The following is a 70,877-nucleotide window of genomic DNA, read 5'->3' on the forward strand; positions in this document are numbered from 1 at the left end:
ACGGACGTATGAATACGCCACTGTCGTGATCATAGACAACTATCTCTCTAACCCTGACCAGTAGGTTTCCACTTTGGCCCTGGAAGAGAAAAGATGCATTATGTTTAAGACTCGTCAGCATTCACTGGAACCATGTAGCACATGTGTTTGAAATTTACACCGACTTGGGCCTGCGACTTGGAACTAAAGGAGGACCAAATCGCACATATATTATCTCCAGAATGCGTCTTGGTTGTGCGAGTTGAAGAGAAGAAAGCCTGAACAGCACAAAGACTCGCAGTTACACCTAGATAGGCATGCGGCTGGGGCTGAGGAATTTATGGCGCACAAGGCTGCTTCTATGGCTGTGCGACTTGGGCCTGCGACTTGGGAAGCACCTGACCATGTCGCACACTTGAGACATGATCCATTTGAAGCCGGGTCAGTACCCAGTTTTTCCTGGGCTGACCCGGTCCGCAAGAGACACTATATATGCTTTTTAGGGTTTTTTCCAAGACTTAAGCTTTGTTTTCTCTTGTTTCTCTTTCCCCTTTTGTTAAAAAAACGAGTTTGTTAAGAGAGATCTCAAGGATTTAATCAATCTAAGTCTGTTTCTTATCATCTCATCTTCTTATCTTTGCTTCTAATCATATTTAACATCACCTCTTGCAAAGGAAATGGTGTGTTCATCATGATTAGTGAGTAGTCTTCTTTTAAGCTTCTAGGTGTGTAGATTAAGGTGCTTTGATGTTTGATTTATGATGTTTAGGTTCTAGATTCTCTTCTCCTTTCCTTAGTTAGCTGAACCTAATGCTAGATCTCTCATTATAAGTTTGATCTATAACTTATACCTTTCTCCACCCACAAGGTGTTTGATGAAATGCCTGAATGAGCTAACTTAAGGGTTTATGCCTTTTTCATCATGGGAATGATTGTTAAATGCGTGAATGACATATTAGAACTGTTTCTTAATGCTCATTGATTCATATTTCACAAATGATGATTTGGTTTGAAAATGGATTAGTGTAGAGGTTAGTGCCTTCATGAGAGGATTAATCTAGATTAGAGTTAATTGGAATTTGAGATCATGTGATGCTTGCTTTATCTTTCTGTGTAAGATTCAATCTTTCTTAGCTCTTATTTTGATGCACAAAGAGACTGTCTGGTCATTTTAGACTTGGAACCTTATGCGTGTTGATTGTTTATTCATCTAAAGGGAATTAGTCTTGAATTGGTAATTAACAAAGGGATTTTTTGTCATGAGAATGAATTAATCTGATTTGGAAGTCTAGACTAAAGAATTGCAAGTGTTGCATTGTTTGCTTAGCATCATGAATTCACATTTAAAGCACCCTGATCAAAGATCATATCTACAGGTTTAGCTTTCTCTTTATTTGAATTTGAGTGTTTGTTTAGTTTCTCTTGTTTGCTTGTTCTTAATTACTGCTTGTTCTTGTTTGCTTTATGTTTTTAGATCACTTAATCACCAACCTGTTTCATTAAACTTGGATTAAGAATTGATCCTCATAGCCTTAGTGTCTAGATAATCTCCATTTGGATTGACCCTCAAGTGCTACAACACAAGAGGTTAATTGACCTTAGTAGGCTAAAAACCTACTATCAATTCCACTCCTATGTTTGTTTCGCTCTCCCAATCTAGATCTAACACCGGATGAACACTTTCGTGTCACCAAACATCTGGATCAGATTGTAGTTCATGACGCTATTCTCATGCAGTAAAAACGAATTCAGAAGAAAAAGTTCTAAGATTCGGCTTCAATAGCTCATGGAATCCTCATCGAACATATGTATCCCCATCGAAAATATCCCTTAGACCCAACAATAAAAATACTCAGACATGATGAATGAAATCAAAAATATAGTATTAAAAAGTATAACAGAAACCGAAATTGAAAAAAAAAGAACAAGGGTTCAAGAGACAAATCTCTCTCTCCCTAAACCTAAAAACAAAGCTTAAAGTAAAATTTATTGTAAAGTATTTCGTCTCTCTTCTTCTTTTTTTTTTAAAACGACCTAAATGATAAGTATTTATAGTCTCAAATGCTCTCTGGTCTTTAGGGTTCCAGAATTGAGGCTGGGAAAATGATATGGGCTTCAGAAATGGGCCTTCGAACTCGGAGTTGCCTGGCCGCTGTCGGGATGTGCGTGACCGCGGGGAATGGATGGCTGGCCGCGGTCGGGAAGCTTGTGACCGCGGGAAATAGGCTGTTGGCCGCAGGTGGAAACGCTTGTCGGCAGGTTTACGGGACATCTTGCTCTTCGCGTATCTTTTGATTGAACCGTTGGATTGCCAAGTTGTAAAGTGTGCTGGAAAGCTGATACTTCCATCTTTGAGATCTCAAAATTTGAGCTGGATCAGACGGTGAGAAGGCCTTCAATCGAGGGTGAACTTCTGACGGTTTGACTCTGAGCTGAAAATCTGGTCTTCTATCCATTTTGTTTAGATTTTCCCTAAGTTTCCTGAAAAGAGTCTTGGAACTACAAATACTAGAAAAACGTGATAAACGTACTTGAAAGCAATTAAAAACATAGAAAAAGTATTTCAAAATGATCCATAAATGTGGTCAAAATACGGTGTTATCAACTAGCCAAATAAGGCTTAAGGCTTTGTCCATTTGCCACAAAGTTGTTGCCATTCTTTCCCTCAGGTACCACAGCTCCATAGCTCCTTACTTCCAAAATCTTGAAAGGACCAGACCACCTTGACCTTAACTTGCCTGGAAACAGCTTGAGCCTTGAGTTAAGCAGTAACACAAGGTCTCCTTCCTTGAATTCTCTCTTCCTGATCTTCTGGTCATGCAAAGTTTATGTTTTCTCCTTGTAGATCTTTGAGCTCTCATAAGCATTCAGCCTGATCTCCTCTAGCTCATGAAGCTGTAGAAGTATCTTCTCTTGAGCTGTTTAGATGTCAAAGTTGAGTAACTTGACAGCCCACATAGCCTTGTACTCCAGCTCTACAAGTAGATGGCAGCTTTTCCCATACAAAAGATTGAAAGGTGAGGTTCCAATGAGGGTTTTAAAAGCAATCCTATAAGCCCATTGTGCATCATCTAATTTCTTAGACCTGTCTTTTCTAGATGACTCACTGTCCTTTCAAGGATTTCCTTTATCTGTTTGTTGGAGTTCTCCACTTGTCCACTGATTTGGGGATGATATGGACTTGCTATCTTGTGCTTAAACCCATGGTTCCTTAGCAAACCTTCCAAAGTCTTATTCACAAAATGAGTCCCACCATCACTGATAACAACTCTTGGGACACCAAACCTTGGGAAGATTATGCTCTTGAACTGTTTACAAACCACTTTGGAGTCATTGGTAGGGCTTGCAATGGCTTCAACCTACTTGGACACATCGTCCACAGCAACTAATATGTATTGATTTCCATGAGAAGAGACAAATGGTCCCATGAAATCAATCTCCCAACAATCAAACACCTCTACCTCAAGGATAGGATTCTGTGGCATTTTATTCTTTTTCGAGATGTTTCCTTGTCTCTGACAGCATCACAGCTAGACACCACACCTTGAGCATCTTTGAACATAGTAGGCCACCAAAAACCTGGCTGATGAGCTTTAGCAACTGTCTTGAATGCAGCATGATGGCCTCCATAGGCTGGTCCATGACACTCTTGGAGAACCCCTTGAACCTCCTCTTCCACTAAGCACCTCCTATACAAGTGATCTTTGTTGAGCACATAGAGGTAAGGCTCATCCCAAAAGGACCTTTTTCACATCTTTTAAGAACTTCTTTCTTTCAAAATCATACAATTCAGGTGGCTCCACACCACAAGACAGGTAGTTCACTATATCTGCAAACCAAGGTAAGCTTCTTTCCCTGATGGACTTAGCCTCCTCAAGCTCCATGTAAGCTCGTATTGCCATGATCTTTTCTTCTGGCAATGAATCATCCAAGGGGACCTCACAGTCCACACTCATCCTTGACAAGTGATCAGCCACTTCATTCTCTATGCTTTTTGTCTTTGACCTCCATGTCAAATTCTTGTAGCAGCAAAACCCACCTTAGAAGCCTTGGTTTAGCATCTTTCTTCGTCATCAGATACCTCAAAGCAGCATGGTCAGTGTAGACTACACCCTTAGAACCCACCAAGTAGCTTCTAAACTTATCAAAGGCAAAGACAATGGCAAGCAATTCCTTCTCTATAGTGGCATATTTCTCTTGAGCTTGGTCCAGAGTTCTACTAGCATAGTAGATAACATGGAGCTTCTTGTCCTTCTTCTGCCCTAGCACAGCACCAACACCATAATCAGAGGCATTAGTTATTACCTGAAAAGGTAAAATCCAATCTGGTTCTTGTACAATGGGAGCACTGATGAGAGCTTGCTTGATCCTTTGAAAAGCCTCCTCACACTCAGCATCAAACTGAACCTCCACATCCTTACACAGCAATCTTGTCAATGGCCTTGCCATCTTAGAGAAATCCTTGATGAATCTCCTATAGAATTCTGCATGACCCAAGAAGCTTCTGATCCCTTTCACTGAGTTTACAGCCTCTAAGTTGACCATCACCTCAACCTTTGCCTTGTCCACCTCAATGCCTGCCTCTGATACCTTGTGTCCAAGCAGTATCCCTTCTTGTACCATGAAGTGGCACTTTTCCCAATTCAGAACAAGGCTTGCTTCCTCACATCTCCTCAAGACCTGAGAAAAGATTGGACAAACATGAAGAGAAGGAGGATCCATAGACTAAGAAATCATCCATGAATACCTCAACCTTATGTTCTATTAGATCAGAGAAAATATGCATCATGCACCTTTGAAAGGTTGCTGGTGCATTGCACAAGCCAAAGGGCATTCTCCTATATGCATATGTACCATATGGACAGGTAAATGTTGTTTTCTCTTGGTCTCTGGGGTCTATGGGAATCAGAAAGAACCCAGAGTATCCATCAAGAAAACAATAATTGGGATGATTAGCTAACCTCTCTAACATCTGATCAATAAATAGTAAAGGAAAGTGATCTTTTCTTTATGCTGCATTTAGTTTTCTATAGTCTATGCACATGCGATGACCTATAACAGTTCTAATTGTTATGAGTTCATCCCTATCATTTTTTACCACGGTAATACCACCCTTTTTGGGCATCACATGGATCGGAGACACCCATCTTGAGTCAGAGATTGGGTAAATAATCCCTACCTCAAGCAACTTGAGTATCTACTTCTTAACCACCGCTTTAAGGTTGAGGTTAAGTCTCCTCTGGTGCTCAATAGAGGACATAGATTGGTCCTCTAGGTGTATTCTGTGGGTGCATACACTAGGAGAGATTCCTCTTATATCAACAAGGGAATAACCAATTGCTCTCCTAAACTTCCTTAGTTCATTCAACAATGCACTCTCTTCATGAGCTAGCAAACTATCATTTATTATGACAGGGTAAGATGAGTTAGAGCCAAGAAATGCATACCTGATCCCTGTTGTGTAGAGGTTTGAGCTCAACAGGGGATGCTGTGGTCTCATCCCAATCTGCCATGAAGCTCTCCTGATCAGCTGGAGCTCCATTGGTGTTGATCTCATCAGCCGGCTTGATCTCCTGCTCAGCCTCCAAACCCACGGCCATACACTGATGAACTGGCCCATGACTTGTGCTTGAACCACTGATACCCTGAATCTCAAGGCCTCCAGACCCACGGCCATACACTGATGAATTTCCCCATGACTTGTGCTTGAACCACTGATACCCTGAATCTCAAGGCCGCTTGCTTCCAGCTCCAAGAACCCTGATTCTGAATCCACTTCCTTGTATTGATCCATAACCAACTTGTAAGCTTCACTTTCTTCAGCCAAGTACCCATGTTCACCATGTTCTTTAGTCAATGCAACTTGAAGAGGATCTTCAGTGTTCAACTCTTCAAGAAGCTCATCAGCAAACTCTTCCAATGTTTCAATATAAAAGATATGTCCTTCTATAGTTGGCTTCTTCATCATTTCCTTTACATCAAACTTAAGAGTTTCTGATCCAAGGTGCAGCTCAATCATTCCACCTCTCACATCAATGGTTGCTCCTTCTGTTGCAAGGAAAGGTTTACCCAAGATAAGTGGATCAACTGGTTCCTCATCCATTTCTAAGACAATGAAGTCAGTGGGGACTTGAAAGCCTCCTACCTTAACATGTAGATCTTCAAGTAAACCTATGGGAAGCCTCACAGATCTATCAGCTAGTATCAATTATATCCTTGCTGGCTTGTAGGTATTGAATCTCAGCTTCTTTGCAATAGAGTAAGGCATCAAACTCACTGAAGCTCCTAAGTCACATAACCAGCTTGCAAACTTCAAAGGACCAATAGTCATGGCAGTGTAAAGGTCCCTGGGTCAGATAGCTTCCTAGGGACTGTCCTCTTTTTAATTATTGCGCTACACTCATGACTTAGAATCACCATTCCTTGTAGTTCCTTTGTCTTGTTCAAAATGGCATCCTTTAATAACTTCCCAAGCTGTGGAACCATGAGGAATGCTTCTATGATGGGCGTAGTGAATTGAGTCTTCTCAAGTTGCTTCTCAAAGATAGCTCTGGCCTTGTCTAAGATCGGCTTCTTAAACCTCCCTGGAAATAGAAGTATAGGCTGGTATGTTGGTGGTGGAACATAGGGTTTCTCAGGCACCACATCTTGTTCCACCTCTTTGCTCTTATCATTCTCAGCAACTTGATTTTCTTGCTCAATCCTTTGAGCTGCCTCCCCACCAACTTGCTCATTGTCCTCAATGAGCACTTGTCTAGGTTCTCTCTCTGGTAACTCCTTTCCACTTCTAAGAGTTCTGGCATTACAATACTCTTTTGGGTTGGGCTCAGGTTTACCAGGTAAAGTTCCTTGTTGTCTTGAGGAAGAGGCTTGATTCTTCTCTAATGCAATGATCTTTTGTTGCATTGTCTCATACTTAGAACCCAAATCATAGAAACTGCTTTCAACCCTTTGTTGACCTTGTAGAAGCTGCTGTAACACTCCACATAAATCAGACCCCATCTGATGTTCCTGAACCGGTTGTGGCTGACTCAGCTGCTGTTGTCCAAATGTTGGTGGATACTTGTGTTGCTGCGGCTGGCTGTTGAAGTTATTTTCATGAATCTGCGGCTGCTGCTGACCATACCCTTGTGGCTGCTGTACAAAATGCTGCTTGGGCTGATAGTTCCCTTGAAATTGGTTTTTGTGAACAAATTTCTGTTGACCTTGTTGAGGAGGGTAGACTTGGTCTTGAGGGTTTGCTACATTGGTGCTTCTATAGGACAGGTTCTGGTTGGTGTTGAAGTTATTGTACCTTTGAAACCTGTTCTGCTTCCCTATGTAGTTCAGCTCCTCTTGGGTAAGACCTTCTTCATTGACATTGTCAAAGCTTGGAGACTGATCATCAAATTCACCCACAAAGTGTAGTGGCTTTTGAGTTGCCACTAACACTTTATCATGTTTACTCTGCAGCTCTCTAATGTCTTTCTCCATTCTTTGCTCTTTACTTGAGCCCTCAGTTCTGTTTGCCTATCAAAATCCTCCCAAGAAGTATCATTACTCATGGCTAAGTTTTCTACTAGCTCCAAGCAGCATTTATCTCTTTACCCAAAAAGTTCCCATTTGAGGCTGTGTCTAACTGATTTCTGATCTTTGGAAGGGCTCTTCTATACAGGGTACTAGAGGGTGAAGCCTCAGAAAATCCATGATGGGAACATTGGTTTGTGTAGCTTCTAAACCTCTCCCAGCTTCCCCAATGCTTTCATTGTTGTGCTGGGTAAAGCTTAATATCTGGTTCCTCAACTTGGTTGTCCTTGAGGTGGAGAAAAACTTAGATAAGAAGGCTAGTTTACACTGCTCCCAAGTCTGAATTGATCCTCTTTTTAAGTTCTTCTCCCACTGATGAGCTTTATCTCCCAAGCTGAAGGGAAAAAACCTTAGCTTGAAGTTTTCTTCTGAAACTCCATTGATCTTAGTCAGATCACACACCCTGTCAAACTTATCCAAATGCTGTAGTGGATCCTCCGTAGATAGTCCATGGAACTTTGAGTTCTGAACCATGTTAAGCAACGATGCCTTCACCTCAAAGTTGTTTTTTTGGACTGGAGGAGCTTGAATGCCTGCCCTGTATTGGTGTGCATTGGCCCGGTCATTCTCTCCCACAAACACTGGTGGAGGCTCTTAACGCCTTGGAGGTTGTGGCTGCTTCTGTGTTAGTTGGATCAAGTTGTGATTAACTCCAGCCTTTCTTAAGTGAAAACCATAATTTGACAATCCAATTATCATGTTTGTGCATGTCATTGTGAATTCATGGGTACCATAAAATATTTGAGCTCTCTTATCCCTTTTTACCACTCTTGCTAGCTCAAATAGTTGTTCTCTCATCTTCAGACAGTTCCCTGCCTTTAACCAAATCATCTTCAGACAGTTCCCTGCCATTCCCTGCATATGTGTGAGACCTTGTTTCTAGTAGACTTGGTAAAAAGTGTTGGGTTTAGAGTGACAGAGATAGGACTGCATGTAGATACTACTCCACCATCAAGGGCTAGTCTAGGTTTAGACGTGTGTATGGGAGTTTGTTTGAGTGTGTGTGATAACTAAGAGTTTTCAAGGCTCTTTGTAGAGGTTATCAATCCCCTGTCTTGTAGTACAAGGGGTTTATCAATCCATATGTGGCGTTAGACACTAAACTATGTGATCAGGTTCTTAATTCAAGCAAATAAGTGTGGTTTTGATAAACTAATGACAACTACAAACTTAAAAACAAGATAAATGACTAAAGAAGTGATCAAACAAAGAACTAAACAAATGACAAGTGATGAGAATGTATGTATGATGATGAGAAAGGTCTTAGACATGATAGTGGATTAGGGTGCCTTCAGTGATAAACTAGTGAGCTAATGAACCATATGATCAAGCAAACCATTCAACTTAAACATCATTGATTAAGCTAATCCTCTCATGAAGGTATCAACTTCTATGCTAAAACAGCTTCTAACCTAATCATCATTAGTGAAACATGAATCAGCAAGCATTAATAACCAGTTTAATCTGTCATTTAAGCATATAAACAATCATTCCCATGATGAAGAACACTTAAACCTCTAACAACCTTGGTTCAGGCATTTCATCAAACACTTTTGGTGCATGAAATACCCAGAATCTAGACCACATATGATGTGTATGGATCTAGCATTAAGAACAGGTTGTAGAGAATGGAATATGCATGATCTAACCCTTAAGCTCACTAATCTACCACTTAAGCACCCTAATCTACATATCTAAGACCTTAATATGGAGGTTACTCACTAATCATGATCAACACACTAGATCCTTTGCAAGATGTGTTGTTAATCATATGATTAGAAGTGTATAGATGAAGAGATAGATGATAGATTTAGAAGAAAGCAGCTTTAAACACAAAGATCTCTTAAACTCTCTTGATGAAACACTCAATAATCGATATTTCTCTTCTTAGTGAAGTCTTTTCACAGAAGAGGCAAGAGACAAAAGGGAATAAAGCTTAGTTTTTGGGAAAAAACCCTAAAAACTATTTATATGTCTCTAAAAACGAACCGGGTCAGCCCGGAACAAACCAGGTCAGCCCAGAACAAACCGGGTCCTGACCCGGCTTTAGTGGATAAAGTGGAAAGTGTGCGAGTTAGTCCAGTGTCTCCCAGGTCGCATGACCAAGTCGCACAGGTGAAGAACTTGTCTTGTGAGACTTAAATCGCTTAGTTTTAGCCGCACGCCCAAGTAGATGTGTTTTGCGAGTCTTTGTGCGGCTAAATCTTCTTCTTCTTCAACTCGCAGGACCAAGGCGGTTTCTGGGGAATGTACATGTGCGACTTGGTCATACTTTAGTCCCAAGCCGCATGCCCAAGTCGCACAACCAAGGAGAGGAGCTTGAACGAGATAAAACCTTGTAGATTCAGCCGCATGCCCATCCAGGAGTGAATTGCGAGTCTTTGTGCGGCTAAGTCTTCTCTGATCCTTAACTCGCACGACTATGTAGCAGGGATCTTCAGTAATGTGTGCGGGTTGGTCTCCATTACTCCCAGGTTGCAGGCTCAAGTCGGTGTAAATTGCGAGTGATCGTGTGGCTTAGTTCCAGGCGCGGCCAACTCGCATGCCTAAATCGCACGATTGTGGACTTAGCATTTTTCTTGCTCGGGAGCCTCAGGCCTCATCCAGTGATAGCTTACCCGCACTTCTCAACTTGCAGCATCAACTTCCAGGCATTCATCTTCAGGCCTGCGAGTTAACCAGGTCGCAAGACTATCTCGCAGCATTCAGAGCAGCTTGGACCACTTCGCATTCCGGGAAGCGTAACTTCCAGGATATTGGTCTGAATTGTGTGATTCCGGTTTCAGAGGATAGAAACTTTGGTGAAGGACGCTTCGGTGCTTCGGAAGTGGAAGGTTTCCTGGAGGGCTCATCTTCACAGTGTATTTACACGATCAGGGAAAGGCGTCTAGACATGTGTTCATTCCGGAGACCGTATCTTCTTGCTCATAGCTCCGAATTGAATGATCTCGGATGTTCTGGAAAGAGGACTCAAATATCGCTGATTCTCATGAAGGCCCTGTAAACTGAATCGGTCTGGAAGTGCACCGTCCTTCGCATTCTTCGGAGCTCATCGGCTCGGTCCAAAACGGCAGCGAGACAGGAGTTTCTTCTGACGAGCTTAACTTTCTGCTCACGCGTTCGAATTCCATGATTCCACTTGCTCTGGAACCGTGATCCAATCCTATATAACTTTGATGAAACATCCGACAGCTGAATCGGACCGGAAGGTTCCCTGGACAGGCGATTTCGGAAACGTGTCTGCACCGGGAGATTTTGGCCGAGAAATTTATTAGCCAGTACGCGTTTTGGCCGAGGAATCCAGCCGTGGTACGTGAGAATGGCCGAGAAAAACCTTCCTGGTCCGCGAGAATGGCCGAGAACCTCCTTTCAAGCTTTGATCACCATTTCTCTTCCTGGATTCACCTCTTCAACTCCAAATAACTCCAAATAACTCCAAATGCACCTGATAAACACTCAAAACATGCAAAGACTCATTGGGACCTAATGCATCTCCTAAGTCCTAAACAAACCCTAAGGACCTAAAATGCATGGAATAAGATATGCTTTGGAATGAAATATACAACCTAAATGATGCAAATTATGAACATATCAACTCCCCCACACTTGTCCTTTGCTTGTCCTCAAGCAAACAAGAACAAAAGAGAGAGAGAGGTTGAATGCATGGGAGTTCACATTTCCTTTTTGAGAGAAGTGATCACAATGAGAATTCAAGTTCATGCTCAATTATGCAATGCAAAGCCATACTCAGATATATATCAACTCAGCAAGGAATCTCCACAAGTTCTTCTCTCTCTCAACTCTTTCACATTCATTAAGCTTTTATCAGGTGAATCTCATGATGCAAGGTTTAAACAAGCTGGCTTGGCTAGGGAGAGGCTATGAGATTAAAATGATCTCATCAGTGTTCAAGCGGGTTTAATGCAGCAAAGGGATCTCTCTATGAATGATCAAACTTTGGCAGAGTGCTAAAGGTAAAAAGCAACCTATGCATACAAGGGCAAAGACTCATCACACCCCACCCTCTACTCAAAGCTTTCTCACTTGCTCACTCTCTCAATAACCTCACTTTTCACACTTATTTTCCTCTCACTTGGGGACTTACTTTTCACTTTCACTCTCAAGTCTTGGAGTTCAAACTTTACTCAGCTCTTTTTCTTTTGCAACCTCTAGCCTCTTTTTTTTCTTTCTTTTCAAAACATTTAAGCTCTTTGGCTTCTTTTCTTTTCTTTTTACTTAGAAGCTAGACTCTTTCTCTTCAACACACCAGAGCTCACTTTCTTTAACTCAAAACTCCAAGACTGATTTCTTTTTCTTTCATTCCCCTAGCTATTTCCACTCTCTCTATTCCACTCTTCTCACCTTTTTCCACTCACCAACAAGTCTTTTCCCCTACACTCATTCCTTGCCAATACTCTCAGTTCCTTGATGTTGGAACACATCACTCAATGAGACCTGCCCTTGTCGCTCTAAACCTAACACTTTCTGCTAAGTTTGATCCAAGGTAGCCTTTCAATTCACACACAAAAATTGGCTTGAAAGAAGGATGGGTTCAAGGTGAGGGAACTGATCCATGATGCGGATTCAGCTACTTGAGCTAAGGAAAAAGGGTGGTAAAAACAATGGTTCTAGCTCAAGTATGTATATCGGTATCCACAAGCTTTTTCAAACAATGCATCACAAGATATTTTCAAGTCAAGTTCAAGGTTCCCACTTAATTAGAGTTGAGTTCAATTCAAACTTGCTTCTCAGATTCAGATCATTTCAGACTTTGCAAGCACAGAAAAAGATTCACAAGCATATTCAGTTCAAGTTCTCAAAGTGATGTACTCTCTAGAAAACCTATCATTACTCCCTGAAAGATGCAACCTACATGAACATGCAATCTAGACTCAATCCTAAAAATGAGAATGCAACTACATGATCATTTTTTTGTGAAAATTTTTCAGATTTTTCCATTTTTTTTTTGGTTTTTTATATGCTTAGATGAGACTATATGAATGCATGCAAGAATGTGACTCAAGACTCAAAGTGAAAAATAAGAACAGAGAAAACATGATTAGTAAAAGATGAAACTCCTCCCCCACACTTAAATAACACAGTCCCTTGTGTTATAAAAGCATAAGAAAGGAGTGAAAACAAAACAAACAAGTAAAATGCAAAAAGAAAAAGAAAATCTACATGCATATTTACAAGGTTTAGAGTGTTACCTAAGAGCTGTGGAAGTCAGACCCCAATGAGTAAGAGGGGTTTGAAGTGTGACCGGATGGTGTCTCCCAAGAATGATGGCTTTCTTCATCAGAACCGTCGTCAAGATCCACCCAAGTTGTGCCATATGTGACCAGGGCTGTGCAGTTCATGGAACTCTCTCCAACTTTCTCTCTGTTCCTTGGTGAAACTCGTGCTGGAGACCCACCTTTGCAAGGGTTTTCAAGCTTCTTGATCCTCTTCTTCATCTCCTTGATGCACTTGGCCGTCTTGTGGATGGTTTTGTCTTGGTACTTGCACCAATGTTGGAGAATACCAATCTTTTGTTGAGCTCTGAACCCTGAAGTGCCTGGTTCCTCCCAGTTGTAATCATCAAAGTGGTATCTGTTTCCACCAAAACGTTTTTGAGGTGGAGGCAGATCAGCATCTTGAGCACCAGCAGCACTTGTGGTAGCATCTTCAGCGGTTGCTTTCTTTCCCTTGGAGGCTTCTTCTCTGCAAGCTTGCTTGTATGTGAGGATTGGTGGATCAGTTTGGACATTGTACAGCTCTTCCTTCAGCAAGAAGAAGTGAATGTTCCTCTTTACTTGGACTATGGTGATGGAGGGATTGGGCAGGAGAGTTTGTGCTGGCTCACTATTGAGAGTCTTGAAGTTGTAAACTACCTTGGAACCAACTCTTCCTTGAAGGAAACCGATCTTACACAAATGGGCTTCATTAATCAGATCAAACCTTGCCTTGTTCTCCTTGAATCTGTACCCCTTGGCCTTCAAGATCTTTGTTACCACCCATCCATGGGTCAGGTTTGCATCCTGCTTGGTAGAACCCCACATGCACTTTTTGTAGAACATCAAAGACCTTGCTAATTGAGAGGCAAGGCAAAGTGGGTAAGCATATCCTTCATAGGGTTCCCCATCTTCATGAGTTGGCATCAGCTGTTTCAGCCCCACACCAAGGAGCATCACATCACCTTTGTGAACTCTTCCAACATCAATCTTGAAGTAGAAGCTGTGAGAGAGAATCTTGTGTACATATCTCAGAACTGGATTCCTTATCCAAGAGGACTTAGCTATTCCAGCTGTGTACTTCCCAGAAGCAATTGATCTCTATAGAAGTTGAACTTCATCTTTTCTGAGATTGACCTGGTTGGAGAGAGGAACATTTCTAGGTGTAGAAAACCCAAAAATCTCATTCAATTCTCTGAATGACACTGAATAGTCCTTTCCTTTCACAGTAAACTCCATATGTCCAAGCCCATCTCCTTGAAGAATTCTTGAATCCCTTGGGTAGTAAATGAAAGCTTCAAAGGAAGCCAAGAACTCTTGAGACTCCTCTTCATAAGCGATTTCTCTCATCTCCAAAAGTGACTCAATACCCATGTTCCCAAGCAAAGTTTTGACATCTTCATAGATGCCAATCTTCTTCAGAAAGTCCACATCAGGGAACCTCCCTTGCTGGATCTCTATCTGTTGAAACTTAGCCAGATAATCAAGTGTTTCTGGTTCAGTTTACTTGAACCTCTTTGATCCCTCTTCAATGGTGCTTTGTGAACCACCAGCTGAGCTGCTTGAGTCACTTTCAGTCTGTTCACTCTCAGATACCACAGCCAACTGTTTCCCCTTCTTCTTGGAACCAGAAGCAACCACCAAAGCTTTCCCTTCATGCCTTGTCCTTTTTGGCGCTGGATCACATTTTCCTTGCTTTGTGGCATTCCTTGCTCCTTGACCTTTTTCTCTTGGCTGTGAAGACCCTGAGACCAAACCCTTGCCCTTGGATGCAGTGCCCTTCTTCTTGGCCTGAGAGTTGGTTCTTTCAGTCATCTGCTAAGAGATTCTCAAAAACAATGTTAGTACAAGATCCAGCTTCACAAAATTCTCCAAAATTTTGAAAACATTTGTTGCAAGAATCGATTTTAAAACCACATGAACAGGTGTCTCAAGCCAAGAATCAATCCAATAAGTTCATAGCAATGCAAAAACAAGAGTACAAAGCAAGGACTCAGCAAGAAACCAATTCATCTCTTTTTTTTTTTTTTTAAAAAAAATCGATTTTTTTCATGAATTACTTGCAACAATTTTCAAAACTCAAGGACAAGGAATCACCAACAAAGTGCTCTGTTTTCCAAGACTATCTAGCACCCTAGCATTTATAAAATAATCCCAAGGTCTAAAACAACCTATCAAAATCGATTCCACACCTTGAAGTTCAAAAATCACCATTGGAGAACATGGAAAAAGGTGAATTTTAACAGAGTGAAATACCTTGGGATTTAAGATGCAACGAGTTTGAAATGCAATCAGGATGATGTTAACAACTCAAAAACGAGTTCAGAGCACTTTGGTGGAGAAATGAGAGAGATATGATGAAAACAATGGAGAGAAATGAGAGAAAGAGTTGCAAACTCGGGTTTATGGTGAGGAAGAGAGAGTGTGGGACAGGGTCAAGCCTTTGGACTGGTGGTCAATAGATCTATTTTGACCAGTCAAGGCTTTGACTCGTCCTTTTCTCGTTGACCGGCCTCTTTTCTCTCCTTGTGTGACCTGGAACCGTCGGGATCAAGCCGCACGACCATCTCGGTGTAGAACCGGAATTATTTTTGTGCGACCTGGGATCTTCTGTGTCCACCCCGCATGACCAACCTGCAGTAAAAGTGCTTCAATTCGGTTTTATCTCTTCTTCATGCTGCGACTTGGTCTCCTTGCTCCCAGCCAGCACGCCCAACTCGGAGTGTATTGCGAATGGACGTGCAGCTTAACTCCTTTGTTCCCAGGCCGCATGACCATCTCGCTGGGTTTGGGACATGGCTACCTCGGGGTCCTTTCTTTTTTTGGTGCGGCCTGGCATCCATGCTTCCCAGGTAGCACGCCCAACCCGGAGTGAATTGCGATCATGTGTGCGGGTTAGCTTCTTTTGTTTTAGGCCGCAGCAACTACTCGCAGAACTTTGGACTTAAGATACCTCGGCCATTCCTCTTTTGGTACGGCCTGGCCTCCATGCTTCCCAGGTAGCACGCCTAACTCGGAGTGATTTGCGAGACACCGTGCGGTTTGGTTTCCATTTGTCCCAGGCCGCAGCTCCTACATCGCAGATCTTGGGACTTAATCACTTCGGCCCTTCTCCTCTTGGTGCAGTCTGGCTCCTCTGTTCCTAGCCAGCATGCCTAACCCGGAGTGATTTGCGAGTCTTCATGCGGCTTGGACTCCTCTCTTCTTACCCGCAGCACCAGCTAGCACAACCTCGGACTTAGACATTTTGGACTTCTTCTTTTTGGTGCGGCCAGGTCTTCTCTCTTCCCAGGTCGCAGGCCCAATTCGGAGTGAATTGCGAGTGGACGTGCGGGTTAAACTCTTGGACATCAGCTAGCACACCCAACCCGCTGGATTTTCCACTTAGTCACCTTGGCCCCTTCTTCTCCTTTGTGCGGCCTGGTCCTCTTTCACCAGGTAGCACGCCCAGGCCGGTGTAAATTACGAGTCCTGCTGCGAGTTGGTCCTTTCTTGATCCAAGCCGCACACCTAGGTAGCATTGAGGCGTTCTCCAAGTTTTTTCAGACCCTAAACACTTCTCTCAGCCCTCTCACATGCTCCATTCCATTCATCACTGAGCATGGTCCTCCAAAAGTCACCTAGAACCTGAGACCAACTCACAAAACCCATCAAAAAGTTCTAAAACATAAAAGAAAACAGAAGAAATCAAAAGAACTATGTACAAAGATAAGCTTAGGGTGTCTCCCAAGAGCACTTTGTTTAAAGTCTCTAAGTTTGACTTTGGAAACCTGTTTAACAGGCTGTTGGTGGATCAAGAAGGGGAACTGATGTAGCTTCCTCCTTCCCTTGTGAAACCAGATAGTGCTTGATCCTTTGGCCATTTACCACAAACTCTTGACCATTCTTTCCTTCTAAGACACAGCTCCATATGGCCTGACTTCAAGAACTTTAAAGGGACCAGACCATCTAGACTTAAGTTTTCCTGGAAACAACTTAAGCCTAGAGTTGAACAGCAACACCAGATCACCATCCTTGAACTCCCTTTTCAGAATCTTTTGATCATGCAGAGCTTTGGTCTTCTCCTTATAGATCTTTGAGCTCTCAAAAGCCCCAAGCCTTATCTCTTCAGTTTCATGGAGTTGAATGACCCTTTTCTCTTGAGCTGTCTTGATATCAAAGTTCAGCAACTTCACAGCCCACAAAGCCTTGTACTCCAACTCAACAGGAAGGTGGCAGCTCTTCCCATATAGCAGATTGAAAGGTGATGTCCCAATAGGAGTTTTAAAGGCAGTCCTATAAGCCCACAATGCATCATCTAGCCTTTTGCTCCAATCTTTTCTGCTTGAGCTAACAGTCCTCTCAAGAATGGCCTTGATTTGTCTATTAGATACTTCAACCTAGCCACTAGTTTGAGGATGATAAGGAGTAGCTACCTTGTGTTTCACTCCATGCTTTCTCAGCAATCCCTCCAAAGTCTTGTTCACAAAATGAGATCCTCCATCAGAGATAACAACCCTGGGTACTCCAAATCTTGGGAAGATAATGCTCTTGAACTGCTTCACTACAACCTTGGAATCATTGGTAGGGGAAGCAATGGTCTCAACCCATTTGGACACATAGTCCACAGCAACAAGTATATACTGATTCCCATAGGATGAAATGAAGGGCCCCATGAAGTCAATCCCCCAGCAATCAAAGATCTCAACTTCTAGAATTGGGTTTTGAGGCATCTCACTCCTCTTTGATATGTTCCCATGCCTCTGACAAGCATCACATGCTGAAACAACTAACTGAGCATCTTTGAACATTGTGGGCCACCAAAACCCACTCTGAAGAACCTTGACCACAGTCTTGAATGCTCCCATGTGACCCCCAAAAGCTGAACCATGACACTCTTGCAACATAGGTTACATCTCCTCCTCAGCAAGACACCTTCTATACAGCTGATCTTTGTTCAGGACATACAAGTAAGGCTCATCCCAATGGTATCTTTGAACATCTCTGAAGAACTTCTTCCTGTGGTAAGCATCAAGTTCAGGTGGTTCCACTCCACAAGCAAGATTGTTCACAATATCAGCAAACCAGGACATCCTCCTCTCTTGAATGCTATCCACTTCTTCAAACTCAAAATAAGAATGGAGCACCATCAGTGATTCCTCAGGAAGACTGTCATTAAGAGGGACTTCAGAGTCTATTCTCAACCTAGAGAGATGGTCTGCAGCTCCATTCTCTATACCCTTTTTGTCCTGTACTTCCATATCAAACTCCTGAAGTAGAAGAACCCATCTCAATAGTATTGGCTTAGCATCTTTCTTGGTCATCAGATACCTGAGGGCTGCATGATCAGTATATACAATGACTTTTGATCCCACCAGGTAGCTTCTGAATTTATCAAAGGCAAAGACTATTGCCAGCATTTCCTTCTCAGTGGTAGAATACTTCTCTTGTGCAGAGTCAAGTGTTCTACTGGCATAGTAGATAACATGTAACTTCTTGTCTTTCCTTTGGCCAAGTACTGCTCCAATTGCAAAATCAGATGCATCTGTCATAACCTCAAAAGGAAGGGACCAGTCTGGGGCTTGGACAATTGGTGCACTGACTAATGCATCCTTGATCATTGTGTGAGCCAAAACTCGCACAACCAGAAATTTGTCTAAGGAAAAATTAAGGGATCGGAAACTTCTAGGGTTTATCGCCAAAAACAGTAAGATCAAAAGAAAGTTTTTCTTGCTGTAGAGTGTTTAGTCTTTATTGCTTAGGGTTGCAAAAGTTACAGAGTGAATTGTTTACATCATCTATTTATACTAATTCTTCGAACCGCCTAGCCGAGAATCTCGGGAGAGATTTTCGGAATATTTCCTTATCGCCTCGTGCGGCTCACCGCCTTTGTATTTCGCCTAGGGTTTTCATGGGCTTCGTCTCTCAAGGCTTTAGTTCAGCCGATCTAACTTTTACACGGCTCGGCCCATCTAACCTCTCCACGGCTCGGCCCATCTAACTTCTCCACGGCTCGGCCCACTTGCCACCTTAGTCGAGACATGATTCGGTCCACCTTACTGCAGCACGGCTCGGCCCAGGTATGTTAGAGAGGGGCTCGGCCCATTTCTTATAATACGGCTCGGCCCATCTCTCCTTCTTCACGGCTCTCCCACTTGGTGATCGCGGCTCTCCTGCTTGTCTTGGTGGAAACGGCTCTCCCTCTTGCCTTGGTGAGAACGGCTCTCCCATTTGGTGGCCACGGCTCTTCCACTTTCCATACTTAGTCATTTTGGGATGGTTTTATCTGTGCGGGGTGAGAACCGACCCCAACAGTTAGCCCCCCAGCTCGTCAGTTTCGGAGACGAGAATGACGAGGTCCATTACTCCTGACCGTAAGATAAACCATCGAGCCAAGCTGTTATGACGTAAGCCCAGATAAGGTGTTTTGGGAGTGCAGATGCCGAGGCGTTTCCAAGGAATGCCGAGGGTGCCGAGGTGTTTCGAAAGGGTACTGAAGATGCCGAGGCGAGTTAAGGACGAGGCGATTTTGTATAGCAATGATGAGCCGTGACGAGGCGATTTAATGGTGGTTATGCCGAGCCAAATAAACGGCGAGGCGTTTCGAGAGAGAGTTCGTGCCGAGGCGTTTCGTTAACGACGAGGCGTTTCAAGATAGAGATAATGCCGAGCCGTTTCGTTAACGACGAGGCATTTCGTTAACGACGAGGCGTTTCAAGATAGAGATAATGCCGAGCCGTTTCGTTAACGATGAGGCGTTTCGAGAGAGAGATAATGTCGAGCCGTTTCGTTAACGACGAGTCGTTTCGAGAGAGAGATAATGTCGAGCCGTTTCGTTAACAACGAGGCGTTTCGAGAGAGAGATAATGCCGCGCCGTTTCATTAATGACGAGGCGTTTCGAAAGAGAGATAACGCCGAGCCGTTTCGTTGAGGCGTTTCAAGAGAGAGATAACGCCTGAAAGCTTGGGTGCCCAGACCGTTGGTCTTCCGAGAGAAGATTCCTGATTTATTGGCGCGTGTGACCGACGCAGTTTGATCTAGCCATTTTACTTCGGATCCCACGCGCTGTTTGGACGGTTCCCGAGGTTCACACGGAATTCACGCGCTTCATTTTTTCTATAAATGGGTGAGCTCCTTCATTCTTCCTCATTATCTTCAGACTCACTCGTTTTTACTAAAGGTAGCTCTCCCTTCTCTCTTCTTTCTCTCTCTAGTTTATTTATTTTCCGGCTAGGGTTTCTGAGGTCTCCGCCGCTCCAGATCTTTTCCCGGCGGAGGCTCGCCGAGTCGTGCTGTAATTCTTGTACAAGTCGTAAATTATGTCGAGCCACTCCGACGATTCGTTGGATTCACTCTTTCACTACGAGCCGAGCCGTGTAGACGCCGAGGCGAGAGGTACAACAGAATCCTCCGAGGCATCTGTTTCACCGAGCCCTTCCAATCGTTCATCTGACGAGGCGTCGAAACACGCAAATCCGTCAGATATCGACTCTACAGGTGACGAGCTGTCGGTTTCGACGAGCCGTCCCCAGGATCCTATTCCTGATGAAGGCATCAACCGCGCCGCAGTCAAACCCGTGGAGGAGGCATTTCCCTTTGACCTATTCGAGGCGAAGCGTGAGCTGGAACGTCTCATGGCATCCCGAGGCGCTTCCACATCTGGGCGAGGACCAAGAGTTAAGAGACAAAAACCTGACCCACCTGGCTCTACGCTTTGCTCCCTTGAGTCGCTCGAGGCGTTGAGGCATCGCTTCGAGATATCCGAGGCGGTGGAGTTCGTCGTTCCAGAGAAGAGCAACCGAGCCGACAAGCCTCTAGAGAATCATTTTACTCTGTACGAGGGGTTCTTCGAGCTTTGCTTCCTCTGGTTCCCGATCCCCGGAGTGATCCTTGAATATCTCTGGAAGCACGGGATCTCGATTGGGCAAATCATGCCGAGGGGATTACGGCATATGATTGGCATCTTAGTTCGAAGCTTCGAGTGCGGAGTTGATATCGAGCTGAATCACCTGCTGAACTTGCTGGAAATCCGGAAAGCTCCGAAGGGAAATAGATTCTATATTTCCAACAAGGCAAAACGACGGATCATCGGCGGTTTTCCCAGCAAGGATCAGTTTTGGACTGAACGTTTCTTCTACGTCTTAGTGAACGAGGCGTAGTCGGCGAGAATTACGTTCAAAGCACCAAGACCGCTTCGGGACCACTTGGTAGCCGACCCGAAGCTTTGCCTCGGCTCGGAACTGTTTTTGGTATCCTCTTCCTTTTCTGAAGATTTTTCCTTTTTGCTTTGTTTTGCAGTTCGGTGCTTTCTTCCCCCGATTCCCGACGAAATCTTTACTGTTCGAGACTCTCTTTCGGCGCGGAAGGTTAATTGGAGAAAGAACTTTACCCTCGAAAGAGTAGAAAAAGCGCGAGCCATCCTTGCCGGAGTCCCCGTCAGTTCTTCGTCCTCAAGTTCTTCGAGAGATACCCGGGAGAAGATGGTGATAATCGCCCTTAGAGAAAGGAAGAGGCGCGAGGAAGAGGAAACCGCTAGACGAGCTGCCGAGGCGGCTCACGCGCAAACCGAGGCCATCCTTCAACCCGACCCTCCGAGCCGGGAAGGCGATGTGATGATCCGAGCCGCAGAAGGCGACACTGCCGAGGCGGCTGAGAAAGATGTAGTGCCCGAGGTGGAACCGGGTGAAATTATCCCCGAGGTGTCCGGGGACGGCTCGGCGGCGCGGAGTAAGACTCCTTCGCAATCCGCTATCCTGGCCCTCCCGAAGTCGACGAGGCCACCGACTTCGGTCGTCCAGAAGTATGACTCTAGCCGAAAACGTTCGGCTAATGACAAGGGGAAAGGCGTCGCTGTTCAGAAGGACGAGCCGTCCAAGAAGAGGCGGAAAACAACGCCCGAGGACCCCACCGCGTGTTGGTTGTTGACGACCCCGACGCTTCTGCCGTCATGTTCTCGCGTGTAAATAACGCGAACACGCGTCTTCCTCCTCCGGAGAAGCTGAGGAGGCCGAGGTCATACGGCGCGATGGCGCAGCGCGGTACCAAGGTACATTTCTATTCGGTTTCCTCTATTTTTTTGAACTTTACGAAGTGTTTAACGCAGGTTTGTTCTCTGCAGTTTGTCGCGGCCATTAACGACCTGATGGCCGAATATGAGGCGGACCTGTCTAAGGTCGAGCGTCGTTTGGACGAGGCCCGAAATGAGACCGCGGCGTCAAAGGTGAAGCTGGAATAGGCGCAAAGCGAAGCCGCGGCAGCAAAGGGGAAACTCACCGAGGCGATGACCCGAGTGTCGAAGTTGGAAGAGGAGAAGATAGTTCTCCGAGCAGACGTCAACAAAGTTTCCGCTTCGGTGATTCGCCTGGAGAAAGCAAGGAGAGCCAAAAGCGCCGAGGTGGCGTTGCTTAAAAGGCGTATCGAGGCCAAGGACGCGCTGTTCGAAGCCAAGGTCAAACGCGCGAAGAAGGAGGCGAGGCGCTAGCTGACGGCGAAGTTTCAGGAACGTCTTGCCAAGGTGGAGGAGGGTTTGGTCAAGCTCGAGAAGGCCAAAAATGATGAGAACGATCTGGGACAGATCAAGGGCAATCTTGCGATGATTGCCGACCTGAAGAAGCCAGATGCCCCGACGCTTGACGACGAGGAGGCGAAGCTGAAAAGCTGGGAGAGTGAGTATGCCGACGACGAGGCGAACGAGCGTATTGCTTCCGAGATTCAGGGCGAGCTGTATTACTCTCCCGTATCACCGGACTCGGTTGACACCACCCTCAGCAACGAGCCGCTCGAAGAGACAGCGGCCAACTTAGGCGTGGTAGATCCGAACAGATCAAACGCTGGCACGCCGGTCCTCTCAAACCTCCTCGCTGAACGTGAGACGCAGTCCGCGGCCTGATACCCTCTGCTTTTCCCTGTTTCGTCTTTCATGCTTTTGTACTTAGGTTTTTTGTATGTTTTTTGAACTCTGTATGTAACCGGTGCCTGGACGGCTTTATCCACCCGACACTTATTTTTGCCTATGAATATTATTTTCTCCTTTAGCCGTTTTTTGTTTGGATGCACTTATTTTTAATGACTTGTGCAAAAGTCTGTGAAAACCAATGGCTTAGAGAAGATTGTCGAAAACTGTTGTGTCGGGAATGATTTTGATTGCTTCCTTAACTGAATTCTTGGAAATCGATAGAAAAGACGGGCTAAGGGTTGAGTTGTTTAAGGGTCTCGTTTGGATTCTTAATCCCGAGCTGGGAGTTAGTTTTGTGGAACATCCTTTAGGTGATGCTGGAAAGATTTTGAGTGATAATGTTGCAGCAAGTTTTCGTGGCAATGCCGAGCTGTTTTTAACGACGAGGCGTTTTCGCCGTGCATGGTGCCGAGCCGAGTAAACGACGAGGCGTTTTCGCTTTGTATAGTGCCGAGCCGTGTAAACGACGAGGCATTTTGTTTTTGTTAGCCAAGGATGAAGTGTTATCGATCCTGACTATGGACCGGTGTTTCCGAGAGGATGAGTATGTTTGTCCGGGTTTTAAGAGTTTACTTCGGTTTTAGAGAAAGCGATGTAGTCTCGACTTATATTCTCGTATGCGATAGTAAACCTTGGCGACCTGATACGTTTTCGGTCTGATATTTGTATAGCGCGCTTCATTGTTATCCGTAGATGATGTAACTTGCACCCTCGTCCTAGGAAAGGTGGTAAAAGTTCGTTTAGAGAACTTTGTATTTGTTGCCCCGTTGTGGCCAGCAACGAGACGAGGCGTTCGGAGGCTTAGTTTGCCGAACTGAAACTGAGGACCAACAAAGGTCCGAGGTAATCAGGTCATGATATCATGCCGAAGTGGTATGATTACTCGCCGAAGTGATGAGTGAAAGTATTTAAAAATCCGAGCTTGTTAAAATAAGTTGCTGATTTAGAAAGAATGAGACACTAGCCGAAGCGATAATGAACAAACCACTCCCCCCCCTTTTTAGGAGGGGGGACAGCTGAACCCGTCCGAGGACGGGCTGCCTACGTACCCTTTGCAGGGATCAAGCCATCCCGTAGTTCATGCTGGTCGTGCTGCATCGTTAGTGATAGTATTTCTTCAGATGCATTGCGTTCCATGATCTTGGAATCGCCTCGTCAGCTAGTGTCGCGAGTTCGTAGACTCCTGGACGAACCACTTTTGTGACCTTGTAAGGACCTTCCCAATTTGCTCCGAGCTTTCCTGCGTTCTTCTCGGCAGTGTTTTGGAAGACCTTTCGGAGGACGAGCTCCCCTGTTTTGAATCTTCGACTTCGAACGTTTTTGTTGTAGTATCTCGCCGTCGGTTGTTGATAGTTCTGGATTCGAATTATTAATTAAGGCTTGATCACGCTTTTCGTTGATTAGGTCGAGCTCATCTAGCATCATTAAGTGGTTCAAGCCCTCCTGTCCTGGTAGAAGTCTTCGTCGAATACCTGGGAAATCCACCTCAGGGGGAATTACGCACTCCGATCCGTAGACCAAAGCGAATGGAGTTTCCCCGGTGGTTCGGCGCGGAGTTGTCCGATGAGACCAAAGGACTCCTTCGAGTTCGTCTGCCCACCGTCCCTTCTTGGCGTCGAGCCTCTTTTTCAGACCGTCGAGGATCGTCTTATTGGCTGCTTCGGCTTGTTCGTTCCCTTGAGGGTACCTTAGCGTAGATTTGCTGAGGCGGATTTTCCACTTTTCGCAAAAGGCTTCGAAGCGTGTTGAGATGAACTGGGATCCGTTCTCGGTGACTATCTCGTAAGGGACCCCGTGTCGGCAGATGATATATTTCCAGACGAAGTGTTCGACTTGAACATCCTTTATGCTTGCGTAAGAATCGGCCTCGACCCACTTGGAGAAGTAATCCATGAGGACGAGCAGAAAACGCGTCTGCTTCGAGCGATGTAGAGGTCCGACGATGTCTATCGACCATCTCATGAACGGATAAGGTGACAAAATTGACGAGAGCAACTCGGTAGGTTGATGAATTGTTGGAGCGTGCCGCTGACATTTCTCGCACTTCGCCGTGAATTTCTCGCAGTCCTTAACCATCGTGGGCCAGAAATAGCCGTGCCGTTTTATCTTGATAGCGAGCGACCTTCCGCTGGAGTAGTTCCCGCACGTGCCGCTGTGCACCTAGTGCATGATCTTTCTTGCTTCTGGTCCTTCGACGCATGTCATGAGAGGCCCTGAAAATCTCCATTTAAACACCTCGCCATCAACGAGGACATATCGTGCGGCCTGAGCTTTTAGTTTGCGGGCTTCCCATTTGTCGGTCGGCAACTCTCCATGGGCGATATATACTCGGATAGCTCCGAGCCATTCTTTGTCGCAGCCGTACTCTGGCTCGGCCGGTTGAGGGTCTTCGTCCATAGGAATGGCTTCGTCGTCCTCTGGTTCTTGTTCAGGAGGATTTATCAGCCGAACTCCTTCCATCTCTTCGATGCTAGGACGTTCGATGAATTCAACTGGGATCGTTCGTCGGAGGTCTGGGTCCGAGGTCGAGGCGAGTGCTGCCAAGGCGCCGGCGGAGGTGTTTTCTCCTCGGGGAATGAGCGTGAGTTCGAACTCATCAAACTTTTGTACCAATTCTCGGACCACCCTGAGGTAAGCTCCCATTCGTCCATCCTTTGCCTCATATTCTCCGTTGAATTGACATGCTACAAGCTGTGAATCGCAAAAGGTTCTTATCTTTCGAACTCCGATTCCCTGCGCTAGTCGTATGCCGGCGATCAGTGCTTCGTATTCCGCTTCGTTGTTCGAGGCGTGGAAGTTCAGACGAAAAGACTGTTCCAATATTTCTCCGGTGGGAGAGGTGAGGCGGATTCCTATTCCCGAGCCGTGTTTAGACGACGAGCCGTCGACGTGCAGCGTCCACACTTCATCTAGAGTCGGCTCGTTTGTTGTTTCGGCGGGAAGTTCAATGAGGAAATCTGCGAGCGCCTGTGACTTTGCAGACAACCTATTCCGATACTCGATGTCGTATACGCTTAGCTCTATTGCCCACTTGGCGAGCCGACCGGATTGGCTAGGTCTGTGTAGGATCGAGCGTAGCGAGCACAACAATCGAATGTGATTGAAAGTACGGGCGCAGTTTGCGAGCCGAGACTACGATGGCTAGGGCGACCTTCTCGATCTGAGGGTAGCGAGTCTCGGCGTCGGTCAGTGTCTGGCTGATGTAGAAAATGGGTTTTTGCTCGAACCGTTCTTCTCTGATAAGCACTCCGCTTACAGCTGTAGCAGACACTGCGATGTAGAGGAAGAGCGGCTCTCCTTCGACTGGTTTTGCTAAGATTGGTGGGCTCGCTAGATAATTCTTCAATTCCTGGAAAGCTGTCTCGCACCGTTCGTCCCACTCAAACTTCTGGTTTCCTCGGAGGGTGTCGTAGAAGGGCAGGCACTTGTCTGTGGAGCGGGAAATAAACTTGTTTAGCGCGGCGACTCTACCTGTGAGCCTCTGCACTTCGCGCTTCGTCCTTGGAGAGGGCATCTCAATTAACGCCTTGATTTGCTTGGGGTTTGCTTCTATGCCTCGGTGAGTTACCAGATAGCCGAGGAATTCTCCCGAAGTGACCGAAAACCTGCACTTCGCCGGGTTTAGTTTCATGTTGTGCTTGTTCAATTGTTCGAAGCATTCCCGTAGATGCGCGACGTGGTCTTCCTCTTTGAGTGATTTAACTAACATGTCGTCGATGTACACTTCCATGGTTTTTCCGAGTTGAGCCGCGAACATTTTATTGACGAGCCGTTGATACGTTACTCCTGCGTTCTTGAGCCCGAACGGCATGACTTTGTAGCAGTATATCCCGCGATCCGTTATGAACGCTGTTTTTTCTCGATCATTAGGATGCATCAGGATCTGATTGTAGCCAGAGAACGCGTCCATAAATGTTAACAGTCTATTCCCTGCAGTGGCTTCGACGAGTCGGCCGATATGTGGCAAGGGAAAGCTGTCTTTTGGACACGCCTTGTTGAGGTCGGTGAAATCCACACATACTCGCCACTTGCCGTTCTTTTTCTTCACGACCACCGGATTTGCGAGCCAGTCCGGATATTTGGCCTCGGCGATTGATCCTACTTTGAGTAACTTCTCGACTTCGTCGTTCACTGCTTTAGCTCGTTCGGGGCCGAGCTTCCTTCTTTTCTGCTTGACTGGTTTAAAGGTCGGATCCACATTCAGCTCGTGACAGGTTACGTTAATGCTTATGCCTGGCATATCTTCCGCTGTCCAGGCAAAGGTGTTGATGTTCTCCTTGAGGAGGGAAAGGAGTTCGCTTCTCAGGGGTTCTTCCAGCTTTGTTCCTATTTTGACGCATCGTTCCGGGCGCGCCTCGTCTATACACACCGAGTCCACCGCGTCACATACCGGCTCGGCGCGTGTTTCGCGGCTCTCAGCTATCTGTAATTGCTATAAGAGTTTCGAGAGCTCGTTCGCGGGCTCTCGGTCTGTCTTCATCTTTTTGCGGTCTATATCTGCTCGTGCGTCAGTGACGGGGTTCCTCAGCTTGTGCTCGGTTAGGCAGCACATTCTTGACTCATTCTGATTTCCCCATATCGTTTTGACACCCGATGGAGTTGGTAATGATATGTTCATAATTTGCATCATTTAGGTTGCATAAATCATTCCAAATCATGTTTTATTTCATGCATTTTAGGTCCTTAGGGTTTGTTTTAGAACTTAGGAGATGCATTAGGTCCCAATGAGTCTTTGCATGTTTTGAGTGTCTATCAGGTGAATATGGAGCTGAAAAGATGAATCCAGGAGGTGGAATGGTGAGCAAAGAGTGAAAAAGTGGAAAAATTGGGTCTTGGGAGATTTTCGGCCATTCTCGCTGGCCAGGAAGGTTTCACCGGCCATTTTCGTGTACCGCAGGAAGCTTTACCGGCCATTTCCATGTACCGCGAATGAAGTGTATCGGCCAAAATCTCCGGGTGTGAACGAGTCTCAGAAATCGCCTGTCCGGGGAGCCTTCCGGTCCGATTCAGACGGCGGGTCCTTCATAGAAGTTGGAGAGCATTAGAGCACGGTCTCATAGCAAGTGGAATCGTGGAATTCGGACGCGTGAGCAGAGAGATAAGCTCGTCGGAAGGAACCCCTGTCTCGCAGGTATTCCGGACCGAGCAGATCAGTTTTGAAGGATGCGAAGGACGGTGCACTTCCAGGCCGATTCAGTTTCCGGGACCTTCATAAGAATCAGAGACATTTGAGTCTTCTTTCCAGAACATCCGAGATCAATCAATTCAGAGCTTTGAGCAGAAAGATACGGTCTCCGGAATGGACACATGTCTAGGCGCCTCTCTCTGGTCGTGTAAATCCGCTTCAAAGATGTGCCCTCCAGGAAACCTTACACTTCCCAAGCACTGAAACTTCCTTCATCAAAGTTGGAGATAAATGAGTCCTCTGTCTTCTGCAACCGTAATTACTCAATTCGGACAGGTCTCCAGGAAGTTACACTCTCCGGAATGCGAGATGGTGCAGACAGCCCAGGATGACTAAGTTAAACATGCCGCGATTTCAATGCCACGGTCCACACTTGGCCGTGGCAACTTTTGTGCACCCTCGGCCAATGACACGATCTTCATGCCACGGTGTGAGGCTTGACCGTGGCAAACACACACTTGGCTGAGAGGAACTTAGCAACCGTTCGGCGATTGACACGGCCTAAATGCCACGGTGTGAGGCTTGGCCGTGGCAACATCTTGCAACCTTCGGCGATTGGCACGAGCTTAATGCCACGGTCTGGGACTTGACCGTGGCAAATGAACAAGTGGCTGGAGATAACTTCTACACAGTTTCGGCTTTTGACACGATCTCAATGCCACGGCCTGAGACTTGGCCGTGGCAAGCATATACTTGGCTGGGAAGGACTTCACATGCATGCGGGTTTTGGCACGGTCTGAATGCCACGGTCTGGGGGCTTGACCGTGGCAACCTTTACACATCTTCGGCGTTTGACACGGTTAACTTGCCACGAGTCCCAGATGAAGCTTGATCAGACCGTGGCATCAAAATGAACCAAGAACACAATGAAGTCTTTGACACGGTCAGGAATGCCACGGTCACACCAAGGACACACCAGACCGTGGCAAACCCTTCTTTGCCCATCAAGGCCGGGTCAGTACCCGGTTTGTTCCGGGTTGACCCGGTTCACCCAAGCCTCCTTTATAAGGTTTTTAGACCTAATTTGTAGAGAACACTGAATCTACTTTTAGTCTTTTTTCCCCTTTTGTGAAAAACCACTTAATACACTTTGTTTTAGAGAGTTTAAATCGATTTGCAGTTTCTTTCCATCTTGTTCATCATTTCTTATCATCAGAATCAACTTCTAATCATGATTAACAACACATCTTGCAAAGGGTTTAGTGTGTTGATCATGATTAGTGAGTAGTCACCTTAATGAGGTTCTAGATGTGTAGGTTAGGGTGCTAAAGTGTTAGATTGGGAGTGCTTAGGGCTAGATTCATTGATTCATTTCTCTAAACAACTGTTCTCTATGCTAGATCCTTGATAATCACTTGAGATCTAGATTCTGGGAATTTCATGCACCAAAAGTGTTTGATGAAATTCCTGAAAGAGTTGTGTTAGAGGTTTAAGTAATTTTTCATCATGGGAATGATTTGTTAAATGCTTGAATGATCATTGAGAACTGTTTATTAATGCATATTGATTCATATTTCACAAATGGGAATTTGGTTTGAAAATGGATTAGTATAGGGGTTAATACCTTCATGAGAGGATTAACCTAGATTAGAGTTCTTAATCACTTAAATCATGTCTCATCATTGTCATTAGCATTTCTAGTTTAACACCAAGGCACCCTGACCAACTATCATGTCTAGAATCTCATGCCTCCATCATATCATATTCACATCATATCATTTGTCATTGTCATTAGTCTTTAATCCTGTTTATGTTTATAGTTGTCTCTAGATTAATCAAAACCCACTCTTGTTTGCTTGAATTAAGAACTTGATCATATAGCTTAGTGTCTAACACCACATCTGGATTGATAAACCTCTTTGTGCTACATTGACAAGGGGATTGATAGCCCTGAGACCCTAAAAAGTTTTGTCTATCAATTGGCGCCGTTGCCAAATTGTGGTTTGATTAGCATTAAGCTCTGATCTGTTCTTGAGATCAAGTGCTTACTTTCTTGTTTCTACTGATTCCTTTCAATTTCTGTTTGTGATTTCAGGTGTATGAACACCAGGTTTAGATCAAGAAGCTGTGGTCCTCCTTTTCCTCTAAACGACAACATCAACCTTTTGGTACCAAGGAGGAGAAGAGACAGACGTGGTAGACAAATTGATCAGACTGAGATGGCAGAATAAGGAGATCACGTGGTAGATATAGAACAACCAGTTCAGGAGCAACAGGCTCAAGGTCATGGAGCTGGTATTGGAGTTGGTCAAGGGCTTCACCAGGGTAATGTTCAGCAGGAACAGGTGCACCATCAACAAGCTTATGTCCACCAGGGACAAGCTCAAGATCATCAACAGAGGCATCAGGCCAATGTTCAGCAAAGACACCAGGTGCACCACCAACCCCACCCTTTCCAACCACAGCAAAGAAGATATGAGCAACCCCAAGTCTATGTTGGAGAGAATGACAGGGCCAATGCTCATCAGTATGGAGCTGGTATTCAGGCACCACCTGGGCAAAACAACAACTTTGAAGTGAAAGCATCACTGCTGAATATGGTCCAGAACTCAAAGTTCCATGGGTTAGCAATGGAAGATCCCTTGGAACACTTGGACCAGTTTGATAAGGTGTGTGATCTGACCAAGATCAATGGAGTTTCAGAAGACAGCTTTAAGCTAAGACTATTCCCATTCAGTCTTGGTGATAAAGCTCATCAATGGGAAAAGAATCTTCCAAGAGGCTCCATTCAAACCTGGGAGCAATGCAAGCAAGCCTTCTTATCTAAGTTCTTCTCTACCTCAAGAACTGCAAAACTGAGGAACCAAATCTCTAGCTTCACTCAGCACAGCAATGAAAGTTTTGGTGAAGCATATGAGAGATTCAGGAGCTACACAAACCAATGCCCACACCATGGGTTTAGTGAGGCTTCTCTTCTCAGCACACTGTATAGGGGAGCTCTTCCCAAGATTAGAAACCAGCTGGATACTGCTTCCAATGGGAACTTTCTGGTGGACTCTCTCACTCACCGACTCAAATGTCAATCATATCATAACGATATTTGTGACCACAGTGCGTATGACAGATCAAATGGGAATGAAGGTTCAAGCTCAGAACAGAGGCTCACCAGAGAAGTAAAGGAATTGAGAAGTGAATTAGACAAGTTGAAGCTGGTAACTCACAAGCCAATGCATTTTGTTGGAGAGTATGAGGAACCATCTCAAGTCTTTGAGAACATCAGTGAAGAAGGTCTAACCAAAGAGGAACTAAACTACATTGGGAATCAGAGGTTCCAGAGGTATCAGTATGGTAATGCCAACCCAAACCTCTCTTACAGGAACACCAATGTAGCTAACCCACAAGACCAGGTGTATTCCAATCCTCAAGCTCCACAGAACTTTGTTCCTCAGAACAACTTTCAAGGATCTTTTCAACCAAAGAATCAGTTTGGTCAGAATCAAGGTTTTGGTCAACAACAGCAACCATTTCAGGGCCCTAGTTTCAATACACAGCAGCAAAAGGCACCACCTGGGTTTGGTCCTCCACAGTTCCAACAGCAAGCACCGGTTCAACATCAGTTTCAGCCACCAACTGTTCCACAAAGTCCTGTTTTCAATGTTCTTCTCCAACAGCTCTTAATAGGACAACAAAAGATGGTATCTGACCTGGAGACACTGGGCGCTGAACTAAAGTCTATTCAAAAGAACAAGGGCATATGCACTTCTGAACCACAAGTCTCTCTTCCTGGTAAAGCTCTTCAAAACCCAAAGGATTATTGCAATGCCATCTACTCCAATGATGATCACTCAGCTGTTGTGCAAGAAATAGAAGACCTTCTCTATGGTCAAGTCTCTAGTGAACCTGCACAAACTCATGTGGATGAGAATGACATTATAGAGGATTTCATGGGCTTCATACATGAACTCAATGAGGACATTGAGAGCAAAAGTGTGGGGGCAGCCGGTTCAGTTCTTTCTGTTCCGCAAAGGAATGATTCAGTTTCTATTGAAACAAAGGAGCATCCAACTGGTCAAGCAATGCCAACAGATAGTGCCCCCACCTCTGAATCAACTCAGATGAAGCCCACCTCCCTCCCAAAACTAGGCAACCCAGGGAAGTTCACCATCTCTTGCACTCTTGGAAACTTTAGAGTTGAGAATGCTTTGTGTGATTCAGGCTCAAGTGTGAGTATAATGTCTAAAGATATGATGGAGAAGCTAAAGGTCAATTCTATAACGTCCTACCCCTCTTCTATCACCTTTGGTGATTCCTACTCCAAGAAACCATATGGATTTTTAGAAGACTATCCTCTTCAAGTTGGTGAATGCATAATTCCCACTGATTTTGTGATCATGAAGATGAAGAAGACCAAAGAGCTCCCCCTATTGCTTGGAACTGCATTTCTCAACACCACTGGTGCAATGATTGACTTTGATACTCAAAGAGTGGTGCTCACAAAGGTGGATAAGGATGCCTTTTACCCTGTTCAACCACCTTTAGCTGAATTTTGTGGATCAGTTGTTCAAGAGATAGAACCCCCTAAGGTACTTGAGATGAAGTATGTAGGAAGTGCTGAGATTTTAGGTGGATCCAAATCTCTCACAGCTGTAGAAATGGAAAAAGAACCTCACACCAACCCTGTTTACAAGGATGGGACTGAACAGCCATTGATCAGAGAAGAAGACATCTTGCTCTCATGGTCTCCTACACTTAGTGATCTAAGGATGATCAACACCAAAAGTGATGGCTCAGCATCAGAAGACAAGAGTATTAAACCTGATCTTTCTTCTCAAGACTTTGATCTCACTCCTTGGGTTGATGATGATGGTTCTCTGAAGTATAAGCTGGATTGCAATGGGAAGCCAGGTCTGTTTGCTGAAGTGAGGGCATGTCTCACAAGGGCCATCTTTGATAAAGACCCAGATGGTATTCAAGAGCTGGTGGACAAAGGTCTCAAGGTGGGATCTAGAAGACAAGGGTCTAATGGTTCCCAAAGGCAGCAAACCAACTCAGCTTCCATGCTCAGGACCATTGAAGTGCTGAAGAGCATCAGTGCTCAACCTCACCCAAGCTAAAAACAGGTTTTCCAAAGTCAAACTTAGAGACTTTAAACAAAGTGCTCCTGGGAGACACCCCAAGCTTATCCTTTGTAAATATGCTTTTGATCTTTTGATTCCTTTCTTTTTATGCTTTAGGATGTTTTGATGGGTTTGTTTAAGTGTCTCAGGTTATAGGTTTGAGTCTAAACCCTTGGAAAGTGTATGCAAGATGAAAAGAGGTGAAGGAATGGAGGCAAGCTTGACTCGGCCGTTGACATGGGTACAGGCCACGGTCAGAAACAAGGCGTGGCAAGCATCTTTGTGTTGCCACGGGGAGATAATCACGGGTTCAAGACCAGGCCGTGGCAACATGAAAATGGAGTGTCCAACATTCGGGGTTTGCCACGATGAGTTGTCACGAGAAGAGATGTGGCCGTGGCAAAAACGAGGTGGAAGGACCAATATTCGGAGAATGCCACGGTCTACAAGACACGGGCCAAAGGTTTGACCGTGGCAAAGATTTGGAGGGCTTGACCGAGGAATGAGCACTGCCACGAGGAGTTTGACACGGGGAAACAACCAGACCGTGGCAAGAGAAAAGGAAGGAGACATAGTTCGGGGTCAGACCTCAGCAATTGAGGTAAACACTCAAAACCTTGTAAATAGCATGTAGATCTTTCTTTTTCTTTCGCATTTTGCCTGTTTGCTTTGGTTTCACTTCTTTCTCATACTTTTATAACACAAGGGACTGTGTTATTTAAGTGTGGGGGAGGAGTTTTATCCTTTACTAATCATGTTTTCTATTTTTTTATTTTACACTTTGAGTCTTGAGTCACATTCTAGTTGCATATTCATCTAAGTGCATATAAAAACCAAAAAAAAAAAAATGGAAAAATCTGAAAATTTTACACAAAAAAATGATCATGTAGTTGCATTCTCATTTTTAGGATTGAGTCTAGATTGCATTTGCATATAGGTTGCATCTTGCAAGGAGTAATGATAGGTTTTCTAGAGAGTACATCACTTTGAGAACTCGAACTGAATATGCTTGTGAATCTTTTTCTGTGCTTGCAAAGTCTGAAATGATTTGAATCTGAGAAGCAAGTTTGAATTGAACTCAACTCTAATTAAGTGGGAACCTTGAACTTGACTTGAAAATATCTTGTGATGCATTGTTTGAAAAAGCTTGTGGATACCAATATACATACTTGAGCTAGAACCATTGTTTTTACCACTCTTTTCCTTAGCTCAAGTAGCTGAATCCACATCATGGATCAGTTCCCATACCTTGAACCCATCCTTCTTTCAAGCCAATGTTTGTGTGTGAATTGAAAGGCCACCTTGGATCAAACTTAGCAGAAAGTGTTAGGTTTAGAGCGACAAGGGCAGGTCTCATTGAGTGCTGTGTTCCAACATCAAGGAACTGAGAGTTTTGGTGAGGAATAAGTGTGGGGGAAAAGACCTTTTGGTGAGTGGAAAAAGGTGAGATGAGTGGGAAAGAGAGAGTGAAAATAGCTAGGGGAATGAAAGAAAAAGAAATCAGTCTTGGTGTTTTGAGAAAGTGAGCTCTGGTTTGTTGAAAAGAAAGAGTCTAACCTCTAAGTAAAAAAAAAAAAAAAGAAGGAAGAAAAGAAGCCAAAGGCTCAAATGTTTTGTTAAGAAAGAAAGAAGAAGCTAGAAGTTGTAAAAGAAAAAAAAGAGCTGTGTAAAGTTTGAGTTCCAAGACTTGAGAGGAAAAGTGAAAAGTAAATCCCCTAGTGAGAGGAAAATGAGAGTGAAAAGTGAGGATCTTTGAGCAAGTGAGGAAGCTTTGAGTAGAGGGTGGGGTGTGATGAGTCTTTGCCCTTGTATGCATAGGTTGCTTTTTATCTTTAGCATTCTGCCAAAGTTTGATCATTCATAGAGAGATCCCTTTGCTGCATTAAACCCACTTGAGCACTGATGAGATCATTTTAATCTCATAGCCTCTCCCTAGCCAAACCAGCTTGTTTAAACCTTGCATCATGAGATCCACCTGATAAAAGCTTAATGAATGTGAAAGAGTTGAGAGAGAGAAGAGCTTGTGGAGATTCCTTGCTGAGTTGACATATATCTGAGTATGACTTTGCATTGCATAATTGAGCATGAACTTGAATTCTCATTGTGATCACTTCTCTCAAAAAGAAAATGTGAACTCCCATTGCATACAACCTCTTTCTCTCATTTGCTCTTTTTGCTTGAGGACAAGCAAAGGACAAGTGTGGGGGAGTTGATATGTTCATAATTTGCATCATTTAGGTTGCATAAATCATTCCAAATCATGTTTTATTTCATGCATTTTAGGTCCTTAGGGTTTGTTTTAGAACTTAGGAGATGCATTAGGTCCCAATGAGTCTTTGCATGTTTTGAGTGTCTATCAGGTGAATGTGGAGCTGAAAAGATGAATCCAGGAGGTGGAATGGTGAGCAAAGAGTGAAAAAGTGGAAAAATTGGGTCTTGGGAGATTTTCGGCCATTCTCGCTGGCCAGGAAGGTTTCACCGGCCATTTTCGTGTACCGCGGGAAGCTTTACCGGCCATTTCCATGTACCGCGAATGAAGTGTATCGGCCAAAATCTCTGGGTGTGAACGAGTCTCAGAAATCGCCTGTCCGGGGAGCCTTCCGGTCCGATTCAGACGGCGGGTCCTTCATAGAAGTTGGAGAGCATTGGAGCACGGTCTCATAGCAAGTGGAATCGTGGAATTCGGACGCGTGAGCAGAGAGATAAGCTCGTCGGAAGGAACCCCTGTCTCGCAGGTATTCCGGACCGAGCAGATCAGTTTTGAAGGATGCGAAGGACGGTGCACTTCCAGGCCGATTCAGTTTCCGGGACCTTCATGAGAATCAGAGACATTTGAGTCTTCTTTCCAGAACATCCGAGATCAATCAATTCAGAGCTTTGAGAAGAAAGATACGGTCTCCAGAATGGACACATGTCTAGGCGCCTCTCTCTGGTCGTGTAAATGCGCTTCAAAGATGTGCCCTCCAGGAAACCTTACACTTCCCAAGCACTGAAACTTCCTTCATCAAAGTTGGAGATAAATGAGTCCTCTGTCTTCTGCAACCGGAATTACTCAATTCGGACAGGTCGCCAGGAAGTTACACTCTCCGGAATGCGAGATGGTCCAGACAGCCCAGGATGACTAAGTTAAACATGCCGCGATTTCAATGCCACGGTCCACACTTGGCCGTGGCAACTTTTGTGCACCCTCAGCCAATGACACGATCTTCATGCCACGGTGTGAGGCTTGACCGTGGCAAACACACACTTGGCTGAGAGGAACTTAGCAACCGTTCGGCGATTGACACGGCCTAAATGCCACGGTGTGAGGCTTGGCCGTGGCAACATCTTGCAACCTTCGGCGATTGGCACGAGCTTAATGCCACGGTCTGGGACTTGACCGTGGCAAATGAACAAGTGGCTGGAGATAACTTCTACACAGTTTCGGCTTTTGACACGATCTCAATGCCACGGCCTGAGACTTGGCCGTGGCAAGCATATACTTGGCTGGGAAGGACTTCACATGCATGCGGGTTTTGGCACGGTCTGAATGCCACGGTCTGGGGGCTTGACCGTGGCAACCTTTACACATCTTCAGCGTTTGACACGGTTAACTTGCCACGAGTCCCAGATGAAGCTTGATCAGACCGTGGCATCAAAATGAACCAAGAACACAATGAAGTCTTTGACACGGTCAGGAATGCCACGGTCACACCAAGGACACACCAGACCGTGGCAAACCCTTCTTTGCCCATCAAGGCCGGGTCAGTACCCGGTTTGTTCCGGGTTGACCCGGTTCGCCCAAGCCTCCTTTATAAGGTTTTTAGACCTAATTTGTAGAGAACACTGAATCTACTTTTAGTCTTTTTTTCCCCTTTTGTGAAAAACCACTTAATACACTTTGTTTTAGAGAGTTTAAATCGATTTGCAGTTTCTTTCCATCTTGTTCATCATTTCTTATCATCAGAATCAACTTCTAATCATGATTAACAACACATCTTGCAAAGGGTTTAGTGTGTTGATCATGATTAGTGAGTAGTCACCTTAATGAGGTTCTAGATGTGTAGGTTAGGGTGCTAAAGTGTTAGATTGGGAGTGCTTAGGGCTAGATTCATTGATTCATTTCTCTAAACAACTGTTCTCTATGCTAGATCCTTGATAATCACTTGAGATCTAGATTCTGAGAATTTCATGCACCAAAAGTGTTTGATGAAATTCCTGAAAGAGTTGTGTTAGAGGTTTAAGTAATTTTTCATCATGGGAATGATTTGTTAAATGCTTGAATGATCATTGAGAACTGTTTATTAATGCATATTGATTCATATTTCACAAATGGGAATTTGGTTTGAAAATGGATTAGTATAGGGGTTAATACCTTCATGAGAGGATTAACCTAGATTAGAGTTCTTAATCACTTGAATCATGTCTCATCATTGTCATTAGCATTTCTAGTTTAACACCAAGGCACCCTGACAACTATCATGTCTAGAATCTCATGCCTCCATCATATCATATTCACATCATATCATTTGTCATTGTCATTAGTCTTTAATCCTGTTTATGTTTATAGTTGTCTCTAGATTAATCAAAACCCACTCTTGTTTGCTTGAATTAAGAACTTGATCATATAGCTTAGTGTCTAACACCACATCTGGATTGATAAACCTCTTTGTGCTACATTGACAAGGGGATTGATAGCCCTGAGACCCTAAAAAGTTTTGTCTATCAGGTAAGACCTTCTTCACTTATGTTCTCAAAGATTTGAGAAGGTTCCTCATACTCTCCAACAAAATGCATTGGCTTCTGAGTGGTGAATTTCAACTTGTCCAATTCACTCCTCAACTCCTTAACTTCCCTAGTGAGCCTCTGTTCTGAGCTTGAACCTTCAGATCTATTTGATCTGTCATAGTCTTCACCATAAGTATCATTGCTCAATGCTAAGTTCTCCACTAGCTCTAAAGCAGCATGTATCTCCTTTCCCAGAAAGTTCCCATTGGAAGCAGTATCCAGCTGGTTTCTTATCTTGGTAAGAGCTCCTCTATATAGTGTGCTGAGAATTGAAGCCTCACTAAACCCATGGTGTGGGCATTGGTTTGTGTAGCTCCTGAATCTCTCATATGCTTCACACAAACTCTCATTGCTGTGCTGAGTGAAGCTAATGATTTGGTTCCTCAGTTTTGCAGTTCTTGAGGTGGAGAAGAACTTAGATAGGAAAGCTTGCTTGCATTGCTCCCAGGTTTGAATGGAGCCTCTTGGAAGATTCTTTTCCCATTGGTGAGCTTTGTCACCAAGACTGAATGGGAATAGTCTTAGCTTGAAGCTGTCTTCTGAAACTCCATTAATCTTGGTCAGGTCACACACTTTATCAAATTGACCCAAGTGTTCCAAGGGATCTTCCATTGCTAATCCATGGAACTTTGAGTTCTGGACCATATTCAACAAGGATGCCTTCACTTCAAAGTTGTTGTTTTGCACAGGTAGTGCCTGAATTCCAGCTCCATACTGATGAGCATTGGCCCTGTCATTCTCTCCAACATAGACCTGTGGTTGCTCATATCTCCTTTGCTAGTGTTGGAAGGGTTGATGTTGGTGGTGCACCTGTTGTCTTTGTTGTGCATTGGCCTGATGCCTCTGTTGATGAGCTTGAGGTTGTCCCTGGTGGACATAAGCTTGTTGGTGATGCACCTGTTCCTGATGAACATTACCCTGATTTAACCCTTGACCAACTCCATTACCAGCTCCATTACCCTGAGCCTGTTGCTCCTGAACTGGTTGTTCTATATCCACCACATGCTCTTTTTGGTCTTCCATATCAGCCTGATCAATCTGTCTTCCACGTCTGTCCCTTCTCCTCCTTGGTACCAAAAGATTAATGTTGTCGTTGAGAGGGAAAGGTGGACCACAGCTTCTTGATCTAGACCTGGTGTTCATGCACCTGAAATCACAAACAGAACTTGAAAGTAATCAGTACAAAAACAAAAAAATAAGCACTTGATCTCAAGAACAGATCAGAGCTTAATGCTAAACAATCCACAATTTGGCAACGGCGCCAATTGATAACTAAGAGTTTTCAAGGCTCTTTGTAGAGGTTATCAATCCCCTGTCTTGTAGTTTAAGGGGTTTATCAATCCATATGTGGCGTTAGACACTAAACTATGTGATCAGGTTCTTAATTCAAGCAAACAAGTGTGGTTTTGATAAACTAATGACAACTACAAACTTAAAAACAAGATAAATGACTAAAGAAGTGATCAAACAAAGAACTAAACAAATGACAAGTGATGAGAATGTATGTATGATGATGAGAAAGGTCTTAGACATGATAGTGGATTAGGGTGCCTTCAGTGATAAACTAGTGAGCTAATGAACCATATGATCAAGCAAACCATTCAACTTAAACATCATTGATTAAGATAATCCTCTCATGAAGGTATCAACTTCTATGCTAAAACAGCTTCTAACCTAATCATCATTAGTGAAACATGAATCAGCAAGCATTAATAACCAGTTTAATCTGTCATTTAAGCATATAAACAATCATTCCCATGATGAATAACACTTAAACCTCTAACAACCTTGGTTCAGGCATTTCATCAAAAACTTTTGGTGCATGAAATACCCAGAATCTAGACCACATATGATGTGTATGGATCTAGCATTAAGAACAGGTTGTAGAGAATGGAATATGCATGATCTAACCCATAAGCTCACTAATCTACCACTTAAGCACCCTAATCTACATATCTAAGACCTTAATATGGAGATTACTCACTAATCATGATCAACACACTAGATCCTTTGCAAGATGTGTTGTTAATCATGATTAGAAGTGTATAGATGAAGAGATAGATGATAGATTTAGAAGAAAGCAGCTTTAAACACAAAGATCTCTTAAACTCTCTTGATTAAACACTCAATAATCGATATTTCTCTTCTTAGTGGAGTCTTTTCACAGAAGAGGCAAGAGACAAAAGGGAATAAAGCTTATTTTTTGGGAAAAAACCCTAAAAACTATTTATATGTCTCTAAAAACGAACCGGGTCAGCCCGGAACAAACCGGGTCCTGACCCGGCTTTAGTGGATAAAGTGGAAAGTGTGCGAGTTGGTCCAGTGTCTCCCAGGTTGCATGACCAAGTCGCACAGGTGAAGAACTTGTCTTGTGAGACTTAAATCGCTTAGTTTTAGCCACACGCCCAAGTAGATGTGTTTTGCGAGTCTTTGTGCGGCTTAATCTTCTTCTTCTTCAACTCGCAGGACCAAGGCGGTTTCTGGGGAATGTACATGTGCGACTTGGTCATCCCTTAGTCCCAAGCCGCATGCCCAAGTCGCACAACCAAGGAGAGGAGCTTGAACGAGATAAAACCTTGTAGATTCAGCCACATGCCCATCTAGGAGTGAATTGCGAGTCTTTGTGCGGCTAAGTCTTCTCTGATCCTTAACTCGCACGACCATGTAGCAGGGATCTTCAGGAATGTGTGCGGGTTGGTCTCCATTACTCCCAGGTCGCAGGCTCAAGTCGGTGTAGATTGCGAGTGATCGTGCGGCTTAGTTCCAGGCGCGGCCAACTCGCATGCCTAAGTTGCACGATTGTGGACTTAGCATTTTTCTTGCTCGGGAGCCTCAGACCTCATCCAGTGATAGCTTACCCGCAGTTCTCAACTCGCAGCATCAACTTCCAGGCATTCATCTTCAGGCCTGCGAGTTAACCAGGTCGCAAGACAAGACTATCTCGCAGCATTCAGAGCAGCTTGGACCACTTCGCATTCCGGGAGGCGTAACTTCCAGGATATTGGTCCGAATTGTGTTATTCCGGTTTCAAAGGATATAAGACTAATACATCTTCAACTTTGGTGAAGGAAGATTCGGTGCTTGGGAAGTGGAAGATTTCCTGGAGGGCTCATCTTCGCAGTGCATTTACACGATCAGGGAAAGGCGTCTAGACATGTGTCCATTCCGGAGACCGTATCTTCTTGCTCATAGCTCCGAATGGAATGATCTCGGATGTTCTGGAAAGAGGACTCCAATATCTCTCTGATTCTCATGAAGGCCCCGTAAACTGAATCGGTCTGGAAGTGCACCGTCCTTCGCATTCTTCGGAGCTCATCGGCTCGGTCCAAAACGGCAGCGAGACAGGAGTTTCTTCCGACGAGCTTAACTTTCTACTCACGCGTCCGAATTCCATGATTATACTTGCTCTGGAACCGTGATCCAATCCTCTCTAACTTTGATGAAGCACCCGACAGCTGAATCGGACCGGAAGGTTCCCCGGACAGGCGACTTCGGAAACGTGTCTGCACCCGGAGATTTTGGCTGAGAAATTCATTAGGCAGTACGCGTTTTGGCCGAGGAATCCACCCGCGGTACGTGAGAATGGCCGAGAAAAACCTTCCTGGTCCGCGAGAATGACCGAGAACCTCCTTTCAAGCTTTGATCACCATTTCTCTTCCTGGATTCACCTCTTCAACTCCAAATAACTCCAAATGCACCTGATAAACAATCAAAACATGCAAAGAATCATTGGGACCTAATGCATCTCCTAAGTCCTAAAACAAACCCTAAGGACCTAAAATGCATGGAATAAGATATGCTCTGGAATGAAATATGCAACCTAAATGATGCAAATTATGAACATATCAGTGTGAGCTGAAAGAAAAATCTTGAGAGGTGGAAATGGGAGGGAAAATGGTGCTGTGTAGGGGAATGTGTTCAAAAGAAATAGAGAGTGAGAAATGAAAAGAAAGCTCTGTGTTGAAGTGTAAAGTCTCTGGAAAAGAAAAGAAAAGAATGAAAAAGAGAGACACTAGAATAAGAAAAGAGCTAAGTGTTTGAAAGAACAAAAACTCACTAAGTATTTGAGAGATCCTTTTGCATGGAGTAACCAGTGACATGAATTGAGATCATTTTAATCTCAAGAACCATTCCCAAGCAAAATGAATTAACATGATTTGCATGAGCATCATCCACATAAAACTTTAATGAATGTCAAAGGGCTGGAGTTAGGAATTCTTGTGAAGGTTGACACTTGAGCTTGGTTCATTTGGTGATGAGTATGGCTAGTTTTTATGAGTACACCAGTTTGCATTGCAATTTAGAACTAGTAACAAGGACCATGAGCTTAAATTCTTTTGATGATTTGGCTACCTATGTCATCAAAATGCACTTATCTTTTCCAGTCAAGTGTCTTGAGAGAACTCCAGAGTGAAGCGTGCTTAAGCTGGAGCAATTTCAGGATGGGTGATCTACTGGGAAGTGGTCTGTGGTACCGTGTGAGTGAGGACAAAGCAATAAAGCGCAGGGAAAGATCTCGTGGTGATTGCAGGGACAGTAGACAAGTCTTACGAGCCTCCAGGACCAAACAACTCCTGACCGTCGGACAAGGGTGGGCCAACGGGCCTAGAGAGGATGTTGGACCAACGGGCCTAGAAAGAGGACGTTGGGCCCAGGAGCCTAGAGAGGGCGTTGGACTCACTGGTAGGGGCGTTCAGAGTTGATAGCCAATCTATATGAAAAGTGGATTCGGAGTCTCATAGATTTGATAGCTGGTCCGTCTGGTTCCCGGAAGGGAAGAAGGGAGCGAGATCTCATAAAAAGAGTCCATTTCTTCATCTCTCCCAAAAAATTTGGAGATTTTGAGAAAATATCATATTTTAAATCTGTTGGTTTTCACCTGGACCCTACCTCATTATTTTTCAAGAGAGATTCCAAATTTATTCATATTTTACTCTTTCCACAAAGATATGTATCCAAAATCTTCATTTTTTCATATGAACTCAAATTTAGGGTTTCTTGAGATGTAGTGGGAATTCACCTTAGGATGATTAGATATGATTAGTAGGTAATCCAAATTAGTTTGCATATGAATAAGCATCAAACACACTTTATTTTAAAAACTTCATATGTGGAACATCATAAATCCGAAAATAGTCATGAGCTTCTTGATTTTTCATATGTATTCAATTATTTCTTGCTTACTATTAAATATGTTTGCTAATGCTATATAAGTATCATTGTTCATAAGAATTATTTCAATTGCTGATAACACCTGATTTTGACAATTTTTCACCATTGATTTCAAATGCTTTTTCAAAGGACTTACTTAGTTTTAGAAACTTTTATTATGATTTCCATGTATTTGTAGTTTCAAGGCTCTTTTCAGGAAACTTATGGAATATGATGGCAAAATAGAAGAAATCCACATTTTTAGCTCAGAGTCAGACCGTCAGAAGTTCAGCCTCAAATGAGGACTTTCTCACCATCTGATCCAGCTCAAATTTGGAGACAATCAAGAGGAGACAACCAGCTTTCCATAGCACTTTACATCACAAAGATCCAAGGGTGCAATCAAAAGATACATGGAAAAATAGTTGACACAGTTCACCAGTCCCGGAAGACTCTCACCTACGGGGAACACATGTTTTACCTGCCCTGGAAGACTCTCACCCCCGGTGGACCTTAGGACGAGCCACAAGGCCCAACATCGAAGCCCACTTCGCCATTTCTCTTCAGAGAAGCCCTAAATGAAACCTGGAAGACCTCAGGACCTATAAATACATTGTTTAGCAGCCCTAAACGGGTGTGTGCTCCTGTAATGAGATTTTGAGCCACCAAACTTTGTTTTTTTAGGGTTAGGCGATGGAGATGGGGATTCTTCCCCAGATCCATTGTTCTTCCTCCTTTTTATCTTATTAACTTTTCTGTTTCATTCTTTTGCATTCTTCTCTGTCTTTTATCATTCATTGCATCATGTAGATTAGTCCCAGAGAGTCATGTTGTTTGAAGATATCGACAAGCATATATATCGATTAAGATTTCTATTGTTCTTAGCCATATTCTGGATCTCATATCTTCTAAGTTATTCGTAAAGCATGAGAGTAGATTCATGACCTATTCTCTGAGCCTAGGATCGATCAGAGCCACGAGAGTGTTGTATCAGATCATCCATACCTAGCTTCAGAAGAACATAGTCGCTATAGGAGTCGAAAGCTACCTATAGAGAAAATGTGAGCAGTCGAATTCAATGTCCACTGCATGATCTTAAGTTTAGCATGAGAGCGAGAGTTAATTGCTAGATCTAAGAGATTAGTTGATTAAGGTGACGACAGTTGGTTAATCATACATGTGTCTATTCTAGTTCAATGCAGATTCCCAGAAACAGATGAAGATAAATCGTCCGGAAGCTAATTGGAAATGCCACCATACATCGATTAGAGTAAACCGGAGAAGTGTAAATCGCCACCTATGAGTTTAAGAGTCTTTAGTTTGAGTCGATATGCTTTAGATGTTCTTTTAACAATTCATCCTGCATTGCATCTCTTGTGAATATTAGATTAAGTTTAGTTTAGGATCTAAACCAAAAACCCCAAATCTTTTATTGGTTTATGAGTTTGCTTACTTCCCAGTTTGTTGTTTCTTGCAGATTAGACATCCTCCCTGTGGATCGACACCCAAAGTCTTACAACGTACATCTTGTGCACTTGCAGACACTAGGGTTTTATTAATTTAAAACTTTTGGAGGACCAACAGGCTTGTTAAAAAACAACCCTAGGCCTGCAAGCCCATCAAGTTTTTGGCGCCGTTGCCGGGGAGGCATGAAGTCGCGGGAGGTCTAAACCTGGGAGGTTGAAGCCGCAGACGAATATATCTATGTCGAGTTTCTGTCAAAACAACATAGGAAGTAAACCAAATTCATAAACACCCTAACTTTTTCTTTTTCTGCTTATTCTTTCTTCTGTTTGCCCTAGTTTCAAAAACCTTTGAAGAAACCCTAACCCCAAGCGAAGGTCCTGCGACCTGTGTGAAGCTCCCTGCGCATGTGAATCACCCTCCAGGCGTGATTTTGATCATCGTCTTCGGAACCCTAATCCGAACCACCACCACCACCATCGACCATCTCATCATCTTCCTCATCAGATTCTGCACCAGAACTATAAGAACAATCGACTTAACATCCTGATTAATCGATTGGAAGCCAAGCTGAATCAGTTCCTTGCCTCCCAAGCTTTCATCGATACTGCCCTGCGAACAAGGATAGATGACGTGATCATCGGCCTTGACAAAAGGTTTGATGAACTCTCTGAGCATGTGAAGACACTGGAGGATCATAGAACCAAAGCTAGTGACGTGTTGGATCAGAGAATAGAGTCTGTCAGGGAAGAACAAGACAAAAACAAGTTCAGTATTCGGCAAAACAAAAGGGAGCTGCAAACCCTAACCTTTAAGATCGATGAATTGGATAAGGAGCTGAATGAGAGCAAAAACCAGACCTACGACTACACATTGGAGCTGTGGCAAGGCGTAGCAAATGTTGAAAACAAGAAAGAAGAGTTTGATGCTACTTTAGACAAAGTTGTCTATGCTTTGGATGAAGTAGAAGAGAAAGTTGAAAAACATTCTAAAGATCAATAGGAGTGTGATCTGAACTCTGGAATCAATGATTTGGATACCCAAGACGTGCCTGACAACCACTGGAAGCAATAGAACAACAATGGAGAAGAAGAGATTGAAGCAGCAAGCATGGAGAGCTGGAGGGAGCTGACCGCGGCTGCGAACTCTTCACCCGCGGCCAGAATCACTCCCACCGTGGCTCCGAGCTCCTCACCTGCGGTGGAGCACGACTTCTCAGACTGGGAGAGTTTTCAACCTCTTTCTGAAGCCTTTTCATCAGAAAACCGACCTCATGTGACCAGACCTAGGTTGTTTGATCAAGTTGTCTTTTCAATCACTGCACAAGCATCAAAGGAAAAGGAAGAATCCAACATTTATGCATCTTGCAACATGGTTTACACTTGTGACAATGAGCTTCAAGAGCAATTCTCAGAAGATGAAGAGTATGGTTTGTTTGTAAAAGATCCAAACCCTGGGGAAGATTCATCAGATGACAACACAGAACCAATAACCAAGAGCATATCCAGAGAGAGACTGATCAAATTCAACAAGTTTGTGAAGTCCATTCCTCTCTATCTAGCATTCGATGATGTCTGGAAGCAAGGATGCCTTCAAGTCTTTTTCAATACAGCAAAGAGACTCAGGAGAACATCTCTACATATTTCAGAAGAGCCAGGTATCTATCTTTTCCTAGATCATCACCTGATGCAGCTGTTTACAGGATCCATCTAAAAGATCCCCAAGAAGCCAGTGATTACACAAACAAGATCAGCAAAGAAGCACTTGAAGAATTCAACAAAGTAGTTCAGACCCTGCCAGAAGGAATTTCGTTTGCCAAAGCATGTAGAGACTACATGATTGTGACAGCAAAGAGTCAATCCAAGAGATGAAAGACTTGTTCACACACGCCCAATAAGGTATACCAGTTCGAACTCTGCACAAAGTTCAAGACAAAGGTCAATTTCTTATCTCTTGTAACATTAGAGGTGAAAGATTCCTCAATATTCTTTGTGATTTTGGAGCTTGCATTAACATGATGTCCAAAGCAACTGCTTTGAGACTTGGCATTAAGCACATCCCAAGTACCAGGACAAAGATTAGCTTAGCAGATGATTCAAGTGCAACACCAAGAGGGATAGCCCGAGACATTCCTCTAAGAATTGGAGATTGCATTGCACCTGTCGATTTATACATAGTGAAGACCAAAGATGACTCGTATCCAGTCATTCTTGGATGGTCTTTCTTAACAACTGCTGGAGCCATCATGGATTGGCCCAACAGGCGAGTTTCCTTTGCCAATATCGACAAGGACATCTTTTATGAAGCTACACCACTTAAGAGCAAAAGAGGAGAGCAAACAGCCCAGGCATTTGAACCAGAAGAACTCTGGAGTGATGAAGAACCTGCAAGAAAGAACATGAGGATCTCGAAAAGGACTTGTTTTAGGACAAGATCCTATTTGAACTAAGTCTTTTTCTTTGCAAAGTCTAGCTAAAGACTATAAACCAAAGCACTTGATGGGAGGCAACCCATTTTAGGTACTTATTTGTTTTTGTTTAAGCTTTATTTTTCTATTAAATGTTTTGTTTTTCTTATTTTAGAGAGGCCTTAGTATGTTATAGAAAAAAAAAAGAAGAAGAAAAGGAGCTGATCGCGGCAAAAGGAGGTTCGGCCGCAGCCAGCAGGCATTTTACCGTGGCCGTGACGTCCTCAACTGCGGCCCGCACGCGTCCTACTGCGGCCGGCACGCATCCTACCACGACCGGCACGCATCCTACCGCGGTCGGGATGTCTTCATCCGCGGCCAGCACAGCCGGCCACCTTGGCCACTTCCATCCATCCTTGGCCACCTCCAATTCATCTTTGGCCATTTTCACCACCACCACCACCTTGTTCAAATCAGTTTTGGATCCCTAGTATCCAAGTTTGATCAAGCAACACCACCACAACCACATCACAATCCATCGCCACCACCAGGTAAGTTTTCTTTTTCCTTAAACTTTTTAAATCTTTCACATACTCTATTTGTCATCCTTGCCTGATTTATTTCACACTGGGAGCAGTGTGATTTAAGTCTGGGGGAGAATTTCATTCCTTTCTAACCATATTTTCTTGCATGAGCCATTGCATTCTGCATTTTCTTTAAAAATTTTCAATTTTTTTTTATTTTCTTAAACCTTTTCAAAGTCTTTGGAATTTCAAAAAGTGTTTTCAAAGGTCAAAAACATTTTGAGGGAATAATGACAAAATAAAATGATGATAACCAACTTGTTTGCTTCTACACCAATCACTCATAAAAGCTCTTTCACGGTTTAGTACTAGACTAGGCGGTAGCTAGAGTACATACACTACGAAATCCCACCAGAGGACTTCTATTCATGAAAATCTTTTCTGACAGAATATACTAGCTCATTTTATTTGGACTTAATCTTGACATCTAATTTTCTCATCAATGGTTTTAAAAAGGCATCATGATATACATCTAGGACATCTTTACCTTATTGTTACCACTCTTTGTTGTCCTAGATGGCAAGTTCATCTTTAGCTGGTGACCACACCCTTAACCCAAACCTTCATGTTCAAACCTCATGCATTCTCTCTTAAGTAGATATGTGCAAAAACGCCAGAGAGAGAGGAACAACATAGTTTTCAGCCACTGAAAGAGAAAGACTGAAAGAGACCAGAAGGGAGTGTGCCAAAGATCTTGTGATGCCTCAGAAAAGCTCATTCTTAAAGGTAATTTTCGTGCTCCCTAAGACTTCAAGTCAAAAGGCAGTTTCCCCTTTCATCAAAAAAAAAAAAAAATGAGAAAAAGAAAGAAAGGAAAGGAAACCAAAAGCCTAAAATAGTCTCAGAATCCGAAATTACTCGAGCCAAGGCAATAGGTATTCACTTAAGGAGTTATGGATTCACAACCTGGAAAAAAAATCCAAGTCTGAGGGAACTATAAGGAGAACCTGAAGAAATGAGATCAGAAATCTTAAAGCAAGAAGAGTGTGACTGAAACTGTGGGGGCATTTATCAGTTCCATCCTCTCTTGCTGTTTTTCATAATATCCTGTCTCTCCAGAAAAAGTAACCCTAAACAAATCAGTCTTACCATTAAAAAGCTTTTTTGATACCTAACCATGAATGCCTTGTTTAATATCCTTTTGATGAGAACCATGATAACACCTGATTTTGACCATTTTTCACCATTGATTTCAAATGCTTTTTCAAAGATTTTACTAAGTTATATGAACTTTTATTATGATTTCCATGTATTTGTAGTTTCAATGCTCTTTTCAGGAAACTTAGGGAAGATGATGGCAAAATGGAAGAAATCCACATTTTTAGCTCAGATTTAGAACGTCAGAAGTTCAGCCTCAAATGAAGACTTTCTCACCGTCCGATCCAGCTCAAATTTAGATAAAATCAAGAGGAGACAACCAGCTTTCCATAGCACATTATATCACAAAGATCCAACGGTGCAATCAAAAGATAAATGGAGAACAAGTTGACCCAGTTCACCAGTCCCGGAAGACTCTCACCCGCGGGAAACACATGTTTTACCTGCCCTGGAAGACTCTCACCCCCGGTTGACCTTAGCACGAGCCACAAGGCCCAACATCAAAGCCCACTTCACCATTTCTCTTCAGAGAAGCCCTAAATGAGACCTGGAAGACCTTAAGACCTATAAATACATTGTTTAGCAGCCCTAAACGGGAGTGTGCTCCTGTAATGAGATTTTGAGCCACCAAACTTTGTTTTTCTAGGGTTAGGCGATGGAGATGGGGAATCTTCCCCAGATCCATTGTTCGTCCTCCTTTTTATCATATAAACTTTTCTGTTTCATTCTTTTGCATTCTTCTATATCTTTTATCATTCATTGCATCCTATGGATTAGTCTCAGAGAGTCAAGTTGTTTGAAGATATCGACAAGCATATATATCGATTAGGATTTCTATTGTTCTTAGCCATATTCTGGATCTCATATCTTCTGAGTTATTCGTAAAGCATGAGAGCAGATTCATGACCTATTCTCTGAGCCTATGATCGATCAGAGCCACGAGAGTGCTGTATCAGATCATCCATACCTAGCTTCAGAAGAACATAGTCGCTATAGGAGTTGAAAGCTACCTATAGAGAAGATTTGAGCAGACGAATTCAATGTCCACTGCATGATCTTAAGTTTAGCATGAGAGCGAGAGTTAATTGCTAGATCTAAGAGATTAGTTGATTAAGGTGACGACAGTTGGTTAATCATACATGAGTCTATTCTAGTTCAATGCAGATTCCCAGAAACAGATGAAGATAAATTGCCCAGAAGCTAATTGGAAATGCCACCATACATCGATTAGAGTAAACCGGAGAAGTCTAAATCGCCACCTATGAGTTTCAGAGTCTTTAGTTTTAGTCGATATGCTTTAGATGTTTTTTTAACAATTCATCCTGCATTGCATCTCTTGTGAATATTAGATTAAGTTTAGTTTAGGATCATAACCAAAAACCCCAAATCTTTTATTGGTTTATGAGTTTGCTTACTTCCCAGTTTGTTGTTTCTTGCAGATTGGACATCCTCCCTGTGGATCGACACCCTAAGTCCTACAATGTACATCTGTGCACTCGCAGACATTAGGGTTTTATAAATTTAAAACTTTTAGGGGACCAACGGGCTTGTTAAAAAACAAGCCTAGGCCCGCAAGCCAATCAATTGCAACCCTCATTCGTTTGGTCTTTTGAGAATTTTCTTTTGTTTTTAGATTATGGAACATTCACGGATGTGTCTAAACTCGCTCGACCATAGATGCTCTCAGTGAGACGAATTTGAGGAATAGGACTCCTCTAGCAGATTTCTTCTCCAAGCAGAAGGAGATTCTTGTTGGAGCTAGGAAGGGGACTTCTATATCATGCGAACTTGCATCACCACCTCACAACACTGCATCTTCATCCAAAACAAGAGTGGGATATGTTGAATAAGATCCTTATCCAAACATAAACTACATGGAGAAGCTGGAGAAGCTGGAGAAGCTTGAGAAGCTAAAGATCAAGCCTACACCAGAGATTAACTACTTCTCTCCTGAGATATTTGGTATTAGAGAGGATGTGGTATGGTATCTTGATTCACTTAAAATCAGATCTTTCATGGAGAAAAACTTTCCCACCTATGAGGATTACACTAAGGAGTTTCTGGCATTCGTAACCATGTGCTACAAGAACAATGCAACCCCAGAGCCTTAGATAGTACACTTTCCTTCTCTATTAAATGATATCTTTATTCACTAACTATTTTGGAGATGTGTGAAGCTTTGAAGCTTCCATACATTGATGAGATGACAGTGCGAAACCTGCTGGCACTAGTGCATCCACCAGGAGTGATGCAGATCGACTTTGCAGTCTTGGAGAAGAATATCGAACAACAGGAGAGACGGAACAGGCGCATGATGCGATTTTTCGAGAAGAGCCACCAGTTTAATGATGACTCATCTGCCACAGAAACTGATAGCAGCCGCGAGACATAGGCTTGCATCACACTGGAAACAATGTGATTTAAGTCTGGGGAAGCATGTTTATTTGTTACTAATTTATTTTCTTTGTTTTGATTTTATTTTTTATCTTTGTCTGCAATTTTAAAATAAAAAAAAAAACAAAATTGTAATGTTAAAGTCCTTTTTAGTATTTTTAGGTTTGCCACAAAACTATGATGATATTGACCAGTATGCTTCCACGCTATCTCCTCATGCTAGCTCTTTTGTGGTTTAGTACTAAACTAGGTGGTAGCTAGATTACTTGCACCATGAACTTCCACCAGAAAAGTTCTATCCATGGAGATTATTTTTGACAGGATATACTAGCTCATTTTATTTGGACCTAATTTGATATCTAATTTTTTTCATGATTGATTATAGGCAGACATCAAGATATACATCCAGGAAATATTTTTCTTCATTTTTACCACTCTTTGTTGTCCTGGATGGCGAGTTCATCTTTATTTTTCTGATGCATTCTCTCCTACTTGCAGATCTGTACAAAAACGTCGAAAAGTAAGGAACAACACAGTTTTCAGTCACTCAAGAGAAATGATTAAATGAAATTGGGAAGGAAGTGTGTTAGCAATCTATCTAGCTTCGTGATGCCTCAGGAAACTTATTCTTATTGGTAGTATTTGTGCTCTCGAAGACTCTATACCTAAAGGTGTTTCCCTTTCAAAAAACAATCAAAAAAAAAAGAAGAAGAAAATAATGAAAGGAAAGGAAACAAAAGCCTAAAGAGTCTTCGATGGTCGAAATTATTTGGAGCAAAGGCAATTGGTATTCATCTATGGAGTTATGGTGTTAAGACCTACAAAAAATCTATGTCTGGGAGAAATATGAGGAGAATTTAAAGAAGAAAATCAGAGGTTTTAAGACAAGGAGTAAATGACTGGACTCTGTGGATATCACCAGCTTTATCTTCTCTTGTTGTTTTACATAATATCCTAAGTCTTCAGAAATTAAGGTAACCTTAAACACTACAAACCTCACCCCTAAAATCCCTTTGAATACCTAGCCTTGATTGCCTTGTTTATTTTTCTTTTGATAAGAACCACTGGAATTTTTAATAAATATTAAGAGCTAGTTGACTAGAAGTTAGATCTAAGTGTCTAGATTTTCGCATGACGTATCAACATATTAGTGATACTTGTATTTTGGTGAGAACTTTCTAGGATACACCTGATTGATGCATTATGATTGGTTACGGTTTAGAAGTATGGTCACTGAGATTTCGTTAGTTCATGCAATTTTCAAACCTTTTTTCTAAGTATAAATCTTTGTTTTGTTTAAGGACAAACAAAAGTCTAAGTCTAAGCTTGATAACACGCGATTTTTACCATTTTTATGAATCACTTTTAATGTCTTATGAAGGTGTTTGAATTCTATTTTCAATGTTTATAAGTGATTTCTTTATTTTAGAGTTTCAAAAGACTTTTCAGGAAACTTAGACTTATGGAGTGCATTTTTGAGCAAAAGTACATTTTTGGATAAATTCAGGCCGTCAAAAATTTGGCAACCAAAGAAGACACCATCTGATCATCCCCAAAATCGGAGACAACATAGAGGAAACAACCAGCTTTCTAATGCAATTGGATTGGACGGAATTCAACGGTTAGATCTCCATATGTCCCCAATGCACTGAAAGTAAATTAACACAGTCCGGAAGGTGAAGCTGCTCTCACCCACGGCTGAAAGAGTCTGCACCGCGGCTCGGACTCTCTCACCTGCGGTGAATCTATTTCTGAGCCTCAGAAGCACATCTCATAGCCCAAGTCACTTCGTGCACTTATTCTGCAAACCCTAGACGCCCCCTAGGGAGAAGAGACTATAAAATACATTGTCTTTAGGTCCTTACAAGCAGTATCTTTTCGTGTTTTAGAATAGAAAACTCATTTTTAGGTTTTAGGATTTACTTTTAAGGAATTATAGAAGGCTTTCTCACCAAACCTGTCTTCAATAAGAAAAACGGTTTTTCATTCTTTATCTCTTTACTTTACTACTTTTCTATTTTAAATCAATGATGATGTTAAGCTCAGCTATGTCTGAGTATTAACCTTGTTGGATAAAGGGAGCTTTCAAAAGGGCCCTCATGATCGAAAACATCTAATTTTTTAGATTAAGGAGTTTGTTTTACATGATTCTCTCATTCATCCTAAGCCTAATACATGTATGCTGGATTGATCACCTAGCATCTGATCTAAGGTTTAATCAGAGTTACAACAGTGATGTATCAGATTGCGTAATCTGGATCTTATGAATGTAACTGTCGTAGGAGACGAAAACTACATACGGAGGGGGCGTGAGCCGAGAAGAATTATGTTTAGTTAATGCATGATCTTTCTCGCAGCAAGAGACGAAAGCTACTGGTCGATTTTGAGTGATTAGATGGTTAGAGTGACGACAATTGGCTAATCATACATGTGTCTATTTCCAAATCATAGAAAATCCTTATCTAACTTCCTAATGTTATAGATCATGAAGCCTAGAGAAAAACCTTAATGCCCTACGCTTTTTATCTATTGCTTTACTTCTTGCTTTTAGTTTTAATCTGCTTAGTTTATTTAGAATTTTCATGACACACAAAAACTTCATTTTAATATGATTACGTTTAGAGTTGTTATTAGTATCAGTTAGAAATTCTCAACACAGAAATCCATATGGATTTGATCTCTAAGTGCTATTGCGTTTGTTCTGCATTTACCGCTTATTTTGGATAAAACTTGTAGTTTCCCACTGCCCCCAAATCAAAACCAAAAGTGGATAACTAGAAATCAAACTGACTTGGTCTTATTTCATGCTCGAGAAGCATTTAGATGCTCGCCGAACAGGATTGTAGCGGAACTTCGGACGTTTATATGGGCAATGTAGAGCTTACATATGTCATCTTTAGCTCGGATTATCAAGCTGCATTAGAGGCCATATTTAACCCCACAACATGGCCAAGATATAGAGCTTTACGTGAACATATTGCTCGCTTAGGCTCAAGCTTCAGACATTGTGCCTTTGATGTTAAGCGATTAAACACAAACATGATTGCAAGAAACATTGCAAAGAGTGTAACAAGAGATGGAAGATTCCAATCTTATCTTGCTCTAGGACGTCCGTCATTGATGCATGATCAGCTACAACATGAGTCTTCAACGAGAGTCTAAGAAGTCCTTCTCTTAGGATGTAGACACACAGCTAATGTTGTACTCTGCTTTTTCTGGTTTTACCTTATTGTTGTTTTGAAAACTCTATTCTCATCGTTTGATATATTCAATCAGACGTTTAAGAAAGAAAAAAAAATTCCTGAAATGAATTTATTATATATTTTATTTTATTTTTGGATTTTTTAAAATTTTTTATTTTTATTTTTTAGATATATTAAAAAGGTATTTTAGTCCAAGAGTGGCAAAAGCAAAAGTTAAAAAAAAAAATCAACAAGATAACAATTACAAGTTTTTTTTTTGTTTTATTATACAATTATGAGGGATGCCTATGTTTGTTCACAAAACCTCATCATTTAGTATCTTTTACGAGAATCTATTTTTGTGTTTCATTTATACTATTTTAAAAAAACTCTATAATATTTAACTATTTAACTGATACATCTTACCCAAACTTACAATAATTATTTTGGTTTTAGAATATACTAGGTGTTTTAGCCCGCTTTTGCGCGGGCCGAAAAGTTTTAAAAACATTAAAAAAATTTTAAAAGTTGTAAACCCAAAAGAGTTAGAACAACCCATTTAAGATATACCAAGATAAAAACCTAACTAATCCCAAAAAGTAAACACCATCTAAAAATAAACACCCAAAAAATAATAGTTAATAAGTGTATGAAACCTATAACCAACTAAATTAAGATAAATGTGACTTCTTCGTTTTCTTTCTTTCCTCATTTTATACCGTTTAATTTTTCTTTTTTGTCGTCTTTGTCTTTTTTTTTCTTGTGTCTCTCCTCATTTTACCTTCTTCTACTTTGTTTTCATTGTCTTTCATGCATTTTCCTTCTTGCGCTTCACCTTTCTTTCTCTCCCTCTCTCCATTGCTCCCTCTTTCCCTCTCTATCACTCATTCCCTCCATCTCTCTCTCTCTCACTCATTCCCTCTATCCCTCTCTCTCTCACTCATTCCCTCCATCACTCACTCTGTCTATCCAAATTTATATGTCTTTAAAGGCTTTTACTTCTCTCTTTACGTCTCTCTCTCTTCCTCCCTCTCACACAAACTTTTAAAACAATTTCCTCAAAAGTTATGTAGTTAACACAAGACCCACTGTGAAGCTAGGTAACCTTTCCTATCACGTGTACATGTAATTCTACTAAACGTAACCTAAAATACCAAAAACAGATTCATGTTACCACATCCAAACCATCTCTGTTGTCCATGAAATTCACTCGACCAAAGTAATATGTCGCAACCGAATCCAATCAGGCTGCCAACGTCTAAGGTTGCTATTTGTAGCTGATGATTTGTGACAAAATTTGCTAGGTTTTCTTTCTTCTTCGGTTTCTTATACTTTATTTTCTTTTTAATGTTTTGGAGATATTTTTTGTAATTCAAAACATATTAATAGAAAAATGAACATTCCCTATAGTTTAGCTTGGATTTCATTTTAATTTAGGTATTTTAATAGAAAAGAACCTATATATTAATAGAAAAAGTGCAGTACAACACTCTTCTTCCTTCCGTTAGATATATCATCATGCAAACTAAAAAACTTTTTATAGAAGACTTATACAATATATCGATCATATAATAGATTAGCCAAAGAATTAGAACTGGACATGTGCTTTTAATCGTTGCACATTGTTATAATATCGGCTACAAAAATCTCTAGCAACCAGGAAGGAAAGTGGAAGCTTTGGCTATTTTCATTTGCCTTGCGAACCAAGTCTCATTGGTATGATACACTGATCACCTCTGTGTAATTGGTCAGAGAAAAGATTCACCGATTACCTCTGTGTTCTTCATTCTTCTTCCCTCCCGTGGAGCTTAAGGCCACGACTTTGTGGCTATAAAACTTCCACTTTTACTTATTTTTCGACCATCTATCTCTCTCCATCTCTAGTGTCTCTCACTTTTTCTTTGCATTTTTCCAGTTGAAAATACTCCATGAAAATTAATGGTTTTGTCGGTCATAAATAGATAAGACACACGATTTAATATATCACTCTCGCTCTCTCTTGTTTGTCAAAAGACGCCCACCAAGTGGGAAAAAAAATATTCTCTTAATTTGAATGTTGAGCAGTTGAAAGTTTTCTTTTTGTTCAACCAATTTTGTTAACTTCTCTATTTGAATTTTTTTTTAAAGAAATCCCAAATCACTTTTTTTTTTCTCCTTTCACAGTTTTCTCGGCAGTTAAACTGGTCCAAAACAAGTTTTTTTTTAAAAAAAAAAAACTGAATCTTGGCATCGAAAGAAAGTTTGTCTGAAAATTAATTACTTCTGCTGCAACTTGCAACACTTGTATGACTTTGTTTAAAATATCAGATGAAATCCAAATACAATCGTTGTTGCCCTTCAGGGAAGTTTGGTATTCGGAAGAATCACAAATACTTTACTCTGCAGTCTCTTTGAGGGAAAGGTATTTGTTTTTTAAACTCTAAACCATTGTTTTTGTTTTTTTAAATATACGGTATGATAATGGTTTGTTAACTTAATTTAAACCATTATTTTCGTTTTTCAATATATATTTTTATAAAAGTTATTTTTTAAACCCTAAACTATTGATTTTGGTTTTTTTTTTAAATATACGGTATGATAATGGTTTGTTAACTTAATTTAAACCATTATTTTCGTTTTTTTAATATAAATTTTAGAAAAATTAATTTAAACTAATTTAAGGAGGGGTAAAAGGTAATTAGCCACCCTAAGATTAAATTAGAGAGCTTTAAACGAAATTTTTACTTCGCTTATAATATATATGATGATATATATGATGAGATCGATACAACAACTTAATATACATTTCACATCATTGTCCAATAGATAAGAAAAGATCAAAACGACAGTGAGCAGCTGATTTAGCTATCAAATTTTGAACATCGATCTGCAGATATTAAGTAAAAAACAAAAGAATTCGAAACTTGATTGTTCTTTCACTCTAAAACCTGTTCTTCTCCTTACACTTACTTCTCACCCTTCTCCTTCTTTTCTCATTCGCCAAGTTAGTTAAAACGAAACTATAACTACGCGCGTCACGTTTCTTCACTCCACAACATCAATGCCACTCTTACTTCTCTCACCATCACGGCCACTCTTGTTCATTCCATGCAGTTCTTCAGACTTTGGTGTTTCCTTTGTGGACTTTCTCATATTTGGAGTCCTCGGGCTATTGTTCGTTTTGGAATCTTCCTTGCAACCGTCTACGCTGTGGCGATGCCGAACACAATGCTTCCCCTTCACCTCCTGATTTGATGAATTAACTGTGTCGCTGCAGCTTTTTCTGCGGTTAAGGTTTGGTGACTTGGGCCGAGTCAGGGGAAACTGTGATCAAACAACCATATAATGTTAAAAGCTCTGTTCATAATATCCATGTATCAGCAAAGAATAACTTCTCAAGGAGTTTGCCGGTTTTAGAACAATCTAATTAATCTAAAGATGGAGAGGATGGCCAAGAATCACTGCTTCTGTATACTAATTTAACCAAACTATAACATCTGAATTTATGTTAACTGTTGTTACCAAGCATTAAGTTTATTCATGAATATAATAGTGATACACTGCCAAAATCAAACGAAAAGCCAATGTGGCCGTAGAGTAGGATAAGCCATTGGTGAGGATAAGAACATCTCACGCAATCACAAGCAAAGGAATCTAAATGCTGGATCTCATCATGGGATTCAACATTTTGTCAGACTTGGACAAGCAATAAAATGAATCATAGTGAAGTAAAAATAAGAAGGTGAAGAAAGTTCAGTTTTGTTCCTAACCTTTTTCAATGGAAGTTTCGGTGGAGGAGCCTCGTAGTAGAAATTTGGTACCGGATTAGCTTTGTAAGCCATGTTCTTCCGCAGTTGCTTAGTAACTACTTCTTGCTCTTCCTAAGTAGGATACATTTTCTTTGTTTTGAGAACGCACAAGAATGGAAGATGAAACATTATATTGAATCTAACATCTAATATTATTGTTTCAAGAATCGTGCAACACATGTTTTCTCCACCATGCTATTTCTAATGCAAAAGCCGACCTTTTTCAGTTATGATAGTGCACACGGAAACTTTATAAAGCAAAATTCCAACATCATATACTGACGACTGATGGACGTGTATGCATGAGCACAAAACTTTTACCTTGAGCCTTTTCTCGTTTTCTCTTTTCTCTTCCTCAAGAGCTTTCTGTTTCTCCTCTAATTTCTGGTAAAACTGAAACCCGAATATGGAAAATTAGCAGAGTGATGGAAACGCGCAAAAGGAACAGCATGTACCACATCTCTAAGGAGAGAAACACAGCATTACCATGCTTCCTTTAAACGTTTATTATTGTTATGCAAAAAATACCTCTTTCCGTCTCTCCAACCGTGATGTGCTCCTAAATGTTGGAGCAACTCCAATCGTTATTTTGGGTTTAGTAGTTCTTACTGATGTAGCTGATCTAAAAATGGCTAAGGATCAAAATCTTGTAGTGAATAGATGTTAAAAAAAAATGTTTTATTTTTTCCGTTTAACTTCACATAAAGGATACGAGGAAGCAACGGAAAAATTATCGTCTTCATCATGGTGCTTCTTGTGATCTATTGTCTTTCTAGCTGGTAGAGGGGAATTTGGCTGAAAACAAAGAACAGAGGAAAAAACAATTCAAAGTCTCAGTTTACAATAACCTGAAAATCCTATAAGGATAAAAAACATTGTGTTAAGGTTTAATTACAAGTAGCGAAGAGAAACACATGCAAAGTAAACAAGAAGCCTGCTGCCTACCATCTCAGTCATCAGAATAATAAGATTCATTACTCGAACGCTTTAACAATGCAAGAAATAACGAGATATTCAACACCGCACTCTTGTTTACCTGTGAACCTCTTGATCCCGAAGAAGAGTTGTGGCTAATAGCATTTACTGATGAAGTATTATCAGCTCTTGCTCTTCCGGAGTTTGAGGAAGCAGGCTTTTCAGCTGACAGAGAGAATGGCTTTGGAACAGTGTAGTTCGCACTACCACGAGTTTTAAGCGATGATGCGTTTAGTTTCTTCTTATTGTCAGAAGATTTATGGAATCCAGGCGAATCATTAATCCCTTCGACATTTGTGTGAAGAACTTGTTGCCTCTGATGAGCATCATTGGCAACCAAGTTCTGCTTGGTGCATTCCTTCACCTCCGCAGCCTCGATAGTTGTTTGACCTTGGACTTTATTATTATCCGAAGATCCCGTTGAGCTTGTTGTTAAACTGTTTGGCTTATTATCCATGTGTTTGTCCACAGGTTCTCTCCCCATTACCACTATAACACATAAATGGTCAGCCTTATCATCAGAAAAGGATTTTGTCTCAAATCAACAAAGAAAGCTCCCTGAATATTCAAAGATCAATTAGAAACTATCATGATACATTGCTATTGACAAATATCAAATCTGATCCTTAACAGGAAATTGTATATATATACCAATGCTCAGCCTTAAAATAACAAAACCATACACAATGCCCAAAGGACCAACCAAAAGAGCTACCTAGATATATAATCTTCAAAATCAGTTAGATACTATAATGTAACATAGATATCGAAAAAACATATAATCTAGGCTCTTTGAATGCTAGATTCTCTTTAGAAGATTAAAATTAGGCGAAACCAAATAAGTGTTGCATTTAAGACAGAAACAAGGTAAGGTTCAAAACAAAACAAAAAGACAAAAACAAGGAATGACCAACCAAGCTATTGAAATTTATCAGAATCAAAACAATATGAACAATCTTTAGAGAAACGGAAACAGCCAAACCTAATTAAAAGAAAAGAAACTGAGTGGCGCAAACAACATCGACCTAAAAGATCGAAATTTCGGACAAGGATGTGCAGATCTAACCACATTTTTCGAAATCCGATAAAAAAAAGATTTGAAAGGGTGTAAACGAAACTCTTACGATTTCTAGCTCCGATTTTATCCAGAAACGCGTCAAATGCATTCTCTCTTGCTACTCGGCCCCTTTTCACGTCTATCTGTCGAGAAATTTACTTATTTGTTTATTCTTTTTTTTTTTTTACATCTTATTTGTTTATTCTTAACACATTTTTTTTCTTTTTCTTTTGTCAACATCGATTTACTTTTCTACTCTCACGAATACTAAATACTTTTTTTTTGGGTCGACGAATAGAATGTCAAATATATTCGCCTTTTTATTGGCGTGTCGCTTTATTTAGCTCCTTTTGACTTTTCTTAAAAAAGAGAAAGAGAGAGAGAAAAAAAAGCATGTTGAAATTGCGAAAATGATATGACAGCAAACAAATGGTTATGCAAAATTTTTAGTTAGTATCAAGAGTAGATAAAACAGATCAATTAAACGGCTTAGATAAAAAAAAAGAAGGAAATTACTTAAAATATACCCAAAGTTTCATTGTATTATTATTACATTATTAGTTTGTTTGAGATTTGCATGGAACTCCATGTTTAGCCCGTGATTTACGTCAGCGAAAATGTTTTATCAAATAATTATATTAAATCATTAAATTGATTACCGATAATAAAGTAAATACAAATTAACAAAAATACAAGATATACGATTAATAAAAAATGGTAAAAATAATAACAATAAGTTTTTGTAGAAAGTAAAAAAAAAAACTTAAATTTAAGAATCATTATTACAAACTCAAGTAAACAAAATATATATTGATTGAAGATGTGTTAAAACGCAAGTCTACCAATTATGATTCATTAAGAATCTTACATTAGAAAAAAAAAAATCAAAACATACATATAAAAAAAGACCACCATTACATAAAAAAATACACTTACATATATTTGAAGTCTTATCCTTTTTTACCAATCATATTATACAAAAATTACAAATACGGAAGAGACAAACGTACATTGATAAAATATCGATCAGTATATTTCCATAAAGATTTTAACTCTATCTCTCTCTCTCTCTTTCTTTCTCTCCTTCTTGATAAACAAGGTCTTAGGGTTTTAATCCCTTGCCTGTTGTAGCATAAAGAGTGTCAATTCAACAATGTGGTTTAGTTCAGTAATCTATGTGGTTTGTATCTTAATTCAAGCAAACAAAGTGATTTGGTTGTGACAAGTAACAAATGAAGGCTAAATAAGACTAACTAAATGATTAAAGGCAAACAAAAGCAAGCAAAACAGATGATGATGATGAATGTAAGATGATGAAACATAGAGTTCTAGACATGATAACTAGCTAGGGTGCATCAGGGTTTAATCAAAGAGCTAATGATAATGATTATTAATGATCAATGCAGCTTAGGATTAATTTCAAGTTTCAATCTTTCTCAAGCATCAAAACACAATTCCAAACATTACTCATACCTAATCATCATTAGAGACACAATGAAAAGAATGCATTAAAAACCAATCCTAATATACCATCTATGCTCAAAACAACATTCCCATGTAAATCAAACAATAGACTCTTGACTTAGTTGGTTCTGACATTTCATCAAACATCTTTTGGGTGGATGAAATGCCTAAAATATGGGATAGAGAGATCATCTAAAACCCAACATTAAGATTAGCTAAACAAGACAGAAATGCATAAATCTAGTCCTAAGCAGCCTTAATCAAACCTCTAAGCATCCTAACCTACATATCTAGAACCCTTATGAGGTATATACTCACTAAAAACTAGCCATACTCATCACCAAATGAACCAAGCTCAAGTGTCAACCTTCACAAGAATTCCTAACTCCAACCCTTTGACATTCATTAAAGTTTCATGTGGATCACGCTCATGCAAATCATGTGAATTCATTTGGCTTGGGACTAGGTTTTGTGATTAAAATGATCTCAATATAAGTCACTAGTTACTCAATGCAAAGGGATCTCTAAAAAAATAGTAGACTTTAGTAGAGGGCTAAGGGTAAAAAGCAATGGATGCATACAAAGATAGAACTACATCTACCCACACCCAGAAAATGCTTTCACTCCTTACTCTAAACCCATGAAGTCTCTCTTCTTAAGCTACCTTTTCCCAATGGCATTTGCCTTTAATGAACAGCAGGTCCCATTCACTTCTTTTCATTTTATCTCTAGGGGAATCTTCTCTTTATCTCTTGCTGAGAACTTTCTCCTACACCTTCTCTAGTTTGGAGCGACTCCACATTGATGGGTTGTGAGCATTCTCCTTTCTCTCCCTTGCTGCTAAGCTCCTTGATTTTTCTCTTCATCCCCTTCACAGTCTTCCTCAAACTCTTGACAGATTTCACCAGCTTCCTGATTGTCTTTTCTTGCCACTTGTTCCAACCTTGGAGCATGCTGGTGTGGTAGTGAGCTTGGGCAATGGACTCAGGCATTCTTACATTATAAGGAGTGAGAAATACCTCTCACTACCATACTTTGGATCAGGGATAACCGGCTCATCTTCTTGAGCCTCTTCACCATCGCTTAATGCTCTCTTCTCCTTGCTCACCTTCTTCTTGATGCTAATGATGGAAGGATGAATAGCTGGGTTGTAGTGGAGGTCCTTGGTGATATGAAAGCCAATGTTCCTCTGGTCTGAGAGTGAGGTGATGGAGGTATTAGGCAGCAGCACCCTCACATCTCTCTCATAGAAGGTGAGATTATAAGAAAACAAGCCTCCTTCCACAGATCCCTCAATAAAAGTTGTCTTCATCAGATGTGCTGCATCCATCAACTGAAAGTGCTTCTTCTCACCAAGCAGAGGTGCTCCTTTAGCAATCAGGAGAGGGGTGATAAGACCTCCACAGCTCATGCGTAACTTCTGGATCTTTGTGGTGTAAGCCCAGTCCTTGAAGTGTAGAAGATGCTTCATTAGAAGTGATGCCATAGAAGGTTTCACCTCATCCCCTATAAATGGTGCACCACTCTGATAATAAGGCAAGAAAACCTTCATCCCCATTGTTACAATTCTCACCTTTTCTTTAGAAACAGAACCAAAATCTTTTTCCCCAACGAATGTCTGAGCTACAATCTTGTGAGCCATTCTTATCGCTGGATTCCTCAAGTTTGAAGCTTTAATTTGCTTATTCCAGCAAGATAATGATAACACCGTATTTTGACCACTTTTATGGATCATTTCGAAATACTTTTTTCTATGTTTTTATTGCTTTCAAGTGTTTTTATTATTTTTTTCTAGTATTTGTAGTTCCAAGACTTTTTTCAGGAAACTTAGGGAAAAGCTTAATAAAATGGATAGAAGACCAGATTTTCAGCTCAGAGTCAAACCGTCATAATTTCACCCTCAAATGAAGACCTTATCACCGTCTGATCTAGCTCAAATTTGGTGACCTCAAAGATGGAACTATCAGCTTTCCAGCACACTTTACAGATTCGCAATCCAACGGTTCAATCAAAAGTTACGCGAAGAGCAAGATGTCCCATAAACCAGCCGGCAAGCATTCCACCCGCGGCCAACAGCCTTTTCACCACGGTCAGAGGCTATACGACCGCAGCCAAGCATCCATTCACTGTGGCCACGTCCTGTACAACCGCGACCAGCCATCTCCGATTTAGAAGGCCCATTTCTGAAGCCCAAGTCATTTTCTCAGCCTTAATTCCGGAACCCTAGAGACCATGGAGCATTGGAAACTTTAAATACTTATCATTTAGGTCGTTTTTAGAGAGAGACTAAATACTTTAGAAAAGATGCAAATTTAAGCTTTTGTTTTAGGTTTAGGGAAAGAGATCTATCTCTTGAACCCTTTTTGTTTCTTTGTTAATTTCGATTTCTACTCTACTTTTTAATACTATGTTTTTGGTTTTGTTCATCATGTCTGAGTAGTTTTATTGTTGGGTTTAAGGGATTTTTGATAGGGTTATATATGTTCGATAAGGATTCCATTAGCTATTGAATCTGAATCCTAGAACCTTATCTTCTAAACTTATTTATAATGCATGGGAGTAACGTCATGAACTACAATCTGATCCCGGTTTTAGGTGTTGCGAAAGATTTCATTCGACGCCAGATCTAGTTCGAGAAAAGCAGATCGACCATAGGAGTGGAAACCTACCTATGGGAGAGCTGTGAATATTGATGAGTCTGACGCTTACTATGTCTTTTATTTTCCAGGGCAAGAATGGAAACCCACTGGTCAGGGTTGAGGGAGATAGTTGGTTATGATCACGACAGTGGCATATTCATACGTTCGTGATTCGGGTTCTAAAAGTTTTAGCTAGCATCTTATTAAAACCCAGCGCCTCTTTTCTATAGATTTACATCGATTTTCATTCAAGTTTTAGTCTAGTATTCTTACTCTTTCAGCCGATTTTCATACAAGCAATTAGGTCTAGCCGTTTTCTCGGTTTTAGTGGATTTATTTAGGTTTAGTTATTAGGACATTTTAATTCTCGTATTTTCTCGTTAAGATTAGTTTTTAGGTTTTAAAGACGCCACCATAACCCCTACAAAAATTACCTGGTTCTAGACTTCCTTATTTCAAATTTCTTTCAAAGGTTATTGCAGGAAAGATCCTCCTTCCCTGTGGATTGATAACACTTGATTTTGACCACTTTTCACCATTGATTTCAAATGCTTTCTCAAAGGTTTTACTTTGTTTTAGGAACTTTTGTTATGCTTTCCATGTATTTGTAGTTTCAAGGCTCTTTTCAGGAAACTTAGGGAATATGATGGCAAAATGGAAGAAATCCACATTTTTAGCTCAGAGTCAGACCGTCAGAAGTTCAGCCTCAAATGAAGACGTTCTCACCGTCCGATTCAGCTCAAATTTAGAGACAATCAAGAGGAGACAACCATCTTTCCATATCATTTTACATCACAAAGATCCAACGGTGCAATCAAAAGATACATGGAGAACAAGTTGACCCAGTTCACCAGTCCCAGAAGACTCTCACCCGCGTGAAACACATGTTTTACCTGCCTTGGAAGATTCTCACCCCCGGTGGACCGTAGGACGAGCCATAAGGCCCAACATCAAAGCCCACTTCACAATTTCTCTTTAGATAAGCCCTAAATGAGACCTGGAAGACCTTATGACCTATAAATACATTGTTTAGCAGCCCTAAACGGGTGTGTGCTCCTGTAATGAGATTTTGAGCCACCAAACTCTGTTTTTCTATGGTTAGGCGATGGAGATGGGGATTCTTCCCCAGATCCATTGTTCTTCCTCCTTTTTATCTTATTAACTTTTCTGTTTCATTCTTTTGCATTCTTCTATGTCTTTTGTCATTCATTGAATCATGTAGATAAATCTTTGAGAGTCAAGTTGTTTGAAGATATCGACAAAAATATATATCAATTAGGATTTCTATTGTTCTTAGCCATATTCTGGATCTCATCTCTTCTAAGTTATTCGTAAAACATGAGAGTAGATTCTTGACCTATTCTCTGAGCCTAGGATCGATCAGAGCCACGAGAGTGCTGTATCAGATCATTCATACCTAGCTTCAGAAGAACATAGTCGCTATATGAGTTGAAAGCTACCTATAGAGAAGATGTGAGCAGACGAATTCAATGTACAATTTATGATCTTAAGTTTAGCATGAGAGCGAGAGTTAATTGCTAGATCTAAGAGATTAATTGATTAAGGTGACGACAGTTGGTTAATCATACATGTGTCTATTCTAGTTCAATGCAGATTCCCAGAAACAGATGAAGATAAATCGCCCGGAAGCTAATTGGAAATACCACCATACATTGATTAGAGTAACCCGGAGAAGTCTAAATTGCCACCTATGAGTTTAAGAGTCTTTAGTTTGAGTCGATATGCTTTAGGAATTCTTTTTACAATTCATCCTCCATTGCATTTCTTGTGGATACTAGATTAGGATTAGTTTAGGATCTTAACCAAAAACCCCAAAACTTTTATTGGTTTATGAGTTTGCTTACTTCCGAGTTTGTTGTTTCTTGCAGATTAGACATCCTCCCTGTGGATCGACACCCTAAGTCCTACAACGTACATCTGTGCACTTGCAGACACTAGAGTTTTATAAATTTAAAACTTAAGGAGGACCAACAGGCTTGTTAAAAAAACAACCCTAGGCCCACAAGTCCATCATGGATTCGATCCCTAAGTACTACAATCGATTCAGTTGTGCATTTGCGGCTATTGATTTCATTTACGGTAAAACTTGACACTCTCACAAGAGCACAACATCAGATAACCCCCATTAGCTGAGAGTTTCCAAAGTTCTTCGACTTCTTCCTTAGTGACAGAAGCTTCACCAGTATCAGACCTACTTTCAATGGAAAAACCAAAGACTTCACTTATCTCAGCAAAAGTCATCTCATATCTTTCCATCCCAATCTTGAAGTCTACGGAACAATACCCTTCATCTTTATGGCAAGTGACAAGCAGTGAAGCAAGGAATTGGGCAGTGGAGTCAATGTAAGCAGGATGACGCATGTCCACCAGATTTCCAAGACCAGCTACTTGGAGAATGGTCTTCACATCTTGCAAAATCCCAAGCTTCTCAACGAGCACACAATCAGGAAACTAAGTTGGCTCCATCTCCATCTGATGAGGCCATTCAAGCTGAACCAGACTTAACCGAGCCGCAACTAAAAGATGTGGAAGTACCAATCATTCATCAAGGGCCAATAACAAGACAAAGAACAAAGGTCCTTCAAAACAAGTACAACCAAAGCATGTTACAAGCCATATCTCAAGTGGATCAAATAAGGCCGCAAGAAGACCAAGAAAATGAGCCGCATAATGAAGCCCATCAACAACAAGCTTGGACTGGACTACTTGAAGAATGCCAAGAGCTAGCAAACGGCCCAGCTTCAAAGAATCAAGATGTCTGGCCCCTTTTGCCGATTCAAGTCCAAGTCTTCATGCTGACCATCTCGCCAATGCACCAAGACACTTAGGAGGGAAGATTCAAACTCGGTCAAAGCCACACATGTCTCAGCCACCAAATAAGGTAAGTGTTCAATCAAATTTCAATTCTTTGACTAATGAGTTTCTCCTTTCTTTGGTCTTATGCAGAGACAATTTAGTTAGTCTTCTATTTCCTTTTTTTGAGTCCTTTAATTTAGCATTTTTAATTTACAAGTCCTGTTGTTTTGAGTCTTTACTTTTAAAAGTCCTGTTGTTTTGAGTCTTTTATTTCTTTAAGTCTAAGCTGCTAGGACCATTATATAAGGTCCCATTACAGCCTTGTAATTTTTTACCTTTGATTGAAAGAAACTTGTTTAACCCTTTGCTCTAGTTGAGACCAGTACCTCCTAGATCAAAGTTCTCGTGTTTTATCATAAGTCTTACACAACTTGTGTGGTACACTTCGATCCACCTTGTCACTTAGCCTCCACATTGATTCACTTGTCTAGAGTTTCTCATTCATTTGAATCAACCCTTGGCCATCGACCTAAAGCTTTGCTTCCAATTCTATATAAGTCCTTGACAGCTTGGTGCTTGTATCATTTTTGGTATCAGAGCTGAAGTTCCTTAAGCCCAGGTTTTATCTATCTATTTACATCTTTTCATTTCTGTTTAATCATTTGCTTCCTTATACCATATTAAAAAAAAAATTCCTTTATCATTGCATCTAGTTTCACTTTTTATATACATTTTGTCAAAAAAAAAAAAATCATATATTTGATCATTCTGTTCATTGCTCATTCATATATTTTTTAAAAAAGCATCCTATCATTTTGTTGCATCTAGTTTTAGTATTCATATCCATATCATTTAAAAAAAAAAGAAAAAAAGAAAACTCATCATACCACCTCAGTCTCGTTGCACTTAGTTTCATTTATCTTACCATTTCTTTGTTCATCGTGTAATTGATCCATTTGATTCTTGCCTAAGTTTCTGCATAAAAGAAAAAAAAAAAAAAAAAAAATTAGCCCTGAATGTTGTGTTGATTTTCCAAACTTGAGTGCATTAGTCAATCTTTCCATATCTGTTTCAATCACTCTTTGACTCACAAAGTCGTTTAAGTTCTAATTTATTTAAATGGCATTTCTTTTCCTTAATTAATTCAATTAGAGTCTGTCATATAAAATAAAATAAAAAATAAGAGAGAAAGTACATTTTTTTAATAATTCAGATTTGCCATATTTATTCTCTTATTTCTTGAATGAGCTTAATCATTTCCTCTTTGTTTCTTTTGCGAGAGCAATAAACCATGGGAGAAAATACCAGCAGCAATCAAGACGCCTTGTACCAGTTGGTGGTTAGTACGAAAGATGAGATAAAATCTCTGAGGCAAGAACTTGGTGATCGGATCACTCGGGTCGAGGAAATTCTGAGAGCACCAATTCGTAATGTTGGCAGCCTTGGAACCAACAACACCGGAGCACATAATGCTGGAGCCAATACCAGACGCAATGGCATTCACATCAATGAGCCAGATGCCACAAACTTAGGAGAAGAAGAAGATTCATCTCAAGATGATGAACCAAACCCTCGCAATAGGCGAAACCGAGGTCAAAGAAGGCGTGTGCCACAAGATGACTATGGAGATGCCGATGATGAAGAGTATACACCTTACTCTAGACAGAACCAGAACCACATCAAGCTGACCGCACCAAACTTTGCTGGAAAAGTTGATCCGGAGGCTTATCTAGATTGGGAGAAGAGGATGAATCACATCTTCGATTACTACAATCACCCTGGCCCCAAGAGAGTAGCACTAGCGGTGGCTCAACTCACCGATGGAGCACTTACATGGTGGGACAGAGAAGTATCAGATCGAAAGAGAAGCCGCTTGAGAGCTATTCATACATGGGTCGATATGAAAGACCTGATGAGGCAAAGGTATGTTCCTCCACATTTTATAGAGACTTACAGCGTCGTTTTCAAACTCTTAAGCAGGGAACCAGGACCATAGAAGAATACTATGAAGAGTTTGAGCGCTTGAGGAATCGTTTGGAGCTTCATGATGACGAAGAAGCTCTAATGGCGCAGTTTCTTAAAAGAGGATCAGCCGCAAAGTGGAGAGGCAGGTATATCAAGACTTCAAAGATCTTTTCCATTTGTCTATACAGGCAGAACAACACATTAAGAAGAAGATCACCAACACCAGAAGCAAGCCGCAAACCACTTGGAATACCAACTTCAAAAAACCACTCGACAAAGGCAAGAGTGTGTTGATTGATTCACGCTTCAAAGGCAAGGCGATTGAAACAAGCAAAGACACCAGGCCAGAGGCAGGTAAGACTAATAACCCTCAGCGTGAAAGAGATATTACTTGTTTCAAATGCAGGGGAAGATGTCATATGTCTTGCGAGTGCCCAAACAATCGAGTGATGCTCATGACTGAGGCTGGAGAGTATGAGTCACACAATGAAGCTGATGTTCAAGAAGATCAAGATGATGAGTATGGATACATAGCTTATCCGGATACAGGAGAATTCCTTGTCACTAGACGTGTACTAAGTGTAATGGTAGAGCCAGCCGAGACCATACAAAGAGAGAACATCTTTCACAGCCGTTGCACTATAAAAGGGAAGGTATGTAACCTAATTATTGATGGTGGGTCTTGTACTAATATTGCAAGTGCTCACATGGTTGACAAGCTAAGCCTTGAGAGAACTAAGCATCCACGGCCCTATAGGCTGAGATGGCTCGATGACAAGGTAGAGCTTAAGATTACTGATCAAGTAACCATTCCATTTAGCATAGGGAAATATCAAGACCAAGTTTTATGCGATGTAGTTCCTATGCAAGCTGGTCATTTATTGTTAGGTAGGCCATGGCAATTTGATAGAGAAACTAAGCATGATGGTAGGACCAATATATACACTCTTATGCATAATAAAAGAAAAGTTAGTCTAGCACCTCTTACACCATCTCAAGTGCATGATCTTCAAATGCAAATGCTAAAAGAAAAAGAAAGTGTTTCTAAATCAAATTTTCTTGTTCAGCCTAGTCATGTAAGAAACGTTTTTGCTGCTAAACACACAATGCTACTAATGATCTTTAAGGAGATTTTGAGCGCAGGTTTAGGTGAACTTGAACTACCACCGGAGATCACTGATTTACTTGACAGGTTTAAAGATGTTTTCCCTGAAGAAATGCCTGAAGGATTGCCACCAATTCGAGGCATAGAGCACCAAATAGACTTCATACCGGAAGCAGCTTTACCAAACAAACCGGCTTACCGAATGAACCCTGAGGACTCCAAGGAGTTGGAAAGACAAGTTAAAGAGCTGTTAGACAAAGGATATGTGAGGGAGAGCCTCAGCCCTTGTGCCGTGCCTGTCCTGTTGGTGCCAAAGAAAGATGGCTCCTGGCGCATGTGTGTAGATTGCCGAGCTATCAACAACATCACCATCAAGTATAGACACCCAATTCCAAGACTCGATGATATGCTTGATGAGCTTAGTGGAGCCACCTTTTTCTCCAAGATCGATCTCAAGAGTGGATACCATCATGTGAGGATGAAAGAAGGTGATGAATGGAAGACTGCCTTCAAGACCAAGCAAGGTCTGTATGAATGGATGGTGATGCCCTTCGGCCTCACCAATGCACCAAGCACTTTTATGCGTCTAATGAACCAAGTTCTTAGAGCATACATCAGTAAGTTTATTGTAGTTTATTTTGATGATATTTTAGTTTACAGCAAATGTTTATCTGATTATGTGTCACATCTTGAGCTTGTTTTAAAGACTCTTCGACAAGAAGGCCTTTATGCAAACTTAAAGAAGTGCGCATTCTGCACTGATAAGTTGGTTTTCCTAGGTTTTCTTGTGAGCTCGCAGGGATTACAGGTTGATGAGTAGAAGATTAAAGCCATCAAAGACTGGCCGGCCCCAACAAACATCAGTCAAGTGAGGAGCTTTCATTGATTAGCAAGCTTCTATCGGCATTTTGTCAAGTTTTTCAGTAGTATAGCCGCACCTCTCACTGCTGTGGTGAAGAAAAGTGTTGGTTTTACCTGGGGAGAAGCTCAACAAAAGGCGTTTGATACTCTCAAGGAGAAGCTTACCAATGCACCGGTTCTAGTGTTACCAGACTTCAACAAAACGTTTGAAGTGGAGTGCGATG

General features: G+C 41.7%; 4 protein-coding genes and 3 non-coding genes across 8 annotated transcripts; 3 read left to right on the forward strand and 4 right to left on the reverse strand.

The window, feature by feature from the left end:
• Window positions 1-6,306: 6,306 nt before the first annotated feature.
• LOC112088908 lies at window positions 6,307-8,019 on the reverse strand. Its single transcript, XM_024159356.1, has 2 exons — window positions 7,639-8,019; window positions 6,307-7,488 (listed from the first exon to the last, which is right to left on the reverse strand). Exons 1-2 carry the CDS (start codon window positions 8,017-8,019, stop codon window positions 6,307-6,309), a joined length of 1,563 nt encoding a protein of 520 aa, XP_024015124.1.
• On the forward strand, window positions 7,659-7,764 carry LOC112082378. Its single transcript, XR_002897042.1, has one exon. It is a non-coding gene; the product is annotated as a small nucleolar RNA R71 (small nucleolar RNA).
• A 12,038-nt stretch (window positions 8,020-20,057) lies between the features above and the next one.
• Window positions 20,058-21,701, forward strand: LOC112088909 (uncharacterized protein At3g60930, chloroplastic-like). The gene is made up of 2 exons (XM_024159359.1): window positions 20,058-20,865; window positions 21,037-21,701. The coding sequence occupies exons 1-2, from the start codon at window positions 20,058-20,060 to the stop codon at window positions 21,699-21,701; spliced, it is 1,473 nt and encodes a 490-aa protein (XP_024015127.1).
• A 2,092-nt stretch (window positions 21,702-23,793) lies between these two features.
• Window positions 23,794-26,423, reverse strand: LOC112088911. Its single transcript, XM_024159366.1, has 4 exons — window positions 25,804-26,423; window positions 24,929-25,751; window positions 23,965-24,412; window positions 23,794-23,876 (listed from the first exon to the last, which is right to left on the reverse strand). The coding sequence occupies exons 1-4, from the start codon at window positions 26,421-26,423 to the stop codon at window positions 23,794-23,796; spliced, it is 1,974 nt and encodes a 657-aa protein (XP_024015134.1).
• Window positions 26,424-30,670: 4,247 nt separating this feature from the next.
• On the reverse strand, window positions 30,671-30,777 carry LOC112082593. Its single transcript, XR_002897263.1, has one exon. It is a non-coding gene; the product is annotated as a small nucleolar RNA R71 (small nucleolar RNA).
• A 7,208-nt stretch (window positions 30,778-37,985) lies between these two features.
• On the forward strand, window positions 37,986-38,092 carry LOC112082659. The gene has a single exon (XR_002897317.1). It is a non-coding gene; the product is annotated as a small nucleolar RNA R71 (small nucleolar RNA).
• Window positions 38,093-56,746: 18,654 nt separating this feature from the next.
• LOC18010195 (protein WVD2-like 2) lies at window positions 56,747-59,971 on the reverse strand. Of its 2 annotated transcripts, none has more exons than XM_006392470.2 (7): window positions 59,870-59,971; window positions 58,807-59,234; window positions 58,483-58,565; window positions 58,299-58,392; window positions 58,092-58,163; window positions 57,732-57,842; window positions 56,747-57,285 (listed from the first exon to the last, which is right to left on the reverse strand). In XM_006392470.2, the coding sequence occupies exons 2-7, from the start codon at window positions 59,227-59,229 to the stop codon at window positions 57,007-57,009; spliced, it is 1,062 nt and encodes a 353-aa protein (XP_006392532.1). In that variant the 5' UTR covers window positions 59,230-59,234; window positions 59,870-59,971; the 3' UTR covers window positions 56,747-57,006. The 2 variants fall into 2 exon arrangements, with proteins under 2 accessions (XP_006392532.1, XP_024005321.1); XM_024149553.1 differs by lacking the exon at window positions 59,870-59,971 and adding an exon at window positions 59,728-59,820.
• Window positions 59,972-70,877: the final 10,906 nt, after the last annotated feature.

The sequence above is a fragment of the Eutrema salsugineum genome, unplaced genomic scaffold (genome assembly GCF_000478725.1).
Source record: "Eutrema salsugineum unplaced genomic scaffold, Eutsalg1_0 scaffold_8, whole genome shotgun sequence".
In the NCBI taxonomy this organism is placed as follows: Eukaryota; Viridiplantae; Streptophyta; class Magnoliopsida; order Brassicales; family Brassicaceae; genus Eutrema; species Eutrema salsugineum.

Excerpts from the sequence above, each read along its gene's own strand:
- LOC112088908 (XM_024159356.1), bottom strand. The coding sequence starts at position 8,019 with ATGGTTCAGAACTCAAAGTTCCATGGACTATCTACGGAGGATCCACTA. Across the intron at positions 7,489-7,638 it reads TTCTGAGGCTTCACCCTCTA|GCAAACAGAACTGAGGGCTC; the intron begins GTACCCTGTATA and ends GGATTTTGATAG.
- LOC112088909 (XM_024159359.1), top strand. The coding sequence starts at position 20,058 with ATGTCGAGCCACTCCGACGATTCGTTGGATTCACTCTTTCACTACGAG. Across the intron at positions 20,866-21,036 it reads GGATCAGTTTTGGACTGAAC|TTCGGTGCTTTCTTCCCCCG; the intron begins GTTTCTTCTACG and ends TTTGTTTTGCAG.
- LOC112088911 (XM_024159366.1), bottom strand. The coding sequence starts at position 26,423 with ATGGAAGTGTACATCGACGACATGTTAGTTAAATCACTCAAAGAGGAA. Across the intron at positions 25,752-25,803 it reads TCGGCTCGCAAACTGCGCCC|ACCTAGCCAATCCGGTCGGC; the intron begins GTACTTTCAATC and ends GATCCTACACAG. Across the intron at positions 24,413-24,928 it reads ATGTCCTCGTTGATGGCGAG|TGGAAAATCCGCCTCAGCAA; the intron begins GTGTTTAAATGG and ends TTTTGCGAAAAG.
- LOC18010195 (XM_006392470.2), bottom strand. The coding sequence starts at position 59,229 with ATGGGGAGAGAACCTGTGGACAAACACATGGATAATAAGCCAAACAGT. Across the intron at positions 58,566-58,806 it reads CGGGATCAAGAGGTTCACAG|CCAAATTCCCCTCTACCAGC; the intron begins GTAAACAAGAGT and ends CTTTGTTTTCAG. Across the intron at positions 57,843-58,091 it reads AAAACGAGAAAAGGCTCAAG|GAAGAGCAAGAAGTAGTTAC; the intron begins GTAAAAGTTTTG and ends TATCCTACTTAG.